Source organism: Platichthys flesus, chromosome 8 (assembly GCF_949316205.1).
Source record: "Platichthys flesus chromosome 8, fPlaFle2.1, whole genome shotgun sequence".
Taxonomy (NCBI): domain Eukaryota; kingdom Metazoa; phylum Chordata; class Actinopteri; order Pleuronectiformes; family Pleuronectidae; genus Platichthys; species Platichthys flesus.
The window spans coordinates 22,946,588-23,018,676 of record NC_084952.1 but is presented as its reverse complement, the minus strand read 5'-3'; the positions used below and the strand labels follow the sequence as shown (position 1 = coordinate 23,018,676).

General features: G+C 39.9%; 1 protein-coding gene and 1 pseudogene across 1 annotated transcript; one reads left to right on the top strand and one right to left on the bottom strand.

The window, feature by feature from the left end:
* Positions 1 to 4,492: 4,492 nt before the first annotated feature.
* Positions 4,493 to 6,699, bottom strand: LOC133959264 (uncharacterized; annotated as a pseudogene).
* A 39,882-nt stretch (positions 6,700 to 46,581) lies between these two features.
* Positions 46,582 to 47,316, top strand: LOC133959105 (CTD nuclear envelope phosphatase 1A-like). The gene has a single exon (XM_062394206.1). It carries the CDS (start codon positions 46,585 to 46,587, stop codon positions 47,314 to 47,316), a length of 732 nt encoding a protein of 243 aa, XP_062250190.1. The 5' UTR covers positions 46,582 to 46,584.
* The last annotated feature ends 24,773 nt before the right edge of the window (positions 47,317 to 72,089 follow it).

Sequence of the window (72,089 nt, the reverse complement as noted above, 5' to 3'; positions counted from 1 at the left end):
ACTTTTACTGTTGCTGGCGAAATTCTCAAAGTAGCTGTGTGCTCATATTCTTTCACTGACAACTTAAAAGGGATAGCTCACCGAAAAACAAATATTTCCCTCATTATCTACTCACCACTTTGCCCATGAAAGGTGGGTGTGTTTGAGTTCACAAAACACTTTTGGAGATTCAGGGGTAAACTGTATTGAAGCCAAAACTAATACAATTGAAATAACAGAACACGTCTGAAAAGTAAAAACGAAAACAAGTTGTGCCATTCAAATTCGACTAAAGTTGGATAGAAATCAACCAAAATCTAACCACAAGTATGAAATGTGCATAGGGCTTATGACAAACCGCAAAAAGGAGCTGATTGTCACCTTAATCGAACAGATTCACAGATTTCTCGAGATTAAAAATAAATCACTGTTCTGGTTGTTATTTGTTATACATTTTGATAAAGTTAAAGTTAGATTTAATACTTCTAACCTTCATTTAGCACCAATTAAATCAAGGTGAGCGTTGTCCCATACAGCACTTTTTACATGTAAAAGTAACCAGGTGTACTTCAAAGGAAGAGATGTTAGGTGCAAGAATAGTGAACATTCATATCAGCATTTTCATTGTGAGAAAATAATGGAGGTTACAAATGCCTTGCTCAAAGGCAACCCAACTAGGTTTTTTAGCACGGGATCATCTTTCTCATTTGCTTCCCTGTGCAGAATTCTCCCCTTGTCTTTTAATTTAACTAAGCCTCCTTCCACTGATTATAATCCTATAACACCTAGCAGAGTTCTAGAGCACTGATGATTGTTGACAGTGTTTCCAAACATTTCTCAATCATTTCATCATATTATATTTTCCCACTAATCATAAACCTTTTGTATTTGGAATCTTTTCATCATGGAACATCTGCTACTGAAGCTCAAGCTCTCTATCCCCAATAGACTTTATACCACTCTGAGGCAAACCTAAATCCATTTGGAGAGAAACCTTTTCATCATTTTGAGTCACATTGCAGTCATGAGCGTAAAGCTTTATTTTTCCGTTTCATCATTTGATGCCTGTCATTAAACCCCTTAACAACCATGTTTTAATGTATTCCCATTGCCCGTGGCGCAGCTCTGACAATTCACTGTAGTTCACTGGCGCTCACTCTCTCTCTGTACTCCTTTAGAGAATTCTGATGGTCGAGCGCCCGTGTCAACCCTCATTAACTCCACATTTTGATCATAGCCTCTTTTTGCTTTCTACATGACGACTTATGTAATGTTCCAATATATGTGTGCATGTTCAAATGTGTAAATGACTTCCTTAACTTGGCCTGTGCATAACTATATTCCTTACCCTACTCTGATGTTAACACTTCGTTTACCACAAATTGAATCCCAATTGAATACTTTTGCTCGGTTTTTAAGATACAGGGATCCCACTGCTCTCATTTGATAGCTTGTGCCACCATTGGGAATCAAGAAGTCTGTACAGCAGTGGTCTTGTGTGCATGGATAGGAATGCCTGATGATGTTGCTTGGAGGAATGATGTTGCCATGACTGAGTGTGAGCCTGTTTGATGGTCACAGAGCCAGGAGTCATAAGAAATATCTGACTTTGACTCTGTTGTCCATCGCTGCTCAGCGGAGCGCAATAAGCAGTGGAGTGATACACAGGCCTATCACTTTAGGCAAATCGAAGAGCACACATCCTGTTACATTCTAAACCATCTGTGAGATTTTTACTGCGTTTGAAGTGGGGACCAAAAGATGGGCCTTGCAGTAGTTGTGGCGAGAGATAAACATGGTGTTCAGTGTCATACTGAGCCAGATAAAGCCTGATTATTCTAACACCCATTCTAACAGCACATCCATGAATGGCTAGAATTGTGGTCACTCTCTATTTTACATGTAGGCGTTTGCATCCTTTTTGATAATTAAGCCTAACGTATGCATAACTAAATCACATTGTGTCCTTACTTCTTGCCAATGGTGAAATACCCAAAGGAGTTGAAGTTGGTGCCTCTCTGTCTGAGGCATCTGAGTTAGATATGAAACTCGCTCAATGTAAACACTACAGTGTACTGTTGGTTGGTCCTTTATCGATAACCTGACCCTTGGTACTGATAGAGAGAGAAGGGAGTATCTCAGGAATAAGACAGGTACTATTCTCCTGTACAGATATGATATGTACATTATATACATAATATATAGTAGCATATACAGTAATGTGTGAGGATGGTAAAAAATTTCTCAACAGGTTCGTTAAAACATCCGACCGGGAGACATGCAGCATTGCCAGGAGAGGAAAGCCGTTAATCAAACATGACACCACGGTTTCTCACAACCATCGGGGGGTTTGATACATGAAGAATTTCGTTGTTGATATTGTGGTAAGATTGATTGTCCAGGAAGGTGGCCTGAAATCGAATTTTCCCAAACACTTGAGCTGCTGATCAATGGTTCACTCATTCACTCCCTGACTCACATATGTATATTCATGATTGTAGGGCTGGTATAACAGTCAAGCCTGGAAAAAAAGGGTGGGATTATACATCCGGGCCACTGGAAGGCTTTTAGTTTGAAGTGTTGGTGCAGGATGTGTTGATTGACAGCAGCTTAAGACCTCTTGTAAAAGGGGCAATGTAGAGCTAGTATGAAATATGAGAGTCTTTTGGACAATTTACCAGATTGAAAAACTTGTCGAGGGACATAATAAGTGGGACTGCAGCAAGAGGATTACAAAAAAAAATAGACCTCAGTGAATATACATCTAAGTTTGATAAGTTAATTTTGCAGTCTTTGGCCTTGAATCAAAGTTATTTGACATTAAGACATACTGAAATATTGACCTAGTTAATGTGTAGTTTAAAAAATCAAGATATACTGTAACTCATGTCCTTGAACATCACAAGCAAATCTAATGATTTCCTATCCATTCAGTCTTTTCACTTTAAACCTAATGGCCAAAGTTATAAGTGCTTATCCTCTGTGGTTCTTGAGTGTCTCTGCACAACTTATGCAAATCTGTCCAATAGAATTCATTACATTCTTCAAGAATAAAGTCAGCTTGACACTAGTGTGTCTAAAGAGGGAGCTAAAAGCTGCTTCTTTTTATAATACAGAATTCCTCCATAATTGTGACAGTAATCATCTTCTCCCAGGGTTTTGGTGTAGCACACTAAGGCTGATTACGTTTCCCTCTTCCTTCACATTAAAACAACATTTATATTCCCATTCATGTTGCAGAACATAGTCTGATTACGACTAACTTCATTATGTCCGACATTATTTTGCAGGTTATAAAACTAGAAATTGTTTATTTGGTATTCTATCATTTTGTGTGTTTTCTGTCTTATTTTGCGAAAGCTTCAACTATTTAAACATTTTCAATCTTGGTTGCACCCAGGGAATCTGTATTCAAGGAGTTTTTAACTGCTGTATGTCTATTGCAAAAATGCTCAAATAGGACGTTTTGATGCAGTTATGATTTCGGAATACTCCACGTCTTAATTTGATTATTTCTTATCTGGATAATGACCTTTATTATATTAAGGTAATCAGATATTGCTGTTTACATGGCAGAGTCTTATTAAGAATATTTGCTTAATTGGGTTGGTATTTGAATATTGGTGTCAATGTTAGCCTCGTCTAGGAGCTGGTTACATCCAGCCTTGCAGAGAGTGCTGTCTAAAGCAGCGGTTCTCAACCTTTTTTCAGTGACGTACCCACTTCGAAGAAAAAATTCTGCCGAGTACCCCCTAACCAGTGCAAAGCAGGGTTAGGGTTGTGGGTCAAAACGAGTTTCTACCAACTTAGAGTGATTTCACGCCTCAAAACCTTCCTATCTCATAAAGACCTGGAGATAGTAATTCATGCCTTTATTACATCACGGCTGGACTATTGCAATTCCCTCTACCTCGGCCTCCCCCAATCCTCACTCAGACGTCTACAGCTGGTTCAAAATGCAGCTGCACGTCTTTTAACTGGCACCAAGAGGCGTGAGCACATCACCCCCATTCTGGCCTCCTTGCACTGGCTCCCAATTCTTTTTAGGATACAGTTTAAAGTTTTATTATTTGTTTTTAAGGCACTTAATTGGCTGGCCCCAGCCTACATCACTGACCTTGTACAGCCCCAGTCAGTCCAAAGGTCCCTCAGATCCTCTAGCAAGGGTTTTCTGCACGTGCCACGCTCACGGCTCAAGCAGAAAGGTGACAGGGCCTTTGCTGTCGCCGCTCCACGTCTGTGGGGCCAGCTCCCTCAGAACATTAGATCCGCCCCCTCCATTTCTGCCTTCAAATCTAGGCTGAAAAACCACTTTCACTCCCTGGCCTTCCTTTCCCCCTAACTGTTCGCCTCCTGTTATTGAATGTTATTGAATGTTATTGCACTTTGTATTGGTTTTTAGTACTTATGGTTAATTTGTATTGTTATATTGTATTATTTGCCTTTTATTGTCATTGTACAGCACTTTGGTCAGTTATGCTGTATTTAAATGTGCTCTATAAATAAATTTTACTTACTTACTTACTAATTTCTCTGGCACTCCATAGTGCCGGAGAAGCTTCCAGAGGGTCTCCCTGTCCACACTGTCGAAGGCCTTCTCGTAGTCGATGAAGTTGATGAATAGCTGTGAATTCCACTCGAGTGACTGTTCCAGGATGATGCGCAGTGTAGCAATCTGGTCTGTACACGATCTGTCTTTGCGGAAGCCAGCCTGCTGGTCTCTAAGCTGGGGGTCAATCACATCCTTCATCCTGTCCAGTAAGATCCTGTAGAAGACCTTTCCTGGGATGGAGAGTAGCATGATCCCCCTATAATTTCCACAGTTGCTCAGGTCCCCTTTCTTTGGCATCTTCACAGGATAGCCCTCCTTCCATTCGCATGGGATGTTTTCCTCTTCCCACATCGTCTTGAAGATAGGGTGGAGCATCTCTCCCATGGTCTCTGCGTTCGTCTTCAGTGCCTCGGCCGGGATGCTATCTGGTCCTGCAGCCTTGCTGTTTCTAAGTTTTTTAATGGCTTTCCTGATTTCCTCCCTTCTTGGTACGCTGAGGTCTATTGGCAGATCCCTTTCTGCTTGTTGGATGTGTGGTGGGTCTTGTGGGGCTGGTCTATTGAGAAGTTCCTTGAAATGCTCCAACCATCTTTTCTTCTGTTCTTCCTCCCCTATTATTGGCTTTCCCTCTTTGTCCTTTACTGGTCTTTGAGGTTTACTGGTCTTTCCTGCCAGCTTTTTGGTGGTGTCATACAGGTCCTTCAGATTCCCATGTCTGGCTGCTTCTTCTGCTTCTAATGCAAGGGCCTCTATATAGTTCCTTTTGTCGGTCTTCAAGCTTTTTTTCACGTTCTTATTTGCTTCCCTGTACTCTGTTTGTGCCTTTACTTTCTCTGCTCTTGTAAGACTGCTGTTTAGAGCTGCCTTCTTTTCTTTCCTCTCCTTCACCTTCTTAATTGAATCTGCTGATATCCAAGCCTTGTGGTTATCTTTCTGTGGTCCCAGTGCTACATTGCAGGTTGTAATTACGGCTTCCTTTACTACCTTCCACATCCCATCTATGTTTCTTTCCTCACCTTCTTCATCTAGCTCTTGCAGGGCATGAAACTTGTTCTTTAGTTTGATCTTGAATGTTTCTGCTGCTGCTGGATCTCTTAAAAGTTAAATTTCTTTCTCTGGTTCTTCTCACCTGTCCAGTTTCTCCTCAACTTTAATTGGACTTTGGCAACGAGAAGATGGTGGTCTGATGCTACGTCAGCTCCTCTTCTGACTCGTACATCTAAGAGGGACTTCCTAAACTTTTTTGTGACACATACATGGTCTATTTGGTTCTCAGTGGAGAGGTCCGGTGATACCCATGTGGCTTTGTGTACTCGTCTGTGGGGGAAGACATTTCCTCCTATGACAAGGTTGTTATTTGCACATAGTTCTACGAATCTCTCTCCATTTTCGTTCATCTCGCCTAGACCATGCTGCCCCATTATTATTACATTACATTACATTACATGTCATTTAGCTGACGCTTTTGTCCAAAGCGACTTACATTTTTGAACACTCAACATTTTTTATGAGGGGCCATTTTAGGGGTTCAGTATCTTGCCAAGGACACTTAGGCATGCAGATGGGAAAGAGTGGGATTCGAACCGGCAACCTTCTTGTTGCAGAACACCCGCTCTATCCCATAGGCCACGCGCTCTCCTCTCATAGCCTCTGTTGTTACTTCCTATTTTTCCATTAATGTCTCCCATTAAGATGGTAATGTCTCTGAGTATCTCTGGATGATGGTCTTTATTCTGCTATAGAATTCGTCCTTGCTCTCTTCGTCACTGAATGATGTTCATGTTTATTCTTTCCTTCTTTGTTTTGAATGTAGCTGCTATTGCTCTCAAGCCATGTGCCTCCCATCCCATGAGTGCTCTCTGAGCAGCCTTGGATAGCATCAAAGCGACTCCCTGGGTGTGGTGTGTGTTGTCCTCCTCATGGCCTGAGTACAGCAGCAGCTCTCCTGTGACAAGCCTCTTCTGTCCAGAACCCGTCCATCTTGATTCACTAAGTCCGAGTATGGCAAGGTTGTACTTCTTCATCTCGGTGGTAACTTGTGCGGTCTTTCCAGCTTCGAACATGGTCCTTACGTTCCATTTACCGATGGTGGTTGTAACACCGGTTGAGAGGATGGTTTTCGGCAGAGTGGCTTCCAGGTGCTTCTGGCTTTCACCACCCTGCTTCATAAATCCTTCTGACGGAGGTCCATCTTCACTCCGGGGCGGGATATCTTGGTTTACTCTTGTTTGCGTTTTGTAACAGGTATTGCCTTTAGTCAGACCTCTACCCTAAAACCTGCCCGGCTTGGTAAGACCTGCCAGGGGTATAACCCCCGCCGGTATAGCCTCCAGGGTCACGGAAGTACATAAGCCTCCCCACCACGGCAAGGTAACAACACAGAGGGAAGTTTTTTTAAGATAATTAAATTGAAAAGCCTACTGAATATAAAATTTAGTTCATGAACTTACACTTTTATTGAATATTTGTTAAATAACAATTTTTCAAGGATTTTTGAATGGATGCTAATTTTAAATATATAAAAAGAAAATCTCAAGTACCCCCTGGAGTACCTTCAAGTACCCCCAGGGGTACGCGACCCCCATTTGAGAATCACTGGTCTAAAGGATCTGTGACAAAGCACACCTCTAACATATCATCAAGGTCAGCACTATCTTTAAATGTTGTTCTACACTGAATGTACTATGTTGGTCTAGACTGTCAACATGATATTTCCTTCTCTAAGGCCCTTCCTGAGGTTGGTTCCATGTTTTCATTTTGTTTGCCGCTACAAGGACTTTCCTGCTGAAAGTTGTTGCTTAATCCAAATCAAGGGTCTAAGGATGGAAGGTTTTTTTACATATGCAGTCTTGCTCTATTGTTCTCATACACACCAGAGCCTCCCAACAAATCTCCAGAGTGGAGGCACTGCAAAGCTTGCTGACAAGGGACTCCGAGGGGCAGTGCAGCTCCAAATGAACAGATATCCTCCAGCTCTCCTGGGACTCGTCCTTCCTCTCTGTTTTCTTTCCCGCTTTGTGTTAATTCACTTTTGCTTTCAGCTATTTTTCTCATACTGATTTGATATAAATGAGGCAGAGATTATCAGAACATCAGGACTTTATATATAATAAGTTCTAATCAGAGTAACATTTAAAATAAATTGGGACTAGTACACATAAAAATAATATAATTGCTACATTTGATATCATGTAGTTATAGTTTCATCTTAATGAAAATGTAAAAACAGTTAATCCTCCCTTCTTACAAGACAAATAGTGACTGTGATTGTACTTCGCTGCGTCAATTTATGGTTTCAAGACATCAATTTATTAGAGAATATTGACATTTATATTAACTATCCAATATCCATTTGGCTTTCAGCAATATAATAATGATGCTACTATATTGTTGGACTACAAATTTCACTGATCTAATGAAAAGACATTCATTACACTAAATTGGTTAGGCAAAGTTAAAGATTTCATGAGAGCCAAATGGGAAAAATATGCCTTTATCTACCACAAAAACCTGATATGTCCCACTAACCCACTTCTCTTGCTGGATTCCTTACCATAATTGTGACATTTTGTCCAGGAGTTTAGATTAAGCTTAAAGTGACACATTTTCCTTGATTAAATCTGACAATAAAGGGATAGTTAATCAGAAAATAAACTACTGTCAACTACTCACCACTATGACGATGGAGGGATTGGTAACGTGTTTGTATTTATTTGGCTGCAACGCTATGGCCACAATTTAAGTAAATGATGAGCTCTTTTTCAGATGTTAAAAAAACAACAGAAAAAACTGTGGCCTCAATACTGCTACTGTTGTGTCAGCCAAGTGTCCACAAGTCCCAACATTCAAATTTGACACGAAACAAGGCCATTTACACCTCTTTGTGAGCTTAAATGTGATCCCTGTGTGCGAACCCAACGTTCCGGTGGCTTTTCGTCGGAGTAAGTTAGTTTCCATTTCCAGTACCCTTGTTCTGAAGTTGATGAGTTGTTTACCTTAAGCATTTGGTCAAATGCCTAAAATAAGGTCTGCGGTTCACAAAACTTCAAAACATGCATAAAATACCCCGACTGTGACTTTTTGAGTTTTAAGCTTTCTAAAAAAATGCATCCAAATTTTTTTAGAAGAGGTAAATGTGGTAACCAATTAGAAGTTGGAAACTTTGTGGCAATAGCTTTTAAGTAAAGTAAAGTGGGCGGCGGTGGACGGTGACTGAGGACTGAAGTGGCGTCTGGTCTGGATGGTGGATCGTGGTCTAGATGGTTGCTGAGCATGGACTGTGCTTCATCAATGCTGCTAGAGACTTTGATTATTGATGATGTTCTCCTGCACGTGGCATCTATTGCACTTCTGTCCGTCCTGGGAGAGGGATCCCTCACATGTGGCTCTCTCTGAGGTTTCTACATATTTTTACCCTGTTAAAAGGGTTTTTTGTAGTTTTCCTTACTCTTGCTGAGGGTTAAGGACAGAGGATGTCACACCCTGTTAAAGCCCTATGAGATGAATTGTAATTTGTGAATATGGGCTATACAAATAAAATTTGATTGATTGATTGATTGAAGTAAGGCCTATGTTCCTTTGATGTGGCTAATTTATTCACATTATAATGTTACTTTGATATGGCTAATTTATACACATTATAATGTTAACTATTGACCTGGGATGATGTATCATGAATCATAAAAATGGCATACAATTGTAAAAAGGTTTTTGCTGAACAACCTTGGTCATGAATTGTTGTTTTTCACAGAGCTTGTTCTTTGATATTGCAAAGCTCAGCGTAAAAATCACATTTACTTTTTGTTGAGGGAATCAGGGTGATGCCATTGTCATACATCATTAAGATTACATCAACTAATCTTCATTAGTAAGTTTATTATTATCTTGATAATGCTCCTGTCAAGTTGACTTAAATAACATTATCTTTCTGGTTATTTTGTTTGATGTAGGGGTAGGAGAACCTTAATTATAACAAGTGAAACAATATGCTTTATTACTCCGAACTGAAAGTAACGTTCACTTAGTTTACAACACAATTATCCATGGTCCCATCTCTCTCTGTCTGCTGCAGTCTGTTTCCCTCTGTACTGACTTTAGCTTCTTTCCTGTGATGGATAAACAACGAGTCTTAGAGCCTGTTATACAGTTGCCTTTGGTGGGGGAAATCATCTGATTGCATACATTTCCTTCTTCTTCTTTCCGTAATTGGATTTCTCCTTCTCTTTTTAGATTGCCATGTGTTTGATCTCCCCCTCCTAAAGGCCCCCACCCACTCTGCCTCCACACATTCTTCCGTAAGTCTGTGGATCAGAGGAGCAGAGGAGGAAGGCAAGGAAGAAGGGGAGGAGACCAAAGTTCAGGCCAATGGTTGGTCTCTCAAGGATGGTCTCTGAGGTTCATCATATTCATAGATGTATGCGCTCACACAAAAGAACCAGCTAATTGACTCAACAGTGCATGAAAGCTTAAATAGAAGACCTCTCCAGGTATTTATAGCATATAAATATGGTATGCTTTGTGCTGAAGAATGTGACGCCTTAAAAATACTGGGGTCAATCACATACCACCTTGGTTTTGGGTTGATATATTATTTGTTTAGAATGAGCTGTTCTCTTGGCCTGTGCTGATAAAATAAAACGGAATTTGCTTTATGTCTGTTCACGTGTATGACTTCTGTAAGTTTGAAAATTATTTAATGATTTTAATGATGTTCTTTCATACATCGCATGTCAACTATTTCATTGTTAAACAATCAACACAATCTTCAGATCTGAGTTCATAACATATACAAATAAATGCTCTGTAATTGACATCGAGATTGAAGGATTGCAGCCGGTAAACAGACATTGTGCTCTTACTATGAAGAATAAGTGCTAAACAGGAAGTAATTAAAATGACCTTGTGTTGATGCTCTCTTTTGGTTTGACCCTTCACTCAACATCGCCCACCACTACCCTCTGCTACAGAGCACTGGTTGCCTGTTTCTTCTATTTTTATAAACATTCAATGGATCACATTTCAAAGTTGCACTAAATTCTGCCCTGCACTCTCTCTGGCAATTTATAATAAAAAAACAGCATCATCTAATCGAGTGTGAACCCGATTAGATGATGGTTTATGAGATATGTATTCCATTAACAGAGACCAAAGACATACAATCATTTGTGCAATTAATCGGTAGATACCTTTTATAATTTTATACATTAAAGTGGCAGTAAACAATTATGTTTGAGTGTTCAGTGTATGAAAGGGGGCAGTGATTTAGGGATTAGAATCATCGGTTAGGAATTACACCAGGCAGGGATTTGCCTGCCGTCTGTGTGGGTGTGTATGAATGATTGATATGACAGGAGTAACTACAGCAGCCGGTGAACAGATTGTTGACGAGATGAATGATAATCAGAGAACGGCTGTGATTAAAGTAAAACTGAAACCGACAGAGAAACACAAGGTAGCAAAGACAATATGGCAGAGTAATGCATAAGGCAGCATGCATAGACACAATTTTGGCATTTCTGCAGAATGAGAGCAGAATATTCGAGTGCACGCAGAGGTGACTGTTGTCATGCAGACGTGATGTTAATTTCAACACCTTGATGTTTCATTGCTGTATATTGCCTCATGAATGATTGACACTGCATGTTTGAGTGACTCGTCTGACTCTACTAGATTCTGTGATGAAGCACAACTCTTGCTCGAGATATGAGATAGTGCTGACATACCTTTCTTTATTTTCAGATTTTTCACTGACCACCTTGAAGCTTTCGTAGAGGAGAAAGCCAACTCTTTCTTATGAAATGCTAATTAATTGATGAATTCATATAGGTCCTCTAAAGGATGTTCTGGAATTGACCCCGGTGTTTGGTGTAATTGGATTTTCTCAGCATTATGTGAATTCACATGACTATTTAAATATAACAGCTGCAAATAAATCTGAGATGTTGTTCTATACTGCTTGTAAAGTTTAAAAAAATGTCTTTTAGAATGAATTGGTAAAATATCTAAGTTTTTTGTCTTTTGAAAATGATATAGTGATATCAGAGTAGTAATTAAATACACAAGCTACATCCAGAGTCACATCAACTGGGTTATGACCTCCTTGTCCTCCTGTTTTTGCGAGTTATGTTCTTGTAAAACAATCTGTGAATTGTCAGAGCATCTGTGCTCCGGCAGCTCTCAATGTATGATGACAACTTGTGGCTATCAAAAGCTAATACACCGTGACACTTTCACCAGCAGCCTAGCCGCTGGGAACGTATTCACCTATGGATATTTGTTTCTTAAGATTCTAGCTAGTTGGTTGTAAGTAGTGAGTGACTGCTAGTTGTTAGATGGTCTGTACTTATATAGCGCTTTTTAGTCTTGATGACCACTATCATTCTTCTTCTTCATATATTTGGGAGAGACTACTGATGTACTGTATTTGTCAATTTAAAATACATTAACACCCTCACAAGTTCTCTCAGAAAATGATAAGCTCAATGAAGCAGCTGGAGAATGAGAAATCTTTTCTTAATAAAGCAAAAAGGACATGGATACTTCAAATATCAGCAAACAGATTTAAGTATGTTGTGCTTCCATTCTCATGTAAGAGTGAAAAGTAGACTGGTTGTAAACATAGGAGCTGGACAGTTTTTAATTCAATGTAAACTTCAATAATATATTTTTCCCCTGTGTGTGTTTGTCACAGGGGTGTGTGTGTGTTACTGTGGAGAAAAAATTTAATTATTTCTACTGGGGAGTCGTGTTGAACCAAAACAGTGTAGCCAACATTAGAATTAACAGCTGTTTACTTGCCATCAGCTTCAGTGTTGTGTTTACAAAACTAGAGGTTAGATTACATCCTCTGGGATTCGGCACTTCTTCATCTCATGTTGAACTTCCTCTCGTGTTGGACTGAAGTTGGGATGCTGTGGAAGACATCTTCAGACTTGTGGGTTACAATTGATCATGTTACTCTGTTAGTATTTGTATATTGTTTCACCTTCTGTTCTCCTTGATGCATCAAGTTTACATTAGAATAGTTTTCATCAGACATCAGCTGCGGCCTGAGTTCTCCTTTTACCAGCATTAAGAAAACCTCCATAACACTCACCACATCCTTTGCCTACACCTTCAAATTAAAATGTAATATGTAGGTCCCTCTACGCTGATGTGTTTGAATTTATGGTCATGAGTTAATGTTTTTAAAAGGCATTAAAATCAAAGATACAATTTGTAAACGCTCCTGAATACAGGATTAAAGTCATCAAACCCTTTACATGAATAGAAATGACAGGAATTCAGATGTTAATAATACTATAACATTTATTTTTGACAAATATAATGTATTTGACAAACAAAAAGAGACAACAACCTGGAAAATGTATTCTTGATTTCATTGGGCCTTTAAATTATTTTGCTACCCTCTTGGCTCAGTATGTTATTCAATAGCATCTTCTATTGTAAAGTTTCTCCTGGATCTCCTTAAAGGGACTCTTCAAATAAGAGATATTGTAATTATTAATTTGAATATTATTGGCATATATGCATGTCCCTTTAAGTGATGGAAGCTGCTTAACAGCCTTTTGTCAAACCGGCAAAATCTGGAAAAAACATTTAATGAAGGACCTGGTCACCAAATTTTCTCTTACCACAATTTCCTTTACTTCCATTTAATCCCTGCACTGTTCCATGTCTGCTATTTGCATAAATTGCCTGTAGGAGTTATATCTTTTAACTTTTAGCTTTATATCTCTCACAAATATACTGCAGTCATGTTCTTTGACGAGACTTATCACAGATTTCCTCTTCACTTTGATCCAGGTCATCTCTGATTAGTGTGATATTTTAAGATTAAGTTCTTTTTAAGATTTAATTGTCAGGAGGCAAGTGAGGGCACACACACACATACGCACAGGGACAGGGCACAAACACGGATAAATTAACACATTCTATACGCAGAGATACACACAACAATTAGAAAATGTATGCAAATCTCACAGTACAAGCACCCTAGCAAAAACAGTCATAAATACACACTCTGAAATAAACGTTGTTTATAGGAGCTAGCTTCTGTGACTGTTGGTAATAACTAATGAAAAAACTGTAGTAAAATCCCACTGGTGTTCATCTGTGCTATAGCCAGAGGATAAAAACTGGAAAATGTGATTTTTATATCTTTTGTAGTAAGGACATTTTGGGAAAGTGAGGACATTTTTGACAGTCCTTACTTCCCTACAACTTCAAAGGGCGGTTAAGACTTTATGATTATGGTTAAAATTAGGCTTAGGAGCAGGGTTTGGCATGTAGTCGTGATGGTTAAGGTGGGCTGAGGGGACAATGCAGTATGTCAATGAATGTCCTCACAAAGATAGAGGTATAAACGAGTGTGTATGTGTTCCCATAACCCTGTCAGGGCAAACTCAGTAGCCTTGACACAATAATAACCTGGTCCTCCTCCCAGAGGCCCCCAGTCATATTATTCACTGGTCCAAATATGGAAATACAGCTTGTACCTCATAGATAACAGAGGAGTGGGGGAGAGACAGAAAGACTGTGTGTGTGTTTAATAGATAGTTTTGTTTCCCAAATCAAACTTCAAGAGTGAATAGAGAGACAGAGGTTGTGAAAAATAATATATATTTGGGCCCATTTTTTGAGTCACTGTTCTCTGGCAGGAGGAAAAACATCCATTAGTCAAGAAGGGAAATATTACAAATATCCTTTTCTTTCTTAAAGTAAGGATACTCCTCGCAGTGACAATAAAAAAAACATACCTGGATGGACAACACCTGGATCTGTTCCTAAGTCCAAAGAGCACTCTCCCTACCCCCTCTGTCTAAGTGCCCCTGAGCAAGGCACCTTACTCCCCCAACATCTGCTCCTCGGGCGCTGTGCATGGCTGCCCATTGCTCTGTGTGTCCTGTGATGTTCACCAGATGGGTCAAAAGCAGAGGACAAATTTCTCTCATCTACATGTAGTGTGACTCTGCATGTGTTTGGGATCAATAAATGTATTGTATCGTATCGTATCGTACAATTGTATTTAGATGACAATTTGCTGGTAAACACTCTGGGTCGCCCTAAAGGTGGGAGGAGCAATTCACATTTCACTGCTATCACTGCTCCATTGCTTCAGGGTATAGAGCTGATGAGCGGTGCATCTGACCACGGATGAAAAGGGTCCAAAGTTACGTCTCTGGTGACAAACATGGCACTAACCATGGCCTGAGATAATGTGTAAATCAAGCTCAACCAATATCACATGCTAGAAATAATCGTTTTCTTGTTTTTAACTGAAATGTTTTTATTTATACCTCTTGTATATTGTATCTCATCTGCTGAATCTTAATTTTAGCAGCTCCTCTTGTTGAGGACTCCAAGGATATACTGGTCAATTTTGGCCATGAATGTCATCTCCAGGTTAATATTGGCGACCCTTCTAAATTCTTTTATCTATTAAAAAAATTTACAAATAAAATGTACAAATAAAAGGCAAAATATGTTCATATAAACAGACTTAATATATAACATACTGTGAACCGTTTTACTAAAACAAATATTCACCTGGGCTACATGAGAACGAGCAGGCCATCAGTCTTTAAGCTCGTTGATTGGTGGTGCTTGATTGACATACATTGTTTCACTGATGGTCTGACAGTTTTTTCTCTTCTTCAACTGTCAAGTTCCAATGTTTTGTCTGTTTGTCCCGGTGGACAAGCCTTTCTTGGCTTTTTGATATTTTTGAACTTTTCATATGCTCACTTATTTTTGAGAGTGTTCAAATCAAGCTCAGGGCATTCAAGCCATATCAATTTTTAGCTGTAGCCTCCCATATGATATTTCAGTCTTTGTAGCAATCCTTAGCATTCTTTATATTAGCCAGATTCTTCAAGGCGATGATCCTTCTGAAACAGTGCCCAAACAAGACAGCTGTGCACCTGTCGGATAGGAAGCATACTGAAGGATGCTTTTAGATACTTATTAGTAGAATTGAGTGTTTGTTAACAAAAGCAATGGTAAATTAAAGTGAAATTAATACATATGAAAACTATCATGATTATGTGCATGCTAAACATGTCACTGGGTAGGTGACAGTGTTGGATTACATTTTTGATCTGGATTTTGTTCAGGTTTGATTTAGGGCAAATTTTTAAGGGGGGATGATACTATGAAATCTTCAGTTGAGCCCTCAATATATTTATATTTATATTTATAATTTTGGCACTCAATGTGAAAGAAGAGAACATGTAACCAGTGAAGCTGAATGATCCTGGAGTTTTCTTTATCTGCAACAAGTTAATACAATGTTGTCCATTTAAACTAGGTTTTAATATTTTTTCTTTGATTTCTTAGACTCCAACTCCAACAAAAGTATGGATAAGCAGATCAGTAATTGTCTATAAGTTTAACAGAAAGGATAGTAGATTTTGTTTTGTCATTTACTGACCACAACTGATATGAGAAGATCATTTTCACATTGTGCCCTTTCTTACTTTGCTTATGTCGGCATTTGATAGTAATGAAGTGACTGGTTATTTTTCGTAAATAACTATTATCTCATGACACATTTGCTTTACAGACACGGTTTGCACTGGCTTTGGCAGGATGCTGTTGTACAGTGACAGCTAGAACTAGATTAAGATTAAAGGTAGATATGTCTACGATGCCCCATGATGTTGTTTGACCCGTTGTTGTAATTCATTATTATCAGGCTCCAGCAGTAAGACGTTAAAGACTATGCAGCTTGTCCAAAATGCTGCAGCACGTGTCCTGGCGAGAACAAAGAAAAGATAGCACATTTCTCCAGTATTATCATCGCTGCACTGGCTTCAGGTTAAATCTAGAAAAGAATTTAAAATTCTCCCCCTCACCTTCAAGGCCCTTAATAATATTACGCCTTTTGATCTTAAAGAGCTGTTAGTACCCTATCAACCCACTAGAGCACTCCGCTCCCAGAATTCTGGTTAACTTTTTGTCCCTAAAGTCTCTTAAAGTAGAGTAGGAGCCAGAGCTTTCAGCCATCAAGACCCTCTCCTGTGGAATAATCTACCACTTTCAGTTCGGGAGGTAGACAACATCTGTTTGTGTAAGAGTAGGCTTCTTTTTGATAAAGCTTATAGTTACATCTAATAAGTGCGGCAGAACGTTACTTGTCCTATGTTCTAAAATAGGAAGTGTTTAGTTTAAAAAGGAATAGAGGTATTGATGGCTGATCTACTGAGTGGGCCACATGGTTTTCATAGTACTACCATACAAACCAGTAGCCAGTCAGATTTACCTTGAGCCTCAGTGTACCCTCAAGTTCAGCATGTATCATTGTATCATTGATTACAATGCAAAAACACCTGATGACATTAAGGTGCAAAGGGAATTTATGACACATGACACACGGAGCTTCTCTTTCCAGCTTCTCCTTCCTCATCTCCATCCTTATCACATCAAAGTAATTCATATCTCATCAATCTCATCCGTCCTCATCTCCATCCTTATCACATCAAAGTAATTCATATCTCATCAATACATGTTTCTGACCCTTGTTCCCCTTCCCCGGAGTCCCTTTGCCTTATCGCCAGCAGATCCAGGGCTGCACCATGGATTGCGATTTGTGGATCGTGTATCAGAGATCTCAATGATGGATCCAGTATGGAGGATTCTATATCGTGCGGGCTGATCATAATAATAATGGAGGATCCTTTGTGGCGTTGGCGTCAGATAATGGTGGTGGACCACAACCAAGGTGGAGGCTGATGATGAATTCTAATTGGCGGCAGTGGAGAATAGTAGATCCGATCTTGATGATGGATCATGATCTTGCTGGCTGCTGACCATAGACTTTGATTGCAGCAGGACTACTTGATATATAGTATTGAAGTTATCCTTCAAAAATGTTTACCCTCATCAATGCTGCTAAAACCTTTATCTTGATGATGTTTTCCTACACTTGAAATCTATTGCACTTCTGTCCGTCCTGGGAGAGGGATCTTTTACTTACTCCTGCTGACGGTTAAGGACAGAGGATGTCTCACAATGTTAAAGCCCTATGAGACAAATTGTGAGTTGTGAATATGGGCTATACAAATACAATTTGATTGATTGATGTGACTTGGTAGCCATAGCTGCATGTCTTACTGGGATTAATCAAGGTTAAAAAATGGAGGGCAAACTCCAACCCCTTTCCTTGGCATTGTTTTGTGCGCCAAAAATACAAAGAATTTGTTGTTGACTGTTGTTGTGGAAAGTACTGTGCTGTGCTTGATAAGTTTAGAGGCTCTTCTCTGGCTCTAAATGTCACCAGAACAATATGGCGGCTACCATATCTGCCCTATTTTGGCTTGATTTTTGTACAGTGGGAGGATGTGGAGACACTTCATCCATCCTAATGCAGAGTCATTGGCAGGACCAGAAATACCCCTTCTCCTGTTTTTTACCTGAGACATTTCTGAGAGTGAATTAGCATATTTTTCTAATCAACATAACAAACTAATTTCTTTTTGAAGAGGAACAAATTGAGACCACACTTCACAGGAGTTTGGTATTCAGTAGGGGGGGGGGAATACCAAGTAGACAGAACAACCTCTTGGGAGGTACTTTTAACAGCTTGGTGGTTTCTATCTATTCAAATACACACTAATCTGTACTGTCTGTATAATGGTGTGCATGTGCTTGTCTGCTCACATGCAACATGTCCTATATGACGATGTGTATACATGCATCTCTATCCCCTGTGTGTGTCTTTGCTGCAGTACTTTTTTCAAAATAGTTTGACTGGCTGTCAGACATGCACTGAACTCACCGACTGACTTCCCTTGCCTATTAAAAATGAATGGAAATCCAACAGTGATATTCAAATTAGGATGGTTTGCAGTAGGTGTGTGTGTGTGACATATGCATCAATGGCTGCGTGTGTTTTTGTTTATAACTGCCAGCATCACAAATGACCAACCTATTAATTAGGAATGATGCTAAACCTTTAGAGACGGCCAGGAGAAAAACTCAGAAGCCAAAAGTTCAATAAGGTAATGCATCAATTAAAATATTCATTAAGACTACCCCGTTTACTCTGTCATCCATGACAAACGACTTAATGCTGCAGCTCAGACTTCAATTTATTTCAACACACACACTACCGGAGTGACCATGAATCAGGACAGAGCCAGTAGTCTCTGGAAACAAAGAGGTAAGCGAAATCAGCGAGGCTTCACTATGCATCCCAAGTGCCTGTGTCAGATTGTAAAGTTTCCTGAAGTGGGTGAATAAATGACTTGATACAGTTGTCACAGCTGCAGATGTCCTCTGTGTTTTATTGGGTACTTTGTAACTGTCATTTGTTGGGGCAAAATCAGTGTCTCTGCCCTCCAGCACAGTCACAACTCAAACCCATGGCTCCTCTCTGTCTCTGTTTGTCTAGCACAAATTTGGTGTCCTGAGAAATGAGATTCTAAGGGATGGTGGCCATTTAATAGAATTTCTGCACAAGGCTGTTTCCAAAAAGGCTGCTGAAATGTTGTATTCATATCCACATATAAAGAAACAGGGTATGAGACATATGGTAAGATTAAGTCACATATTTTAGACTGAAAAAGCTAAGAAATGGTGTCCTTGACATGCACAACAATCTTTGTGCTCTCTTGAGAAATAAACATGTACTGGGAACCGAATGTATTTAAGGATCACAGATGTAATTGCATTTGCAAAAAAAAGGGTCTCTAATTAAAAATGTATTAAAATGTACTTAAAATCTGTATTAAAGAAAGATTTATGGCTTAAATGTATTTTTATAAATGCAGACCATCATCTATTGATATGCCGACACATTTTTAACAACTTTGAAATGTTCATCAAGATGAATGTAGTCGTAGATTGTTTATATTATTTCCCTATATTATATATATTGCAATCGGACACTGTTCACTGTCTTGTATCTTGCATTTCACTTTTTACGTCACTTTTTATATCTTTTAACTATTATATATATTTTATTTAGATATGTTTATGTCTAAATGAATGTTACTTTGTATAAATATTAGAAAAAGGGAGTAAATAAGAAGTAAATAGTGAGTAAATATATATTCTTTCTTTTTATTGCTTTTCTTATGTGTGTTGTATTTGTGTTTTTATGTTTTATGTTTCTATGTTTATTGTATGCACCAATAACCAGAGCAAATTCCTTGTAGGTGTAAACCTACTTTGCAATAAATGCTTTCTGATTCTGATTGCAAAATATGAGGTGTAGCACAATTCTTTGCTTTTTTGTCTTCCTTATTTTATGTTATTTATTTTGTTTCCTTCATAGACTTTATATAAAGATGGATGACTTTGCCACTTTCAAAAGTGAAGCCAAATCATCTGTAGTCCCACCTACTGGCTGACTGTAGTTCCAAAAAAAAGTATGTTTTCAAAATATGGTTTCTTTTGTTTTAGGTCACTCTTTTCACAGTGATGTATATACAGGTACATTTTGTCGTTATTTGATGTGAAAAAATGGTGTGAAATGTAATGAATTACAGCTGATAGCTGCTCATGATCGATTGACAACATGTATCGGCAGAATGTTAATACTACAACTGCACATCACAAACACTACTGCACAGACAGACTGTCTCCATAGACAAAAGTGCAACATCCGTTACGTTCTCTTCCTGATGTTGAGCAAAAATGAAGACGAGAAGTTTCATCCATCTTTAATTACAGTCTTTGCTTTCTACCACTGAACCAACCACGAATAATTCCAGAGATGATCTGTTTTTATTCATTGAAAATTACTGAAAGTAAAAAAAAAAAAAAATTCCAAACAGCTTACACAAGGTTTTTTCTTTTTTTTTCCTAGTTCTGACTTTATCCTCACTTGGTCTTTAAGTTTGTGGAACTCATCTATCTTGAAAGTCGAGCACACAAAAGGTAAATTTTCCTATTAAAATATTAATTAAGTTTAACCCATCTACTCAGTCATCTGTGACAAATTGCATGGTTAGCGCTGGGCTCGCTTTAACTTATTCTCTCGCACTTTCCTGAATCATCATGGTTTACAATGTGCAAAGCCGACAGAGACGAAGTTGCTCGTTAGATTTTTCCACTGAGTCATGGTAAAAAAAATTAAAAAATAACATATCTTCAGGGAAACGTCAGCGCTTTAATTTTGTCTACTCTTTTATCCTTCATTTCACATGGAGGAACAGAGGAAAATTTAGGTCTGTGACTGTCTTTGATGTGTTCATAAATATTATGCATGGAGGTTACTGAACGTTCATTGCTGAAAAATGTTGATGAAAATTATCATTAAAGGGAATATAAAATACTTTAATGATAAATGCATCCAAAAGCCTGCTCTGACAAATAAGTTCAACTTATAATTTATAAAGGTTTCAAGATTTGCACTCTATACAGTACAATAGTACTGATCAACTTCCCAGAACACTACGGTGGCCTTTTTTTATCCTATTCTAAATCAGTAACTTGCAACAAGTGCACAATTGTGCACTCCTTTAGAAACTAAAAGGAAAGACAACACTATATTATTTAGGCTTTTACCATGGTGTATAGAGGATGTTATTTCATCCTGAGCTTACGTCACTTCGATGACACCACACGGAGCATTGTGGATGCATTTATATATATTTTTTGTTTCATTACATCTGAAGGAGTCACCAGTTACTTAAATTGTATTGGATTTGTCTGCAATAAACCCTGTATGACACCTTTCATGGTGTTGCCTGACCTCCACCATGTTTGGAAGAGGGAGGTTCGGTGTACGCCTATTTAAATCCTACTGCGCATTGCCCTGGCAACTGTTTTTTAATAACAACCTGTCAAAAATGGATTCCTTAAAATAATTCCTCAACCCCAAAACATCTGGAAAGACAGCATGAGTGTGTGCGTGGTGCAAATCAGTGTTTGTGGGTCTTTTACTCTTGAGTGTGAATGTATTGTAACTGTGGTTTTGTTACTGAACTAACTGAATCCAAAGGGCTAATTATGGTAATGTTTGTGTGTGAGTCTTTCCTTGCTGAGCCTTACGGATGTGACTTTAATTAGGGAAAGAAGGGAGAATGGATTGAGTGAAGAGAAAGATAGGAGATATTCTTAGTAAAAGTGACAGACGTCTACAGCAGTAGAAAGAAGGGCAAATAGTTTTTGACAGGTGATAAGTACTTATGGAGTCTGAGAAGCATACTAACGATATAAAGCGTCCTCTGCATTAAGATGTCCATTTTTCAGTTTAAGCTGGAGTCGTATACAAGAATGCAAAATGTATATGTGGAAAAAAAGGTTTATTTGTGAGAGAAAAATGAAATGTTGTGACAATTAGTAAAGATTTCTGAAAGGAAGAGGGACGGAGAGAGTGAGGGATAGGCGATTAAAATGATTCCTACCTGCTGCTGTCAAAGTGGATGTTTCATAATAGCTTAAACTTTCAGATCTGTAATGGTCATGATGGAAACTGGGAAGCAGACATGAGTGGTGCCTACTTGAGCCGGGCATTAATGAGACAGGGGAGGATTAAGTTCACAAATAGACAGTGAAACTCCAATAAATACAAACTTTTGGTCTCACAAATTGAATGCATCATCTCACAGTTTTTGTCAAAGGGAATATTATCTTAATGCTAATGGTTACTGTTTTGACTGTTTATAATAAACTCTATATGAATAATAGTCCTCTCAGACAAAAACAGATTTTTGCTGGCCAGAGGGTTCAGCTCAGAGCCCTCCACTGCCTTTGGTTTACTCTATACTATCCACTGTTTGCACAACAAATTAAAGAAATTACATGGTTCTCAAATTTTCCAGAAAAGCTACCTGACTGTTAAAATACACCTGACACCTGTTCAAGGAACTCCAACACATTTTGGATTTTTTTTTTCTCAGCATCAGTCTGTTTTGACCGTGGCTGCTTGCACTCTGCTCTACACAGTGAAAAACTGTCATTGTGCAGTGAAATCAATTGAAAAGAAAAGGGTTCAGAGGGCTGCGTGTGCTGCGTTCAATCTGGGAGCCTTCATTTGTCACTGAAGTAGGATGAGACACAAAAACAAAATCCTTGTGCAACTGTAAACACAATCCTCTGTCCCACTCTTGGTGTCTCATTCATGGAAGATTGTAAAAATAAATGTGAGTAATATGTCACATGTTGACGACTTGATTGGTCCATGTCCCATCCACGAACCAGGAGGAGGTGGGATTTAGGACCATTATTGCACCCAGCCTCCAGTTGATGATCAAGACATTTCAGTCATGTCGCCCATCGTTGTATACAGTCTATGGTGTCTGATCTCAGCGGCCTGATTAGTGGCAGAATATACACCGCTGTTGTAACAACCGGCTTGTCCTTATCCTATAATAATCAATATTTGAATTATGTTCACATCTATCAGAATAAGGGTCAATTCATACTGAGTATCCTAAACAAGAGCTACTGAGGAACAATGTACAATAAAAAAGATAAATGACCAAGCTTAAAGTAGAACTGTATTATAAATTAGGATATACTTTCGAAATACTTAATTTACCACAATGATAGAATGACTAGTGTTCCTAAAAGGAAATAGTAGAGGGTAATATATATGATTTATTCACATTCAGAGCCTCAAGTTTGCTGAAATCAAATATATAAAGAGATGTAAGAGATAGTTATATAATACTTAACATAAACTTTTAACTGAAAATTAAAGAAATTGGTCATCCAGGTCCTTGGATTCACATTCAATAGGAATGTGTAACACACCATTGTTATTTTTACAATGTATCCGTACGCCATGTCAGAGGATGCAGTGCTAGAGAGCACTATAATTTCTGTGTTAGAGATGAATAAACTCAATCACTCAGCTAATTAATTGTGATAACAAACTGTCAACAGGGGTTATTGAAAAAAAGAGTAAGCCTTGATTGGAAGTAATTAATCTAAATCATATAAAGTTTGAAACCCAACCTTCTCCTGTTCAATATCAATAGCTCGGAGCATCTGTATTTTATTAATGGAGGGCTGCAGTCCGTCCACTTGGCCATTAATTATAATAAGGAGGCACACATTTCTCGTTGTATAAGGGTACTTTCAAAGCATTGTATTATATTTGCACATATAGAAAATATCTGATTGCAGCTGGGGTGACGTCAGCAGAGTGTGATGGTTAGAGCACCATGTTCCTGATTTTCTACAAGCCCCATAATTGTCTTGCTTTTCAGCAATGATCCGCTGACTTTTTGAATACTTCACCCTGCGCAACACAGAGTAAAACCTATAAAGTACAAGATTGCCCTTAGCCTAGTGTACAACATTTATCTTCCTATTTCTCTCTCTCACACCAGTGAACTATGACTTACAAAACTCACACATGTCTAATCGGAGTCATGAACGTATACTTGTACAAGGAATTGAATGTATAATCACATATCTTATGGGTAGAAGAGCCATGGTGGACATAAAAAACTAGAATTATGAACACGCTGATGATTGCCTTAATTAATACTTCTGTTGCTTATCAGTCATTTTAATTAGTTATTTGTTAACAAGCAGGTTTATAGTTTCATGCTAAATTTCCGCCTCCACCACCATTAGCAACAACCTATTGGTAAAGTATGCAGTGACAGCTTCTTATTTAAAACAGTGCCGGCTCAGCCTATGTATGTCCTCATTTAGGACAACCATTGTCTATTTTAATGTGGGGATTAAGACAGCAACACATTCCACCCAACATGCTGCTCAAATGCATTACATTACTTTCAACAGTCACTTTTTCATTGAGACAGAAATGTAAGTAAATAAGTTAAATATACAATATCTTCCATGAATATAAGCATTCAATGTTACTTTTAAATGTTACATTTAAATGTAAATATTTTATATAAATCTCAATGTTAAGTGTAAATAAAAATATTAGAACCACATTTTTAAAACCACATTTTAAGTGTTGAAGGTAGTAACACCCTTACTATACTATCTTGACTCTAACATGATCTTTTCCTTAGCTATCCCATAGTACAGGGGTTTTTAACCGGGGTCCGCAGCCCCTTGGTGGTCCACGACGGCATTGCAGGGTGTCCCCGAAATTCACTTTGATATTTCAAAACATTTCCAGATTATTCTTGAATATCGTGAAAAATATCTAAAATAAGAAAAATGTGTCTAAAGTAATACAAAGGTCATGAGGGGAACCTTGAAACGAAGAGCGGTTGAGCTAGAAGGTAGAAAAACTCTCAGGAGGTCTTGGAGCGGTATTATGTATGATGGGAATTTTTATTTTCCCTAAAAGAAGGCCCAAAAGGGCAGAATTAATAATGAAAATATTAAATAGATAAAAACAAATACTTTGGAATAAGACAAATAAATTGGCATAATAGCCACAACAATTAATTGCAATAACAGTCAACTTTACCAAGTTCGCTGGTTGAGAAACAATTTCTTAGGTGAGCTCTAAGACTCACAGTATGACACACAGCCCCTTGTTAAGTTCTGGATAAGTTGCCAACAACCTACATGTGTGAGAGAGTTTTTTTCTTAAAGAATAAGTACAGGGCAAGGCTTGAACCAGAGGATGACATGAGGCTGTCGCTGACTACCATCCCCCCCCTCCCCCCAACACTAGCAGTAGGTGGGATTTGCTGCTGGTGATCATGAGGTTAAACTTTAGTAGGCCTTAATTGTTGGTCTGATATGTACGACTATCATTTGTGACATATTCTGCATTACTTTGTCATCTTCCCTCTTCAGTTGTAGTTCTAGTTTATATTGATTGTTATTGATCACCGTTACTTTAACGTGCTCTCATGTCAGCTACATATCTGTAAATTTAAGTCATGAACGTTATATATGGATGTAGATATGGTTCTGAGATGCAGTACAACTACAAACTGCATTTAAATTTTTGTTCAATTCTTAAGCACTGAAAATCAGCCGTTTTTGTTGTTTTTTACAAAGATTTTTCTAGATCTGTTGGAGGTTTTTAAATAAAACCAACATGGAAAACCAAATGTTAAAACTTCCTTCTATCCAAATGCACCCACGCACACACGTAGTCACGCACGTGCGTAGGCACATCAGTGGTCCGCAGATTACTTTCTAGTCAGAATGGTGGTCCTTGGGACAAAACCAGTTGAATACCCCTGCCATAGTAGCATGCCCACATTAAAGACAGGTTTTTTTTTTATTTGAAGATTAACAATTGTAGGTTAACATCAGTAATCATGTTTAATGGGGTTGTGCATAATATTCCAATAGAAACGTTGTGTCTGGTAAGAGGGTTGATTGATGAACAGCAGCTGGTGTTGATAAAGCTGGAGATGAGCCTGTTATCTGAGATCGCTCACTGAGGCTGAGATGAGTTATGCAAAAGGGAAACGTAGTATTCTCGCCTGGGAATGTAATTGGCTGGAGAGAGAATGAAAAATGTGATAATCAAGCACAGTTTTTTATTCCGAGCAGAACAATGTCTTGCCTGTTTTGTTTCATTTCTGAGGACAACTAGAGCGTCCTCTGTAACCGATCCATCTAACTTAAAACAGTTGCTCAGAGACAATGTTGAGGTGTATATAAGAATATAATATGGTTTGAAAGCAAGCAGCATTGGTGCACTTACGCCTTATTGATTTTGTGTACTTAAATCCTCAGACAAAACCTTGTCCCATTTCATTTTGGGGGGACATTTTAAAGCCCAACAAGGTGTTCAAAAACCTAGGAGGGGCTAGTCAGGACTGTTCTCTACAAAACCCCAGCATTTTCTAGTGAGTCGAAGGTAGTCACTGCAAGTCAAAGATGTGGTTTTAGCTCTGCCAACTTCCCCATACAGCCACAGCATTGAGATCTCTTACATTTAATGTGAGTTTAGAAATAGCTCTGAGAGAGGTACTAGAATAAAAGGTCATATACCTCCATACTTCTGTAGACAATTTAGAACATACCCCCACACTGAACACCTCTGATCCTCCTCTTTGCCCTCCTTCCAGCTTCCTCTCACATCCGAAGACACTGAGTGCCACACCTGCTTTCATGTGATCAGAGAGAATAGAGATTACTGTGAGTGAGTCAATCCAGATGTAACCCTGGGCAAGATTGTACGTGTACAAAACAGCATCTGGAGCAAACACAGGGATGTGCGATGTTGGTTGCATCCGTTTTATCACTCAATCATGTAATTATTCGTACACTACTCTAGGCAAGAGAGACGGAGAGAAGACTGAACAGGGGATTAGACTGAGCGAAAATAGGAAAGCTGTTGGAAGTAAGGAAGGTAAAAAGAGGGGGAGGGGATCAAGGCTTTGTAACTGGCTCATGGATCTGATGTGCATCAGAAGTAAAAAATTGGGCCTTCCTTCTTTATTGGACCCTAACTCCCCTCTCCAACACACACACACATATCCCTCTTTACAAATCAAATTATGAACTTAATGACATATTATATACATACATGTGTGTTAGTTAGAACAGTCTGGAGCATGCTCTAGAAAGTGTAGCTGTGAGACAAATCATGTAAATACTTACTGTATATATACAATGAGCAGCAGCAGAAGCATCAGGGGTTGAGTTGTGGAAAAAAAAACATCAAGCTGCAGGATTTAATCCTGGAGTAGAAACCACCTGCTCACAAAACAATGCTTATATAAATTCATGCAATTTAAAAACAGGAAACCGCATGATAGAGTAGAAGCTGTAGCATTTTTGGCTTTGAACATTCTATAACATGAGGTACCTTTGAGGTAATATAAAGTACGTTTGCTGCAGGGACTTTGTTTCCACTTGCTACATCAGCTCCTAACTGCAGCCACCTTTACTTGTGTACTTTGCAGGAGGAACTCTTAGTGGTCATTAAATAAATGATTAAAAAAATAAAGTTTAATTAAACTTGGGGATTCGGTTCAAACAGTCAAACCTGCAGGGTCCAATAAGATCAACTCGATTGGTGACTTGAAGGGAAAGTTTCTCTCACCTGATTTAAGGGAGCTGTAATCTGGGGCTGGTGATTTCAGCCCCTCCTCTGCACAGCAGTTAAGTGGTGCTTGTGATTGAGGATTACATTATCACTGACATTATTGACTCTTTTCTTGTCTCAATGCAAAGGGAGGTGAGCAATTGCTTCGCACGTCATTGGACTGTATAGACCTGCATAGGGACATGTAAAAAGAGCACGCCGTGTATGGCTTAGCTTCAGTGTGTTTGTTAGATCATTGTCATATCTCCGGTTACTGAGTCATTCTCTGCGCCCTGTAAAAATATATAATAAAAGAACAAAATATATAAGCAGTACTGAAAATAGGAGATAATACAGTTAATTGAGGAATTTAAGCCGCCCCTCATTTTACTCCCCTCATCGCAATCTCGTAAACTTTACTCAGAGGTGATTTGGTTAAACATTTTCAAGGTCCCCTGTCATCTATTATTCAGCATGTGCGCAGTGTAATCGGTCAAACCAGCTGCTGCTTGAAGCACAATGTGAGGACATTTTCTAAGAACTTCAAATTAATGATGGACAGTTAAAACTGTGATTGATAGACTAAACCCAGCATATTGCTTCTCTATAATTACAAGTTTCCTCAATGTCAGATCTTTGAGAGGTGACGTAATTGGATTTGGATTAAATTGTTGATCCAAAACACTTAAAATCCAAATGGAAACATTTGTTTTCGGTATTGTAATCTACAAAAATCTGAATTAAAAAAAAAAAGGCCTAATTACAACTGAGTTTAGACTGGTATGTACTTTGCTAGAGAGTCAGAGGACGTTAAAAGCGCTTAACACAATTTATTTTTTACCTAATTTATTGGATTCTGAACAGGCAAACTGAGTACCAACACTAACATTTAGATATAGGCCTAATGTGGTATTAAACCGGAGTGATGACATTTATAAATCTCCCTTATCATGTTTTTGAAATTAAGTTTTGTGGTACTCTGTCAAGCAGAGTTAAATATGTTTTACTTAATGGAGTTCCTAAGTATTGCTTTGAATTTGTCATCGGTTGTATATGTTACTTTAATTGTTGGTCTTAATTATGCAGCTAATGTGGGTTTCTGATCTGATCTATGCTACAGGTGCATGGGATATATAATTATCTTTCTTTTTTACTTCAAAACATTTAGTTTTAATCATGCAACCTGATGGTGGCACATATACCTGAGCTTTTCTTCTAAATGGTCATCCAAGTGAACCATGAAAACTTTTAAGGTAGGTTTATGATCAACTGATGCAGGATCTGGTTTGGGATTGTTTGGGACCTTTGGGTTTGTTCACTTGTACTGGCCGTCACGTCTATAAGCCACTGCAGGAAGCCGGAGTTTCTTTTCATCAGTGTTGTTAGGAGCCTTTGCACCTGCTGATCCACGACTATAATTCTTCCTCAGTTGGAGTGTAGCTCCACTCACACTCACTCATCCTCACCACATTTACTACCGTATCCCATTGTGGATGTTTGTCTTTTGTCTTATTACTTTATGCTATTTCAATCAAACTACAAGTTAAGATGGACGCAAATGCTTTATTCAATGGACTTGATGTTGACACTGTTGATTAATTAGAAGTCTGTGGAGTAGGGCCAGGTACGGAACATTGGTACTTTTAAAATGTAGGCATCAAATTATGTCAATAATTATAATAGAAAAATAAGTTCATGCTCACTATCAGTAGGCGCCAGTTTCCAACTGCTATTAAAACAAAAAAGCAGAGACCAACATGATAACACACTGAGTCAAATCACTCTGTATATAAAGATGGCTGTTAATGTTTTTGGCTGCATTATGGGTCATAAATCCTGCCTCCACCATGTAAGTGGATGGGAGATTTGTTTTAGGTAGTTCTTATCACACTGATGTATGATTTTGTTTTAAATAGTTATCTGATGCTTTAAAAATAGGGTGATGCATCATGATTGAAAACTGAAAGTGTATTGACAAGAAGATCAATAAAGGGAACGTCCTTTCTGCCCAAATGTTAAGCTAACATGGGTCAGGACTGGTATGTCTTTCATTTGAAAAGCACTCGTCCAAGACTACGACGTATGAGGAGTTATGGGATTGGTTATTGATGAGCATTGAACACATCTAACATGTGAGGAGACACATCACATCCAATCTGTCTCTACAAACTTAGCATCACAATGTAACATCACCATCCACTGGCATAACTGTGAGAAATTGTCAATGGTCTCTATTTACATAACGCTTTCTTGACGACCTCTCAAAGCACTTAAAGTTGTTTGCCACCCACCATTCACACAGTGCATCATTGTGCATTTTCTATGAAAATGTCACAGTCGTCAAGCAATTTGGGGTTCAGTATCTTATCAGAGGATACTTTGGCATGCGGACTGGGGACGACTGTGATCGAACCGCTGACCCTCTGTTTAGACGACAACCCGCTATCCCCCCTGAGCCACAGCTCCTCTATAAAATGTTATCTGTGGTGAAATTGCATTGAAATTACATTTGTGACTAAGCGAATGCTCAGGACTTTGGATGAGCTTTGAAGCAAGAAAACAATCAGTGGGAAAGCAGCTGTTGACAGCTTTTACCAAATAAAGTGTCAGCTTTCTGGCTGTGTTTCAGAACAGCCACAAAGAGAGGATGAGCTACAGGACTTCTGAAAAGTCCATTTAAAGCAGATATTGCCCGGAGATTTGAAGCCCTGAGGTGGAGTTTTGTCTAGTTTATTGTGTATAAGCAATTTACAGCTATAGGTGTGTGAAATGACCAGTGTTTCTTAAATCATAAAGCATTCAAATATGATCAGTTTACTGTTGCGATTACAATCATGACTGATGCAAATAGACCAGCAGCACCACCACAGTTTATTATTTAACATCAGCTCACCGTATTATGAACGGTCATCTCATCCTGTTTCAGTTAATATTTTAAAAGTTGAAGTTTTATTATGCTGCTTCTGTAGCAGACCTTGTACATTATTAACTTGTGCAAAAGAAATTCCAGTGACTCTTTGATTTTTATGGGTGATGTTGTGTGATTGGACTACAGATGTTGCCATGTACAGAAACCAGGGTAAAGCTGTAATAATGTAACATTATCGGACAATTGAGGAGCATATCAAATCAGCCCCCCCAGCTACTGGAAACATCCCCTCAGTGTACGTGTAAGGTTGTCAATGACACAAATCACCTGTTAGACGATATAACCACTGTCATTGTCTCTATATAGCCGTGAAACACACCACACAAGCAAACCAATCAGCTTGATATAGTTTTCGCTCATCCTCGTAATGTGTCGCTGTAGCATCTCTGGCGGTCAGGTTACTCAGATTGGGTGTGCTTGGTGGTAATCTTCCAGTCTCTCCCCCAACCTCTCCATTGACAACACATGGGGCCGTTTACTGGGAGCGCAGCCAACCTGGCTCAGGGCTCATCGCAAACAAAAGGTACTTCTCTGTAGACTTTGTAAAGCCCCAGGTGGAATTGACAATTGAATAGTCGTGACTGAGTGTGTGCTGTTGACAGAAAACCAAGGAAGTACAATGCTGTGATTTAATTTCAAATCTTAGAAACATGATTGTAGGAGAATGAGTGTTAAAGAGAAAAAAAACACAGATTAAGTGTTTCTCAGTTTCAATATGAGGCAAGAATATATATGATAACTGGCAAAAGATCTTTTGGATCCATTTTCTTTAGTGGAGAAACTTTTGACTGATAAACGAAAGTTTCCACACAAAATCAGGGTTTATTGCCAAGTAGGTTTACACATGCAAGGAATTTGCTCTTGTGTGTTTTTTGCAGGCATAAATATAAAAATAGTGAACAATATAAAAGATAACATAAATAATCATTGCAATGCAAAATGGTGACACTGATGCTTTTCACGATCGTTAAATCAGTAAATGTCAGGAAAGATAACTAGAGCTGTGAAAAATAACGCGTTAACGTGTTATGATTAATTTACAGGATTAATTTGTGTATTTTTTTAACGCATTAAACGAAGGCGCAGAAGGACCTTCCAATTCCGCCGCCACTGCACTAGTCGCCGCTCTAATGCAGTCAGTCGGCAGCTGCTATTCAAACAAACAAACAAACAACATGGATAATTCTGATGAACCTGAGAACCTTCTGGACGGGAAGATCGTGTTCCAAAAAAACAAAGATCGAACATTCAATAAAACCAAGGTGATATGTACTCTCTGTGGGAAGACGTTATCGTTTCACAGTAGTAATACCCGCCTAAAGTACCACCGCAACGCGAAGCATGCGTTGGTGGGCGAGGGGCTTTCAAGTGGATGCGCCAAACCAGACTCACTCGCAGGACACATTGTGCAAAAGAAGGTGTCAGCTTTACTGTCAGAGAATGAGAACAAGTTAGTTTGCCTCACCAACTGCCTAAAGAAGGACTAGCTAAGAGTCTTTTGTCATAAATCTTGTTGTTTTCACCGAAATATACCGAGAAAATCGGTAATGTGATTAATCATGATTAATCCATAGAAACCTGTGATTAATTTGATTACAAATTTTACTCATTTCACAGCCCTAAAGTTAACATAATTATGAATTTTACCTGAAACTGCTGGAATGGCTTGCTTTCACTCTTAGTAAATATATTTATTATTTTCGTGTGGTTGAGACTGCATGTTGATGCACACAGCTGAAGTGTGCCTCCCTGACATGCTGGCACTATGATTGATATGTCAGCGCCCTGCAGCCAGGATAACTGAAGCAGTAATTGCTATTTGAGTCATAGTGTTCCTGTCAATAATAATATTTTCACAACTCCTGGGTGTGCTTATTGTTTTCTAAATTATTTCAGGATAGCCTCATAGTGATGCAACTCCTCTCCTGCAGTTTCAACTGTGAAACCCGAGGCAAACTGAAACCGTGCCAAAGCAGAAAAGACAGTATATCAAACCACAGTGTACATTACCTTTCCACACGGTGACGATTTTTCACTCAACTTTAAAACATGAAATATAAAAAAAAAAAAAAATACGAATTTTATATAATTGAATGGTTTATATCTTCATCTTCTTCAGGAATTTGCATGTTTTATCTGCGCTTTTCTTTGAAACAATAACATGTTGGTTTAGACCAACATATAGATTTCTCAGAGAATAATTCATGGATCTTGGCGGGGGAATTACATTTTTAAGACCTGGGCCACACTATGCAGACTTGACGTGACTGTCTCGCCAATCTGTTGCATCTTGCAAGCTCGCCTGCTTCAGAGCTGCATGTTTTTGGTATATACAGTATTTCCTCAAATAGAAATGGGTCTAGATGCTCAATCACATACAGGACAGTATGGTATGAATCTGTTCATCTTCTGATCCTTCATTTACAATTAAAAACCTTGTTTAAACAAATGAATGGATTCAGTCAACATGAAGGGTTAATGCTTTTACATTAAAATGGGTGCAGGAAGTGTAAGTGCAGGAATATTTAAGTCTGCAACATATTCAACAAACAGACATTGAAACTGTGGTGAAAGATAACTGTCACTGTTTATTATGCAAAAGCAAGACCAAGGCTTCCAGTGTTGCATGGGCGTCAGTTTCATTCTAGGTTAATAATAATAACATTTTTAGTTTAAAAAAATATATTTAAAATATCAACAAATGATATGTGTCTTGATATCATCAAAATACACAGATAATTTTATTTTGGTTCAAAGATCAGTAATGAATTGTGTGGGTAAGTTTCATTCTTGACTTCGGAGGCAGTAGTTTGAGAAATAAGATGAACTAAAGTAACCCCTTTCAAAAGCACCACAAGCCCAGTTGTCAATTAGAGACCTTACACTGTAAATATTGCTGCCCTTTATCTTAATTATTTCATGATTAACCAGTTATATAAACCACACCAATAGTAATACAGTGTCATCCACAGTGTCATACATTGTCTCAAACCAAGGAGCAAGGAAGGGCCATCCTGTGCTTGTCTTCTCAAATAGAGATGATTGATAACCACCTCAACTCATTCTTATAATTAAGAGAACAGATGATGTCTTCTCCCTCTGGGTGAGTTTTCTCGGGGTACTACGGCCATAGTCCCGAGATACGTGAGACTCTTAAATAACCGTAGGTGTGATTGGTTGCTTGCCTCTGTATGCTGGCCCTGTGATAGATGAGCCACCTGTCCAGGGTTTTCTCCACCTTCCGCCCAATGTCAGCAGGGATTGGCCCCAGTGCCCCTTATAAAGATAAGCGTTATAGATCATAGAGGGATACCGGCGTTTTCTCATGAATTTGTATTATTAGATTATAAAATCCTTATTCAGACGTGTCACATAATTATGAGATTAAAACTATTTATCTTTCTATTCCTTTTGTAAATCCATAGCACCTCCATATAAATGTTTATATTACAGCCTTTATTATTCTCCTATTTTACAAAAGCAACTAGGACACTTAAGCCAATGTTAATTCTCCATTTTTATTTTATGTTAGTATTTTCAGCACAGGGAGGAGGTGTGTGAGGTCAACTCTCATTAAACAACAAGTGGTTATGTGTCCGGTAGTGCAGCACTACAATTTGTAAATGTGTCTTTATAGTTTATGGACAACGCTGGAAAGATGCAAGCCTATTTCATGCATGACTCTTATCTTCTGTCAACCGTACACCTAAAGGCTTCAAGGCCCCAAATCAGCTGATAGAGATAACTAAGAAGATGTTTGTTTTACACTCCAATGGGAGCACGGTCAATCAAAAAGGACCAAGAATCTAGCAAAAGTGTGTGTTCCATAGTATGAAACCGATGAATGCAGTGTTTTTTTCTTAACATCATCTTAAATGAATCAGTTTTAAAGCACTTGATATTGACTTCAATATGTGCATCTGTCTTAATGCAGGGCCGTGCTCTTACGGGACCTCTCCATTAAAACAAAACCACTTTTAACGTCCTAAAATGAGGGAATTACAGGCCATGCTTATGGATGAGCGGGTAAGATGGCTGGCTGATTCACAGGCACACTGATTGGCTGAGTGCTTGAATGGATGACTGGCTAAATAAATTGGCCAGATGACTGAATTCCTAGCTGACTGTATGCATGCGTGCTCTGGACAAATTGCAGAGTGGAACAGCATGAAAATACACCTTCCTCTTGGGACAAATTATTGTCTGTTTTTCATTCTCCACTTTCTACTTTGCTTCCTTGGAATTAGTAGGAATTTATTACAAGCTGAAATGTATCTGAGCCACTCTGAGCTATATCCTGAGACTGCAGAGATGCACCAGGTTAAATTGTATGATGGAGTGACTGGCTCCCTCCCTGAGTGACTGGCATGACTGGTTTTTAGATTATTTTTAGATAGCCCTCGCTTCCCTGTGAGTGACGCAGCAGCTGGCTGCCTGATTGACCGTCTGAAAGATTGACTAGGGGGACATTGATTGACATTTGACTGTTCAGCTTACTTGATGGATGAATTAATAGAGCAACACAACAGCATTGGAGCTCAACTCTTTGTTTACCTATATTATTATTTTGATAGTCCAAGGGGTCTAATTTACAACCAGACTGTGTTGGAATGTTATCTATTAAAAAAATCCTTATATCAATTAAAATAATTTGCTATTGTTTCTTTTGTTGCTGTTTTGACTATATCTCTTGGTGAAGATATTTCTGTGACCCGTGGTATTTGCTGCTTTTAGACATGCACTGAAATCCGAATAATCTCCTCAAATTAACGAGAGGGGCTGTACATGAGGGCACGAATGTCAGTCAGTTCTAATCTTTATGAACAGATTCGGAATATGAATATGCAGAATCGTTGGTTGCCTGCAGGTAAACAGTCCGTGTGTATAGCAAAAGTGGTGGAACACATTGACCTACAAATGCATCGGCTATCGGATTGTCAAATTACGTTTATATGTAGATAGATGTATAACAAATTAGCCAAATGCTATTAATTTGGCTAATTTAGGATCTAAAACGTCACTGAAAGTAATTGCTCTTAGTGTTTTGAGGCGTAAACAGAAGATGGAGTCTTGGCCTGGATACCACTGTCTACACTGGAAGCCCCAAAATAAAGACCATTGCCCGCAGAAGCTGTCATCCGACCATAGCCCATGTTCTCTAAAATCTGACCAGCTCTAATCATGGCAGCCACCTCAAAGTCATTTTGCTCTCTTAGCAAACTTTAGGAAACACTGAAAGACTGCAGCCACGCTTTTAGCTTAGAGACATGAGGCTCAACACTCAACTCACTGAACATTTCACTTCCTCAAAAGAATATTAGCATTAAGATAAATATATGTGACGGGACTGTTCATTGAATGCATGTGACGCACACAGCTACATGAGCAGTGTGCATTGTTGACATATTTCAGTTTGATGCTCACCTCAGCGTACAAAGAGCAATCTTTCTGAAGCATCCAATTAATTCTCTTTTGTGTCCGGGCAGGAGAAATCAATGCAACAAAAGGAACTGCATGCACTTCAAACAAAAATGTATTTAAACTAAGTCTAGTCTGCCGGCTATAACCATTGTAATGGAGTGGAATACGACTGCAGCACTTTTTGTGGAGAAGAGTTCATTTGGGAAACACCCCTCACCAACCTAATGTCATCTGGTATGGATAAGGTATGAGTTGCACTTATTTTAATTGTCTAGGAAGCTGTAGAAATGTATTGGTCAACAATTTTTGTACATTGTTTTATCTACTGAGGTGCACAGATTTTCTTTTACTCACAACTCAACATCAGACAGAATTTCAGCCAGATAAAAGCTATTTAATGATCGTTCATTCAGCCATCCAACATCTGCTTTACCAGACACAACAAAGCGACGCTGTTCCGCAACAATGCTCTGCCATTCTGTCTGGAGTTTGTCACAAAAACACCCATTTAATGTGCAGACCGAGGCAAGACTGTCACACATGCATAAGGAAGAAAACTTTATACATGAGACCACAAAGGTGAGAATACTGACATTTTACTGCATCAGCACAGTATCGGTCAATTGACCATGAATACCATGTTATACATACTTTCCTCCTAGACTCGGGGCTCGGGAAAGAACACAAACATGCACACATCAGATACATAAACACACTCCTCAAACGCACAATGTCCCTCACTCAACAGAGGGATGTGTCTTGCTCTGATGCTCTCAATGTTTGTGTGCGGGACTTGTTTTGTTACATCTTTAGGACCTTTTCCAGCATAAAGAATGATCTTGTCAGGAGCGGGTGGGGTCTTGGTTAAGGTTAGGAGGCAGATGTAAATGGCGATGTAATAAGGATAGCTTTGCAAACCGCTGTGTTTTGTGTGTGCGTGTGTCTGTGCTGTCATGTCGGGTCGTGCATCAATACTCTGCTGTAATTTGACAAGCACTTCTCAACCCCTTAGATACACTGACACACACACACAAATACAGAGAGACAGTGGGTAATGAAAAAAAGAGAAGACGGGGAATGAACAGAACAAAAAGGACGAGGAGTAGAGAGGGAGGTTTGTAAGAGAAAGCTGAAAGCTGTCTGGTACACTCACATTGCTCCAACCCATCCCAGAGGGAAGTGCAATTCATCCACCGTTTCCTAACCCTCCCGAAGGGAAAGTTTCATTTTCTGCTGCATAATAAACAGCAGAGTGGAGGAGAGACAGCAATAACACTTACAGAATAGAAATCGCTGCAGGAAGAGCTTGGTGGTCTCCATCCCTCTGTCTCACTCACACATGCACTAACCTGTATGGCTGTAGTTTTGAGGCCTTTCGAGATTTAAGAGAGAGAATGTTTTATTTACAATTTGAATTAATGGAAGAAGACGTTGAGTCATATGTGACCTCAATGCAATAGCACTGTGGCATTCTGAGTCCAGTGCCACATACTGAGACAAATTGGAGACATAACACAAGATTCACAGTGGGACTGATTTGTTGCTGGGGCTTGCTGAGGGTGCTGCTGGGCAATAAAGAGGAGTGAATTGATTGGTACGAACGCCCAAAGTGCACAAAAATTGAGCAGCCACAGATTAATCTGCAAGTTTATGTGAGCTCTGGCCTGTAGTTGACATGAATTGACAGTGAAAGTACAAATTGATCAATTGGATCTGCATGAATGTTGGTCAGTATCAACCCCGTTCAGTATGATGATGGTTATGACAAAATAATTGTTGGAGGAATGGTATCAATATAGTGACCATTGATTACCATGGATTAGCTCAAGCTCCCTCCAGAACTTTCAAAGAACCGGCTGCATGGATAATGGTTTGATGGATGGATGGCAGTGGAGTACAATTCACCAAAGTTTTGAATAGTTCATGCTGATTGGTGGACATGAATGGGCCCAGTAGTCTTTGTCACTTAACACAACTAGTTCAAATCAGATAGTGGGTAATGGAGAAGTCGGAGGATCACTGAGAGACATCATCTGACAGACAGTCTTGACTAAAGTGGTGAGCGAACCAACATGGCCACCCTCAGAGATGTACGACCATGTGCAATGGCCTCTCACTCTACAGCCACTCCAGACCAACCACCAACCCTTGGAAGGTTGATGTTTAATTTCAACAAACTAAATTACAAAAATACAAATAAATGTTTTTAAGGTTTAAGGTTTTATATGTGCAAAAAGCAGCAATAAACCATAGAACATAGGGATTCACACAGCATCACACACATGCATCTTCTGTGAAGTGTTTGGTGCTGTTGCTTCATTGTAGAGCTGCTCTTTCCGGTGCTGTCTGTCTGTCTGTCTGTCTCTCTCAGAAAACGTGCCATCAGCAGAACGAGGAAATCCTGCTGCATCTGTGGCTCAGCAGACTGTCAAAACATCAAGAAAGTGTTTAGTGTCCTGTGCAGGCAGACAGACTTCGGCGTAACAACAGATCTATTGTCACTTTGCACATGAGAGTGAGTTGTGTTCCTGTTCAGTGGGCTATCAAATTATCAACCCTCATTAGCAGGCAAGAATGAGCCTGTAGGCCGGCATGTTTACAGATCTCTATTCAGAAATAGAAACCTGTCAACATACATGTTAGTATTGTGCAGTCTGTTAACTGTGAGGCGGTCATGGATCAGCAGGTAGAGCAGGTCGTTCACTCACCAGAAACTTTGTAGTTCAACCCCCAGCTCCTCCAGTCCTAATGCCGAAGTGTCTTTGGGCAAGGCCGTTCATCCCCAATTGCTCCTCTGCATTTTCAGCCCGTCTCATCTACATCTCTTCTCTTTTCATAAGTTCCTCCTCATCCCATCGTTTGCCAAAATACATCTTTTTCTCTTCGGCATTTCCCATTTTATCTCACATCCATCAACATTTAGAGGAATGCGCCGTTGTTATAGTCAGTGGATCAGCAGCAGTTTAAGATCTGTGTCCGCGGATGCGGCGGACCAGCTGGATGTGCTGGCAGCGTGCGGATCAGCAGCTCCGTAGATCCCCGTTCATGTCCGGGTGGACGTGCAGCGGTATGGAGGCGCCGGGCCTCAGCAGGAACAGCTGAACACCTCCGTCTCGCAGATGTGCATGTATGTGCAAGCCGGAGCTCGGCTTGCTTTTCCGAGGAGCGATTTCCCGTCCGCCGCCCGCACCGCGGTCACACGTCGGGAGTTGAACGATTCGTTCATCTGCCGGGTACGAGTCTTTGGATCGTTTGCCCCCCCCCCCCCCCACCCACCCGGTTGAAACGAACAAATGACTCAAAAAGAGATTCGTTCATTCTAGTGAACGAGATTCAAATAACCGACACGGTAAAAAGATCCGAACTTCCCATCACTACTCCAGAGCAGCTCCCAGCAAATTCCTTATGGAACCAGACCTGAGTCCAACAGAGTAGATACAGATCCCCACCAGAGGGGGCAGACATTATTTTATTATGCCCGACCTGAGCCTGAGTAACTGTAATGTAAGTAATAAACTGAAGCACTGAGTTTGTGTTATCCTTTCACGCAGTTGTTGTTACCATGAACACCAATTGTGTCTTTATCCTATTACACGTGTGCACCTTCTTAAATGCCAAGAGCGTTATCTCTCCCAAGCAGGTCATTTTTTGGGGGGGTTTGTTGGATTGTTTGTTAGTAAACAAGATTACACAAAAACACCTGTTTCCCAGGGATAAATACATGGCTATTTGTGAAAAAACTTAAGGGAGGGCGACATTGTGGAACGGTAATTAGCATGGTCGCCTGTGTTAGTCAATTTCGGAAGAAGGGTGCAAGTTTGCATCCCGGCTCGGCCAGGATCTTTCTGTTTGGAGTGCATGTTTTCTCCTTGGTAGGCTCCCATTGTCCAAAGAAATGCAGATTGGAATTACGTTAATGGAAGACTTTGAATTGACTGTGGTGTGAATGTGAGTGGGAATGGATATGCGACCAGGGTGTGCCCTACCTCTCGCCCAGCTTGCGATTGAGTCCAGCTTCCCCTGCGTCCTTCCAAGGATACGGGGCATAGATGATGGATGGATGGACATTTAGGAGACTGATATTTATGAATGCATGAAATTTGGTGCAGCTTGATTGAATTTGAGATGACCGTTGGAACATTTGTTGCTAAAACTACCCAACCGCTTTCCACTAAATTTGGTGAAGGGATAGGGCTTAGTGCTAATATTATATTATATTTTTTAAATCCTGGAGATGTGACGAAGAATTTTTACTTCAATTTTGTTCATGGTGCATCCTATTGTCTGCATGTCACGTTTCAGACGGTTTTACTGTAAATATTTTGGGATAGATTAAGGGAAAATAACTTTTGGATTTTAAATGTTGTTTTGAAAAGTCATTGAGACGACACACAGATATTTCATATCACTCTTGTCCATGGCGACCCCCACGGTCTGCATTTCAAGTTTCAGAAGGTTTTACTGTCGAAATTTGAGGGAAAGTAATTTGCTTGTATTAATTGAAAGAGTGGTGACACAGATATTTCACCACACTCTTGTGGTGTCTGTGTGTCAAGTTTCAGAAAGTTTTACTTTGTCATATCGATTTAGTTGCTTTGCTACATTAAATCACCCATGGGGCAGTGGTTGTTTATTGTTATTATTATGGCTCATTTTTGTCCATTTGGTTTAGTTAGGATTCTTTGGTCATTGAAATAACATGGGTAAGCTCATTATGCAATGAATGTCGTTTTATAATGATATATCACCCCTCAAATATGCAAATAATTGTTTTAATGGCCTTTAAAGTTAAAAAAAGTCCTGTTTTCCAATCTTCTTTTAATATTAAAGATGGATTGATGGTAGATGGGTAGATTGACGGTTTTAGGTATAAACAGTGATCCTTGATTGTTTGAGTTTAAAAAAGGAAAATTGCTAACTTTAAAAACTAAAGGTAAAACCACTGTCGTGTAGCAATAAAGAATATGAGAAGAATAGTTGTGATGACGTGTGTGTGTGTGTGTGTGCGTGTGCGCGTGCGCGTGTGTGTGTGTGTACGTTCACTAAATTTCTAAATGTTAAATTACCCATCAGTGTTTGAGATGGATGTTCCACCACACCGCAAACATTTTCCCTCATCCATATTAATCTGTTAATCCCTTCATCTACTTAATAATTCTGATGCCCGCAATGTCATTCACATCACTCACAAATACAAATAGACACTGATGCCTCTAGCCTTTGTACAGACACAAACGGCCACAATATCCTCTCTCTCTCTCTCTCTTTCTCTTACAAACACATACACACCATATCTTTGTCACTAAGTTTGGCACACGTTGTGGCAGCAGAGAGTCTATATCGTTATTTTTCTCACAAACACACAAACGCGCGCACACACACAATATCTTTAAGCTTGGGAACATCAGGTTAGACAGAGCAAACACAGACGAGGCTTCATATTACAGACAAACAGTCAAAAGCAAATACAGTGGTTGGCAGTGCAGATGATTCTTAATAAGAAAACTGGGTTTTCAGCCCAGACTGAAGAAAAGATGCGTGATTGATGTCTCACCCAGTTGACTTGGCTTTCTGTCTATTATCCACCTTGAACGCATTTCCATCTATCCTCACCCTCTGGGGTCTTCTCATAGATATATTTATGCAAATGCAGCAGGTAGAAAATGTACTTCTTTTCATTCACTAAAGAAGCCATGGCATGGTTTTTCGTATTGAATATAAAAAATTTAAAATATGTTGCACATGATTGTTCTGGAAAACCGTTCTATAACTGGTTACGTTGGAATTTAAATCAGTAAGAATATAATCTGCTTGATAATATTGAATCTAATAAAAGAATAAATAAATAATACAAACAGAATCTGAAATCATAGTGTAAATTTTGGCTGCAATGTCTCTCCCCAGTAATTCAAATAATGCCTTTAGAATGCAATGGGAGCTAAGACACGCATGCCTACCTCCCCAATCTCTCAATTACAATTATTGTGATAACATTGTTAAACCACAAAGACACACACACAACATACATATTTATATTCTTTGGCAAAATTTAATTAAAGACGATATCTATATCGACTGGTCTGTGTGCCATATGTGATTTTATAGGGAAAACCAGAACCTCCTTTTTTTAAGTCCCTCTGAAAGAAATCACCAGCCATAGCAGATATAGAGAAAACATCCTGGTGCCGGCCATGCTCCCCTCTGGAGTTTCCTGACAGCCGTCCTTAGCCCCTTAAACTGCTGGCACAGGCGCCCCCGTGGTCATGGCCTCCAGGAAACTCCATGGGCGCAATAATATGTGTCCGGGGAAGCAGGGGAAGAAGCAGTCGTGTCACAGGATATGAAGGGATGACAGGATGGAGGACGTCTCTTTTTGTTCATATGTATATAAGATTAATAACATAAGGACGAATCCAAATGGTCTACTCTATATATACATCCATAATTTAGTTTACGGCTCAAAACATCTACATATGCAGTATCTGTTTAATAACAGCTGTCAATACTGGACAGTTACAGATGGAAGGTTTGATATCCAGAGTTTTTGATCTGTGCCTTAATAATGAACATGTAACTATTCACATTCCACTTTTCGGGAGATAATATCACTCTTTGATATTTGTTTGTCAGTTGGGTGGAAACAAATCAGCAATCTGTCATCAGAGCATCACAGCAGAGGAACACAGACAGGATGAAAGAGAGTCAGCAATGATCCTCTGCTTCTTTGACTCATCTCAGACGTCAAAATTAATCAACTGAATTCTTCCACAAAATGCTCCGTTGCAGGTTTGATTCCAGGTTGACAAAAATACTTCTTGTAATGTTCTCTCTGACATGCGGCAGCACCTTTGTCAGGAGTCCTTTCAGGTCTCAGTGTGAAAATAACCGTGCTGCGCAGTGACAACAAGGGCGTTTAATCTGCGCTGAGGAGAGGGCCCCATTGTTGCTTGATGTTTTGTTCTTTGTTATTTGCTCTGAAAGACGGCAACACTGACACCAGCCTTTTTCTGGTGCATGAGAGAGATAATCAGTTTCCATGATACAGAGACAGAATAAGGGAACAGCGGAGAGACAGAGAGTGAGATTGAAGGCCAAAACAGTGTGACTATAAACCAGAGGACTGAGCCAAAGAGCTGGCAGCTGGCTCCGGTCCACAGAACCGCCTAAACCGTCCCAAAGGAAAGTGCAAGTTTCCATCTGCAGTGTTTATGTTTCCACTGTATGTGTGTACTTTTGTGTAAGCTTAGTGCCAATCCCCTGTTAGACTATGGCTCGGGTTAAACAATGTAACTACTGTGTGTTTGTGTGGTGGCACAAACACCGACTGATCATTGTTCGTATAAATCCTCTCTCCTCTATTAACCCAAGTGATACAACTTCATGTTGTCAGATCTATAGCTAGTGTTGTATTTCTTATTTTGTTCATGTCCTTTTACAGAATAGCTGCAAGAGTGTATTAAAAGTTGTTGTAAAAATGTTAAAATTGGTCAGGAGTCACTTTAACATTGTAACCTCTAATATCCAGAGTTGTGAAGAAGTTGTTTAGACTTGTGTTGTATTTATGTGTTAATGGCAAGCAAAGAAAAATATCAGATCAGATGTGACAGGCATGTAAATCATTTAAAAAGTGTTTACGTCAATCACAACAAAAATCTGTATTGGCTAAAAAGTAAGATGTTAGGTGCTTGTGAGAGGTAGACATGGGGTTTGTGACAAAAGTGTAACATTTGTTAAGTTAAAATTAAAAGCTTCCATATTGAGCTGATTGTACGATTGTGTTAATTGGTCTATTACTTATTACGTCAGCGACCGACTTAAGGTTTTTCAGTTGAGAACAGATTTGTCCTATTGTTCCAACACCAAAATAACACACAAACTCTGAATCTAAAATCATGGCAATTGAGGCATCTGCCTTTGATGCCACACTGTTTGGAGGCAGCTTTCAAAGTAGCCAGTGTTTGGGGGCAGTTGCCACTGGCCTAACTAGACATTCAGTGCAATGTAATAAAGATGTCTTCAAAAGTTAAATGTTTAGGTTCCTCAAATTAAAATCTCACCAATCATCCCATAACACTGATGGTCTGTAAATGTTGACAGTTTGGGGTTATTGATCATTTGATCTGTCAAGTCTGTTCAATGCCTCTTGTTCAGTGATTTCATGGACACGTTCACTCTATCCACACAATCAGTTTGTTTTAACTTCCATCTCACATGTGGAATAGTAAAGAACAAATATTCATCTGTTGAGCCAGAGCCCAGAGGCTGACCACCAGACACTGAAGCCGGGGTAAACAAAAGAAAATCTAATTTGAGGCCTTGTGGGACATTCTGATCCAGCTTTTTTTCACCTGGCAGTTTCGAGAAGCCCCAGCAGGTTTGAAGACCCCCACAGGACCACGGGGACCCCTGCTGGATCTATAGACGCCCAGTGAGGTCCAAGCCCCGTCCACTGGACTCTGACTTTCCAGTGGCTGATAGCCAATTCACCCATAAATCATTACTCCAGGGGGGAAGGACCTCTCAGGTAGAATAAAACCACTGAGACATCAAAAATCTTTATCATTTCCTGCTCTCTGAAGACGTCAATAGACCGGTCTAGCTAGATGATTTAGTTGCTAAAGGAGGCAATAAACACAAACGTTTTCTTTTATCTTAAGTTTAAGCTTATTTTGAAAGACTATTTTTTTTTTAACTTGAAAAGGCAGCGCACAGGAAGCTCACTCGCCGGCCGAGAACATTGAAGAAGACAAACAAGGTTTAATTCCGTTCCAAGAGCACGAGACGAATTCGCTCTAATTCCGGTCCAGCCGATGCCCGCTGCAACAGAGGAAGCGCCACTGTGCTCGAGCGACCAAGACATTATTCACTTGTTTTCCGGTAATCCGCCGATCGCGCACGTATCCTGAGGCTTTATTGTCTGGGCAGAAACTAGTTTTTATACTTAGCTTGTCATTTATTTGAGTGTATGTTTGTTTGAAGACCACAAGATAAGAATCTCTTTATCTGAAACTACTTTGTGTAACATGTGTGACTGACCGCCATCTTGTCTTCGGCCTCATGGCGTCGGCGAGGTCATAAACCTCCATTTTGAATCACTCGACGTAACATCATCTTGAATTCGGCCAGGCTACGTCACCACGTGACCTCGTCATTACGCCTATCCCATTTCTCTTACTTACACACACACACACACACATACACACACACACACACACACATAGATGCAGACAGGCAGACACACACACACACGCTCACACATAGATACCCTCAGTATTACATGTGTGTTTCTAATTGTGATGTGCTGTTGTAATTAAAGTATTTATATTCTGTGATTATTGGTGCATATGTATATGAATACAGCTGGAAAACTATAGCCTGTGCTCAAACTTAAAATCCTTGATTGTTTATTATATAATCTTTAATATTAAATATTGAGATTATTAATTTAACTTTTATCACTTGAGACTGATCCTTAAAGATTGACTTGTTGGTCCCTGTAACCAGGGTGGTTCCCCGCGACGATAAGTAATAATTACAGATTGTATTTTTCTTAATTAATACATTTTATTGTTTTCATTAATTATTTAACTATTCTTAATTGATATCTATATCATTTCTAATCAATTATGTTACTATTCTTAATTAATAGCTATAATTTTTTTTTATTTTAATAAATATTTTTTTATTTTAATCATCATATTTCATGATTATTAGTAATTACCCAACGTCAAATCTACTACTACTATTAAACACATTTCATTGATTATGATCTGGATCAATACAGTTTATAAAAGAAAACAACAGCAAAATTAGTTTCTTCAAACATTTGTGGTGTATTTATAGATTTCTAACTTTACAAAGTGCGAACTGAATATCTGTGGCAAAGGGTCTGTGTTTGATTGACAGCCTGTCTCTGTGTTGTGCAGAAACGTCAGGATGACGAACTTTGAGCAACAAATATGGAGACAAAAGAAGTTCAAGATTTAAACACCAAATCTAAATCACTGCTTTTAATGACTCGAGTCTAATTGAGTTTACACACCTCATCTGTGACTCCATAACAATAAAACCTAACTCCAGCATAGAGAGGCTGAGTGAATGTGGTTTGGACTAATTGGAGGAGAGTCATGGTGTCAGAGACGCTGTAGAAGGATTGAACACCTGCACTGTGATTCAGGAACACTCCTATAAAAAAACCGTTGTAAAAAAATATAATAACTCTCTCCAGAAAAATGCATAGCCCAAGATTTATCATTTACTCCAAATACAAATTCAGTCATTGAGTTCCCTGCTCTGTTGATATTCTTGTATGTGACTGCTACACAAATTCCTCCTACTATCACCTTCATCTTAGAGGCATATGCCTTTGATGCCACACTGTTTGGAGTCAGCTCCCTTTGATGCCCCACTTAAAAGACATTCAAACTGTGTAAATAACCACCTTTAATTTTTTTATTTTTGAGTCTGAGTAAGCACAAACATTAATTGGCTAATGATACATTAATAACAGCTTCTCACCATCATTATTTGAGACAGTAGACTAAAGTTATAGCAAATTTGATTACTTTTATTTTACTCATTGAAAAGAAAGCTGCATTGTGAATCAGTGTGCGGAGGGAGGAACGCACACGTTTCGCTTGGCCTCCGCTTAATCTGAATCACTAGTTTTTGGCGACTGTGGCTAAAGACGGGGTCTGACTCACTAGCAGGCAGGTTTCCTCTGCAGTTCAACCACCGAGCAACGTTTGGGCGAAAACTACCTTGCTGTCCACCGAGGATTGAAGTTTGACTGACTGTGGGGGTCCATTCCTGCTCATCACCATGCTGAAGACCCGGCAGTGTTTACTCGGCATCCGCACTTTTCTCAGCGGCACGTGGAGAACATGGGACTTCATCATGTACATCCTCAGGAAGCACCTACGGACGATAATCCAGTATCAGACGGTGCGATACGACACTTTGCCTCTGTTGCCAATCTCCAGACTCAATGCAGTAAAGAGGGTGATTCTGGTTCTGGACCTGGACGAAACGCTGATCCACTCTCACCACGACGGGGTCCTCAGACCCACAGAGAGACCTGGCACGCCGCCAGACTTTATATTTAAAGTCGTCATTGATGAGCACCCAGTCAGATTCTTTGTACATAAAAGGCCACATGTTGACTTCTTTTTAGAAGTGGTGAGCCAGTGGTATGAGCTGGTGGTTTTCACAGCCAGTATGGAGATCTATGGCTCAGCAGTGGCAGTCAAACTGAACAACAACAGGAGCTTCCTGAAACGCAGATACTACAGACAGCATTGTACATTGGATCTAGGTAGTTATATTAAAGACCTGTCTGTAGTACACAACGATCTGTCCAGTATTGTCATCCTGGACAACTCGCCTGCTGCTTATCGTAGCCATCCAGACAATGCAATACCCGTCAAGTCCTGGTTCAGCGACCCTAGTGACAGAGCACTTCTTAACTTGCTGCCTATGCTGGATGCACTAAGGTTCACTGCTGATGTGCGCTCCATCCTTAGTCGAAACCTCCACCAGCACCGACTCTGGTAATTGGCTGCATCAAGAGTGGGGGGGGGGACTTGTTGACCAGCCTCCTCCTCTCTGCCGGCTTCCTTCCCGCCCTCCGTTCCCACGCAAACCAACAGGACAGCTTCCAGCCAATGAGTGGTTCTATCCACCATGGTGGGCAGGTGTGTGAACCCCTGAGAGGTGGGCAGGGGCTCAACCAGGTCCAGGTTAACATGGTCGAACCTTCTTTCGGGTACCAAGAATTGTGGCAGGGGGCTTTAGTGTGGTGATGGACCGCGCATCCTTTTTTAGACCAAGCAAAGTTTGTCAGGCATGGTCAGTCAAATACTCAAGTTCAAAAAGAACGTCATTAGCTTGTTCTCCTTGATCTTTAGGGAAACCCAGGTGCTTATCTACATTATGTGCTGACTAATAAACTTATTTTTCTATGGAGACTGGATTTCCTTGGCTTTTAAAATAATATATTTTTATGTTATTAGTTCTGTGTCGCTGTTAGGAGTCTGAATGTGGCACAGGCACAGCTTATAAAAGATCAGTAGACAAAAATAAAATAATGAACATGGCATGGACCCATAACATGCTAAAGTGAACTCTGACAACTTAGTGTGAACAACTGGGTCAGTGTTACACTTTCAGAGTAGGCGGTAGGTAAGTTTACTGTGTAAACTCCAGGGAACACAGTTTTTAATACTTTTTTTGTATGATATCTAAAGAGAAGAGAAAGCTTTTAGACACAAAGTGCATAACCAAACCCCTTCACTTAATTCATTTTAAGAGAAGGCAAAAAGTTGTGCAATATGCTGTGTAGGTCAGACTTTGGTTTTGAAGATTGACGTAAATAGAAGAGATATATGGAAAAACTTTGGACGTGATAGAAGGTCAGGTCAAGACAACAAGTTCCGAAGCATGCACTCTGCTGCCAGAAAAAAAAAACTAAAACACGTCTCTGCTCCTTTACATGTGAAACCCTGCCCACAACGCCAGAATGTAGCCTGAGGGAAGACGGGGATATTGAGAAAGTTGCCACAACGCCACCTGGGGAGTTTCACCTCAAGGAAATATTAATATATGTTAAGTGCAACAGCACAGGTTCGTGAAATCACAGGGGCAAGAGACGTGTTTCAACTCGCTTTAATATAAATCAAATACATATACATACACAGTTTGTGTGTGTGAAGAGTACAAACACACACACAGAGTGAAACACTCAAATATGCAGCTCTGTAGTTGTGACATATTACATGTTTAATAAATGGTATAACAGCCTATCTGGGATAAATAATGGCATTATCTAGAAAGTTTTCCTCCATGACCAAAAAGAGTAACAATGCAACAATATCACATTCGGTATAAGCGTTGCTACCTTTCAGCAAGCCAGTGGTCCATTTAGGCCTGTTGACCTTTAAAGACACCTTGTGAAGGATGCCTACATTTAGATAAGCAATTAACTGTAAATGATTAGCATAATCAATCTTCTTCAATTCAAAACAGCTATCTTGTTGATCGAGGGTTTGTCTGATCTGTCTCGATGGGCTAGATGTGTGATTAATGAAATGTGAGAGGGATCAGTTACACATCAGCAGTTTCCATGTTGTCAGGCCAGCTTTTGACTGCCATCATTAGGTCCTGATCACTGACAGTGGGAGGCCCTATTGAAATTGTAATGATTATTATACAGGCAAATGAATTGGCTTTTTGAGGGATTTAACATGCTCAAATTACCAAAATTTGCAGAGAGTTAGAAAGTGATTGATATGTATTGATGTATATGTGGACATTATTCACTCGGATCTTTCTCTCTCTGGTCACCAACACCCTCTTTATCCCTGCTTCCTCTAAGTTCCTTCCTTCCCTCTATCACCATTAGACTGAGCACTGGAGAAATCTATTCCTGATTAACATTTTTAGAATTGAAATGGAATATGGAACATGTATATCTCTATGGATAAGATCATAATTATTTGGTGCTATATAAAAAATGATATGAATAGTTGAGGCTCTTAATGCTACCAGCCTTGGTCACCAAGGTCCATGTCAGGTGATGGCGAACCAGCGTCACCTATCGAGAAGTCAACTGCTAGGGGCAGACATTTGTGATCGGGGGATTGGGGGGGATCCTGTGTCAGGATCCCCCCCAACACACACAAACACACACACTGCTTGTTGTGAGGTATGCATTGCTGCTGTCATGTTGGATTTGCAAGGAACACTCTTAAGTCAAGTGGTTAAACACAGGGAATCAATTATAAATATTGATTCCTTCCATGTAATGTAAAATTTATTACAGGGATGAACTTCAATCCAAATATTAACTTGTTCCCAGCAGCATCCGTCTGAAATGTCTGCAGGGACCGCTTACAGTCCATTTACAGTGCACCGTGGCAAAGTGGAGTCTGGAGCTTGACAGAATAACAAAATATGGTGTCGAGTTGACTTGGGAGAAAACAGTAAGTACAGAACGGTTTCAGCACCAGATTGAACATCAAGAAATTTGAAAAGGAGACTGCAATTTCCAGATTGGAATCAGTCTTGCAGAAGAAGTTTGAACTTCCTGTTTCATTTTCTTTGTTACCCCTTCTTTCAACATTCAATATATCAGGATTCATGGTGACAGTGACAGGGAAGATAGAAGAGTCAGACCTGAACCAGTAACATTAGAGGTTCATGATGTTTGTCCACCAGGATGTGATTTTTTAAATGGTATTTTTTATGGTATTTTTATGCTGTATTGCTTAATAGAAAATGTAGTGAAATAGCTTCAGCACTTATTTATCTAGTTGTCAAGACACAAAAAGTTACCTGTGGTGCTTTCCAACAGCGAGACTCGTCTCCATATTTCCCGAAGTAAATACGAGGGCCGCCGCCATGTCGTACATTTTCTTCTTGTGTTTCAAAGCTGAGTTTTTGCAATATCTATAAATGGCATGATTGAAAAGCACAGGGAATCTGCTGTAAAGGAATTTGGAAGTTTTCATCATGTCAGTTTTTTTGTTGTAAAAATGAAACTAAAAATCTGTCTGTGGAACAGGCAATGTACCTTGCTCCTTGAGGCCATTGGAGAAAAACACCAATGCAAATGCATCTGCTAAGGACCAGTGGAGACACAAAATAGCTCATTTCAAACAGCCCAAGTTTGGACTCAGGTTTAATTCAGACTTATTTTCAAATCAGTATTTTTATGTTTCGGAAAACTTGGGGATAGCTATGCATCTGCATCGTATTCCAGATAGTTCATCTCTGTCTTACACTCCTGCGTATACACACCAGATGCTATTCATCCTTGAACTCCAATAGATTGAGATATTGGAACCATCTGGCACATGTAATGGGAAAAAGTGGACCTCATTGAGGAAGAGATTTTGAGTAGCGAAGCATTAAACTTGCAAATGTTATATGTCCTTCTCGCCAATAATCATAAATGATGCTGGAGCGCAAGCATTCTTTCAAACCCCAAGTCTCTGGAGAGACGACCATGTGGCAGATATAAAGGCACGTTTTATTACAACTTACTTGCAAGTTTCCAAACATCTCATTCACAACCATCTGTCTGTCTGGATATCAACCCATCTGAGACCCAAGCTAAGCCCCTTTCAACCACTGTCCGACCAGGCCAGCTCTCCTCCACTATTGTCCATCCTCCACCAATCCTTTGTCTGTCACAGCCAGTTCTCTGAGGGAGGGCCCTGTTCTTTATGGGGCACCACCAGCTCCTCATTAAAGGTGTTAATGTGTCAAAAATATACTCTGTAATGAAATCATTTTTATGTCTCAGCATTGAGAGAGTCTCGCCTGTTATTCTCAAATGCATCACTTAAATAATGTCCTCAACACTTCAAATTACAACGTCACATTTCCATGAAAGGGTTTGTTGAATCGTTTACACTTTTATTTTCGTTTCTTTTGCTGTGATTATGTTACATTTCTTTTTCCTTAATTCTATTCTTAAGACAGTTTCACAACATCAGTTAAAGAAGTAACATTAGATTTCCAGTGAGAACTATTTTGATGTTGTTGCTGTTCGTGCACTAACTGAGAAAGCAGCAGGGAGAAGTAAAAATGTTAAAAAGATTAGAGCTGTATGTAAACAAAAGCGGTGAATCACTGAGACTGCTCTTATCCCAAGATAATAGAAAACAGAGGAATGATAACATTATCTTGTTTGAAATGTGACAGGTGAATTTTTCATAAAATGATTAGCATACTGTTAGCATACTTTAGGGACATAGGGATTGTAACAAGATATTAGCAGACAAAACAACATTTTGGATAACTCGTAAATCAAGGCTACAAGCACTGAGTGCTGAGTATTTAACCCTTTCGTTTTTAAGACTGGTTGATCAGTATATTGGCCAATAAAATCCAAGATCCTTCGTTTAAAATATTTAATATATACTGTACACCTTCAACCCTCTTTTCCCTAATGATAATGATGCTGTGAAGCTTGTATCAAACCACAGTGAGGTCCAAATGTCTGAGACTGCGTTGAAAATCATTAGTAAATGTATAATCCCAATCAGACAGTCTAAGGATTCAGAAACTCTTACTAACCAGTTATATTGTGAAAAATGAATTACACATTCGGATAATTCTGCTCAATATCTAGGTCAGAAGTCAAATGTAACGTCTAGGCTCTGTTTCATCTCTGTTCAGATGAAACTGACCAACTCATCAGAGGCTCATTCAATCAACTAAACTTGCAGCCGGCGATCACAGTTATAAATGAGGCTTTGCCTCAAGCTTCCAGCAGATCATTCCTCACAAAGTAGCAATGTGTTAGCGGGGAAAATAGCACAAGACTAAGTGAAAGTGTCAAAAGTCAAATTGTTATTCTGAGCAAAGAGGGACTTCGTCTGTGTAAAATCTTGACAGGAGTAAAGGTTCCTGAGAGGCACACTTTGCAAGAACTGTATCAGTTATCTCCTAGCACGATCGGGCAGAATAAAAGTGGCCTGACATCAGATCAATACCTCCAGCTTTGTTCTCAGAGAGATAGAAAAGCAGCTTTATCTCAGATACACAAATTGGCTAATTAAGAACGGATGGCTCCAATCAACAGGAGCAGTGTAGAAAGAAAGCTTTTTAACAGCAGTTTCTAAATCACTTCCTAGGTGGAGAAACAAGACGATACACTGTGTGAAGATATATGAGCAGTTTTCACATAGATGGACTGTAAAAAGTCATACGTTTGAGATTTATGGCAGTAACGGAAGGGTAAATGAAAAGATTTGACACACGTTTGTGACAACCTTAGAAATAAAACTTTTTAATTATGCTATACCAGTGCATTCCTAGGGCTCTTTGCTTCACCTAAGATAACAATGGTCACAGCTGCCTTTATTTATGTGTAAATGTGACCTGGGCTCAATCAGTGTCTGTTCTTTTGCACCCATTTTATTTCATTGTTTTTCATAAAATGTACCTGAACTTGCGTATTCCTCTTAGTGTTTGTGACTTATTTTTAAATTTGACTTGTTCACTTAACTAACATTATTTTGTCATACATTGCATTTCAGCTATTTCCCGAGATCTGTTAAGCAACAAAGCTAACATGGTGCTTATACCTTGAAGACAAATTGCCAAACAGGAAGTGACTAAATGTCTGTATCCATCTGATATGGGGGAATAAAAATAAACAATTAGTAGGTCTGGCACGTTGGTCCCCAGTTGCCAACCACTGCTGCGGATTATCTGAGGGAGACATGTTGAGCTCAGTCCATGGACTTCCTGTTTGATGATGCCACATCCCCACTGACTGCAAGGCGCTTTTTGCCGGTTTATTCAACGTTTATTCACATTGAACATATTGCGAGTTGAAATTAAACAAAATTTGACACCACACTTCCTTGGGCGCCTCACAATAGACATACCGAGGGTAAAGTGTCTAAGACATATGGTTCTGGAGATATACTTTCTACGTTCAAAAGGACAGACATTTGTGCAATTAGTAGACAGATAAATTAAAGTTTGCTTTTGCATTTCATGAAAATAATTTGTAGAAGTCAAGTATATACACAGATCCCCAATAGCAGCCAAATGAAGAGCTGCTACTTACACTGCTCTTTGCTTATAAGATTTAGCATTGGAGCTTTGCAGATCTGAGCTGTTTTCCAACCACAGTGTGAGATCTTGGTCATTCACTCTGTTATGCTGCTTAAACTCTGGACTCATAATGTGATTTTATCATGTAGAATTGGGTGGATTATGAGCATTTCCTAATCAAATTATCACTGCAAGCGAGGTGCAGAGTATTTTCCTATTAACTACTAACCCTAACCCTATTTTCTTTTATGCAGTGCAAATTGTTTTGTATTTAGTAATGGTGGTTGGAGGCTACATTTCCAAGTTCACTTTCTAACCTGACAAAAAAAAAGGAATCAAAGGCTGCTGTCCACTTAGAGTAAGCCAGATTATTAGGACCTGACTTCCTATAGGAAAGATGAGCTTGTATCCCGGGGCACATGTAAGTTCACCCGATACATTTCATCACAGCATGCACAACTCGGATAACCCCTGTTGAGCTCTGAACCAGGCTGCACTGGGTTGCGTTGCTCCCACAGATTTTCAAATTTTTCCTCCAGCAGAAACTTGTGAATCTGCAAGATGTAAATCCTGGCAGGGTGTCTGATGAAGCTCCGTGAGGAGAGAGCTGAGTTTCTTCAAGGGCAGTTGATTTTAATTCTGAATCTGTACTGTAATAATCCCTCTCTCACATCCTCACTTCTTTTTATTTTTACAAATTCAAAAGATTTATATCACAACAATTTATTAGGAAATTCAGCAACATGATGTACACAGAGAAAAATAGCACACACAGCGTTTTCAGTTTGCACAGTATTTTGCTTAATAAAGTACAATCCCTTGCTTGCACCCAAGCCAAGTGGGACACCCTTTTGTAATATGGATAAAAAGGGTCACAGAGACAAGAAAGAAAAACAAAGAAACAAACCGAGGGGGAAATAAGAAATAATAGAAAAGAAAGAAGGGGAAAAAAAGAGAAAAATAGTTTGGGCTGGATGGCTCAAATATTTTCCATGCTTGAATTTGAATAATTTCTAACCACAAACTAGTTTGAGATTGTACATTTATACCTGCAAATTAATTTGTTTGCTTGCAGAGGCTGAATAGAATTTATTTAAAAAAAAATAGAAAATCACTTTAACAAGCATTGTTTTATAGTTTCACTTATACAAGTAAAACCTACAGGGGATAAGGAAACAACATGTCCTGATGACGTGCCACTTGTCACATAGCACAGAGCTGGATGTATCAGAGCTTTGTCCCATACATTTCATTAAAGAAAGCTTTTCCTTGCATCCCGTCCCTGCGGAGCTTTGAGTGACATAAGAGATGTGCCAAGTTCACATGATGAGGGGGAGCAGCCTAGTTTCTCCCTTTAGGTTTGAGTTGAGGTTTTTTTTAACAGACTGGCGGGATTACAGAGCGACAGTACAAGAAGACAGCAGTACTTCAAGTGGAATCAGGGGTATCTTGAAGATCTGTGTGTTTTCACTGCCAACAATCATTCTGTCAACACAGGCAATCCACTGTAAGCGAAATTAAGACTTTATATATTGAGAAAGAAGCACACACACACACACACACACACACACACACACACACACACACACACACACACACACACACACACACATACACATACACATACACATACACATACACACACACACACACACAGTCGCCTCTCCATTGCAGGGCATCTAAGCAGCGCACAAAGGTAGATCTTGACAAAGTGTCCTGTTTTCTTACTTCCTCCTCTTTTGTGCTGTCACTTTCTTTTCGTGTTGTTCCCCTGGTTTTGTTCCCCTGCTTTAATCTGCATTTGTTGCAGCGATCGCTTGTGCTGTGTTGCATCAGCCTCTGCTGCTCTCGCTCTCCTCTCACTCCTCTTACTCTGTTCTTCTCAAACTCATAGTGCCACCCAGTGGTGAGAGATAAAGGCACGAAACTAATCCTCAGAGTGATCTCACAACGCTAGAATCAAAGGCTGGATGGGATTTCATAGGAGAATGCATCTGCACTTTTGTTGTAGAGACATATATTTGCCTGCAATATTTAGATAAGTCTACAGACATTAGTGTATTTTGTGGATGACAGTCATCTTACATTGATTCACAGTATCTTTTTACCATTTAAACATCATAATCTTCTACTATTCCTCTGGGATGGTATTCAGTGTGACATTAATATGAAAGCTGTCTTAGATTTACTTAATACCGTACTGCTAGAGTACAGTTATATAGGGTCACTTTCTTAATCCCATGGGGCAGTTGAAGTTCATTAAATACTGAACGTGAAAATATTGAATTCAATTTTATTTGTATTACACCAAGTCTCAAAGCACCTTAAGGTCAAGACCTTCAAAATTATAACGAAACCCACAGTTCCCACAATGAGCAGCACTCTGTGGAGAGAAAAAACTCCCTCACTAACTGGAGGAAACCTCCTGCAGAACCAGACTCATCTGCCTTGACCGGCTGGGGTGAAAGGAGAAAAAGAGGGAGGAAGGCAGAGATGGATGGAAAAGAAGGGAGAGAAGAGAGAGAGAAGGGGGGGCAGGAACAGTTGTGTAACCATCATGCCTCAGCTCTGAAAGACTAGTTGTTATAATGAAACAGTAAGAGTGATATTTATAGATATCACATGTTTTTGTTTAAAGTTCGACACTAACGGCAGCTCTCAAATCTCATTGTAATTCCAAGTTGACTTTTTAGTTAGTGTCCTCTACAGCCTGAGATATTTATATTATTTTTGACTGTATGTTATTTTGTATGTATGTTAGAATTATCATCACAGGGCCCACTCGCTTGAGGGGACTCCCCTGGATAATCTCCTGCTAATTTGGACATCCGCAGCAATTGACTGAGACATTTGTGTTCTCACGTACAGTCCATCCAGTACCTTTCAGCAGGGCATTCCCAGAGTTCAGTGCAGGTCTGAAAGCAGTTTAGGTTTCCAGGTAACAAAAAAACGTTATTTCCCCAAACCCAACCTCTGCCTTCCCCTAAAACTCCCAGGTTAAGTAAAGCTGTTGTTAGCTTGACTGCCCAAGTTGAAAAGATTAACTGCAGGCCCCCTATTTATTCACCTCCTTATCCTCAGGTCTGCTGCTTGCTGGCTGCGCAACACATGTTACTATGGATTTGCGGCTGGAGTGAGACCCAGCATGTGCTTCTCACATTTTGAATCATTGCTCTCTGTTGGCCTGCTGGCCGCACGTGGCTCCTAAGTGGCAATTGATTGGTCAGTGAAGCCCCTGAATCAAATCTCTCTCTTTATCGTTCCTGCCTCAGCTTGCAGCCGACCTGCTGGTTACCCAATAGGCAGCAAACAAGACACATTCATTGATAAACTTATCTTAAAAACACAACTGATCAGTTTATTTTTAAAGACAAATGGAAAATAATTATAATAGGAACACAGCAGGGTTCCCATGTGCTGGCAGGAGATGAGTTCAAAGCATGCATTACTGCCAGAAAGCAATGGAGGTTCCTGTATGGATAGACTGTATGTGCACATTAATTATTACTGATATCACATGCGGCTGAGAGCTTTAACGTCTGCTGCTTTGAGCAGTGAAACCCACCACCACCAGTTTGATGGAATGCTACCTGCAGCAAGTTTGCTTTGCTCCGTTTCTTTGAGGTAACCTGATGAAATATGCACCATGTCAGCATGACATCTACCTAAATATTGAAACTATTGAAGGTTGGTTTTGAAACAACACAGGGTGTCAGGATTGGGTAGAAACCCAAGAGCAACCTGAAGACCGTCATCAAATCTGTTTGGCTATTGATATTTGGAGGTGCAAAGAATGAAACAAACAATTCAATGATCATAAACCACACAGTGAACCTGCAGCATTTTGTTCAACTTCTTCTTATTTGTCTTGTGACTTACTTCCTGTTGACAGCAATCATATCTTCTGAGGAAAAAAATGTTTATTCTTCCTTTTCTCAGTGCTATAATGCTGTAATGATGTAAGAGTGCTATAATACCTTATAGAAGTGTCTTTAAGGCGGCCTTCTGACATGGACTGAACTCCAGATAATCCGCTGAAATTATCTAGAAAGACTAATGTGTAAATCCGTTGCTGGGGACATTCTCTGGAGTTTCTCCTGCCAGCGAACTGTAACACAATACAGAGATCATGGACTACCCTCCACTGCTGAACTTTAGACAACTGGACAACAGACAAGGGACATATGACTTTGTAATTTATTCCTTTAGTGTTGTCATGCAATGTGCTGATGTTCCTTTAACCGTCCACAGCAAAGTTCCACTTATTATAATCATATGGAAACAAAGTGCTGAATATTTAATCCTGAACTCATCAACTAAATGTTTAGCCATGACAACACAATAAAACACTGAGCCTATAATAGCTCTAAAATAAGTAGGTAAGGCAAAAAAATAAAGATGTTTGCCAACTATATAATAGCTTCTGTCAACTCTCTAACTTTGATCTCTCTTGTTTTAATTTGTTTTGTATTTTGGCACACAACTCCATCTCTTTACCTTCAAACATTCCTTTACTTCAACAACAGTGGCTGTTTGTGCTGCAGAGGACTGAGTGGATCTCTGCACATACACAAACACACACAAACATACACATTATATAGGATACATTGTGGTCGGGGAGTGGACCTAAAACCTGCGAGTTAGGTAAGAGTTGGTTTTATCGATTATGTAATAAATAAGAAAATACTGCATGCAATAGGTTTTGGGGATTTAGCTTGCACTGCATGCAAGACTCCTCACACACTCCACACTATATTATGATCCTCTCTCTCTCTCTCCCTCTGTCTCTGTCTCTCGCTCTCTGTCTCTTTCTCTCGCTCTCTGTCCCTTTCTGTGAATAACCTCACTACATATAAAGTTACCTAACCGGTAATGTATCGCATAACTCTTTGCAAACAAAGTGATAGCCTGGCCTGTCCCAGCATATCAGAAGATTTAGGATAAATATGCAACTGTGATTTTGGCCCATGCATGTGTCAGAGTATAGTGTTTCACCCTATGTAATATCCATTTGTCCATCCATCCTTTACTTATAGCGCGTATCCTCTTGTGAGTCGTGGGAGGAGCTGCAGCCGATTCCAGCTGATGGGCGAGAGGTAGGGTTCACCCTGGAGAGGTCACCAGCCCATCACAGGGCCACATACAGAGACAAACAACAATTCACATTCTCATCCACACCTACAGACAATTTACAGTCTCCAGTTAACCTAACCCCCCCAATCTGATTTTGGACTGTGGGAGGATGCTGGAATGTGAATTAATTTTTGACCATCCTCACTAAATACATCTGCCTGAACGACAACTACCGCCCAGTAGCACTCACTTCCATCATCATGAAGTGCTTCGAGCGGCTGGTCCAACCATTCATCACCTCCTCCCTCTCTGACTCTCTGGACCCTCTTCAGTTTGCCTACAGGTCAAATAGGTCGACTGCAGATGCCATCTCCCTCACCCTCCACACTGCCCTCTCCCACCTGGACCAGAGGGACACATATGTGAGAATGCTGTTGATCGACTACAGTTCAGCATTCAACACCATCGTGCCCCTGAAGCTCGTCACCAAGCTCAGAGACCTTGGGCTCAACATCGCCCTCCGTGATTGGATCCTGAACTTCCTGACGGGCAGACCACAGGCGGTGCGGATCGGCAGCACCACATCCTCCACCCTGACTCTCAACACCGGGGCCCCCTAGGGCTGCGTTCTCAGTCCTCTTCTGTACTCCCTGTTCACGCATGACTGTGTGGCCACCCACAGCTCCAACACCATCGTTAAGTTTGCTGATGACACCACTGTCATAGGCCTGATCACCGGCGACGATGAGAAGGCCTACAGAGAGGAGGTCAGAGCCCTGACATCTTGGTGCCAGGACAACAACCTCCATCTCAACGTCAGCAAAACGAAGGAGCTGATCGTGGACTACAGGAAGAGACGAGGAAAAGAACACGCCCCCCTCTCCATCAACGGGACCACGGTGGAGCGAGTCAGCAGCTTCACGTTCCTCGGGGTCCACATCACTGATGACCTGACCTGGACCCATCACACAGACTCCATCAGAAAGACGGCCAGACAACGGCTCTTCTTCCTCCGCAGGCTGCGGAAGCTCCACATGGACTCCAGGATTCTCTGCAACTTTTACAGATACACATATGGTGTAGCTGCACCTACATTTATCACATCTACCTGGCTCATCCTAGCCAAGAAACAGCTTTATCCTGAGTGTGCAACTGTGGCTTTGGCCCATGCCTGCGTCAGTGCATGTGTTTGAAAGTTTGATACAGAAATGTATTTTGAAGTACAAGTACCTCAAAAATATACTTTGACAAATCTGTTTATTCCACCACTTCACAAAATTTAAACAGTAGCTCCAACACGGCAACGAATGTAATTTAACAGATGATCAGACATGTTGAGACCAAGGCAACATTTCATGAATTTATTCTGTTTGTATTAATCCCTCTCCACACAGAAAGACGACTGTGGCATGTAGGGCAGGTCAGAGTTCTAACAAGAACTCAGAGTTTGAACTGTTGGGACATATTTGACCATCTGCCTTAGTTATCTCCTCCTATTAATTTGGATTTCCTTTGATTGTTTGTCGGCTTTGTTGTACACTGGAGCTTTTAGCTACAGTCTGTTGTCACATTGAAAGATGTCAGCAGCTGCTGTAACTAACAAAGATGAAGTCCAAGTTATAATCAATTGTTCTTTCCTTCAAAACTTGATATCTCCATGACTGAATAAGTCATTCAAATTGATTGACTGTATATACTACTAGGATAAGTCAAAAGTTGTAAACATTTATTTAATTCCAAACTTCCCTAATGTAAAGTCTTGATGAGAATGTGTCCCATGTGTCTCTCTCCATCCTTCTTTTTCTTCAATTTGATTCAGTCAGATTTTATGGTCAAGAAATCTCCTACTGGGATTCTAAGTAGGAGCAAAAAGTTAATGGCCAGAGGCGTCTGGTGTGATTTAAGACTGTAACGTAATCAACAGCATTTACATTTAGAGTGGAAACAAAGCCGACCCCAGTCACTTCAGCTGACATTCTCAAACTTTGAATAGCTCTGCCACACTGTAACAACTATTCACTAATCAGCACCAACAATCACTGAGCTGCGTCGACTTGCTCCTTGTGTCGGCTGCGTGGACCCGTCTCAATCATGACGGAGCATTTAAGCTCCAAACAAAACTGAACCCACCCAACTATGTCTCTGCATTCTTTGAAACCACGCGGGTGTCCTACCCTGGACTTTAAACAGCGCATTGATTTAGCAGTCTTTTTCAATCAGAGCAATCTAAACTCTCTTTGCTAAAGAAAGCAATGAAGACAAAAGAGATAGCAATTAAGACAATTACGGCTAGCGATTAATACTAACGATTGCCAACAGAGGGTGTTTAGAGCAGTGGTGGCACTGCAGAAGCTGCAGAGGGGGAGGAGTGCTGGGGATGAAATACCGCCAGTAATAGGAAGCCATTCGAATTTGGGGAAGGGACACAAGACATAAAAACATGATTGAAATGCTGACACCCTCTCTCAAACTGACAAAAGAACTTCTGCCACAAGTATTGCTATTTGCTGTTTGTTTGTTAGCTGTGTCCTGAACTCTGACACAGTATTTCATGTGAAACATCAATTTCCTAAGTGATCAAAACTTAAATCTCCAATTGTCCCAATCAGTGAGTAGGATTTGATTTTATTTTCCAACCAAATGAATACCCCTCATTCTTCCTTTCCAACCACGTAGGTAACTAACATAGTGTAAATAAAGATGGAAGATGCGTCTCCCCCTCCTCCCACTGTACATAAATAAAGACAAATTTGGAGGAAGAGTCTGCACAGTAGAGTATTGAAGTCAGGCCCATGCACACGCTGAGCCAATCACAAGTCAGTCTCAACTGTCAATCATGACATTTCAATCTGTTTTATTGCATAAAATAACAGAAAATAAGGCAACATCATAATAGGCCCTCTATAGAACCAGAGTAGTTGTATATTCTGGTCTACTGTGGAAACATGGTGGACCAAGTGGAACACCCTCTCCTGATGCAGATATATAGACTAATTGTAAGTTCATAAAAACACATCAATTTTCAGTTGCAGGGAGCTTTTAAGATTAACATTAAGATGCATTTATTAGTCCCAAACACATGCACAGAGATGCACAGGCACACTTATGCAGGTAGGGAAATGTAACCTCTGCTTTTGACCCATCTGGTGCAGGACACACAGAGCAGTGAGCGACCATGTACTGCGCACGGGGTGCAGATGTTGGGGGAGTAAGGTGCCTTGCTCAGGGGCACTAGACAGGGTAGGGAGAATCCTCTGGGATCTTTGGAGAGATCAATCCAGGTTTGTCTTTTTGTTGTTTCTCCGATGAGTCGAACCAGAGATGAACCAGAGACCTTTTCTGCCCATAGTCTAAGTTTCTGCCACTAGTCCACCGCCTTAAAGGTTCAGTGTGTAAGATTTACGTGAAAGGGATCTATTGGCAGAAATTGAATACGCCTGGAGTATCCATATCAAATAAGAGAGTTAAGTCTTGGGCCACCCTTGAAATAAAACGCTGCAAATAGCGCTTCATACACCAAGTTAGAGGTCTCTTATGTTATATATACAGTGTAATTAATAATTAATGAGCAATCATCAGCCATTGTCTCAAAGATTTGATGTAGTAAAATTAGTGTTAAACAAGCATTGATCAAACTGGAGAGTGTTTGTCCACCATAGACTGCTACCTAGATAACCAGTACACATTTACTGTTCAATCACATCACTTCCTAATTGTTTCAGTGAGTTTGACTAAGCTAGTCACCTATTATGTTTCCAACCTAAGAAGTAAAATGCACGGACAGAGCTCAACTACAGAGAAAACCTTCCATTAGAGGACAGCAGCTGATGGGAGGGATATGAAAGTGACATATGCACCAGCAGCTTGGCAGAAGAATCATTGTTCTGCTGCAAAAGGTGACACAGCGAACAATGATTCACACAGTGAGATGGAGTCAGTGTCTCTGAGCAGTCCGAGAGTGACGGACCGCTAGTTACTGTTAATTGTAATAAACACGACGTTTATTGAATTCTCCGTTTATTCTTCCAACTCAATACATGGACACTGCCAACACCTGTTCCCCACAGGAACCCCTGCAAACCCCCGCGCGCGACCCGTGGTCGAAGGTAAGGGGTCAAAGGGAACACTTCCTATTACCTTAATGAACATAATAGAGGGGAAATACAAGTTAACAAGCTCCCTGTCTTTTCTAGAAAAAAAAATAAAATAAATAATGACTTTTAGACATTCCAGAATTTACATAACAAAGTCATCACGTTATAATAAACATAATAATACCTGAGTAACATTCTGAACATTTAGAGTGTAATTTGGCAAAATATATATTCAAAAACAACAAAGTACAGAATTTCAATACAAACAAAAGTTTTCAGTCCAATGTCAACAAGAATTCATCACAAACTCCACAACCCCTCACTAAATGCTTTCAAGAGCACCAGAGCCGAAGCTCCCTTTTTGGTTAGACAGTCAGCGAGTTGAGCTTTTGTATCTGACCAGAGAACCTCTTTGATTCTGTTGCTTTGTATGAGCTCCTTAATACTGCTTATTTCCAATCTGAGTCTCTTCTCTGCAACTTGTTTTGTAGATTTTTAGTGCATCAAAAAGAGAATGATTATCAGTCACACAGATTAATTAATGTCTTTGGTTATAAGTACATCAGCTTCTACGTTTTCTGGTTCAATGTTAAGGCTATTAACACGTGACATGTCAACTGATTCCTTTTGCCCATCACTGCCGTCAGGTTCAAGATGTTGCAGGTTATACCAGTTTTTGTTCTTTCCTGTGACTTTGCCTGCTCTGCCTAAAACTCTGGCTTTATGTTGAAGACCATCATCTCTGTTTACAAATGTTACAGTCTGACCACTTTTTAACTTTAAACCTGTAGAAGAAACAGGGTTAGCACATACATTTGGCTCTGTCTCAGCTCGTGTCACATTTGTCTGTGTCATGGATGAAAGCAACGCTTCTCCGTCACTGGTGTTGTCTGTGCCTGTAGTCTGTTCACTATCAGAACAATCTGCTGCATTGTTTGAAAAAGTTTTCTCATTTTCTGCTTTTCTGTAAAGAACATCTTCTACGATTTGCTTATCCACATTCTGTGTGTTCACCTTACAGAGTCTAGAGTGATGTACTCTAACAAGAATTCCCCCGTGTCTTACAAATACTACAACTCCATCCTGACCAATAACCACCCCTGGTCCCTTCCACTCTGTGCAGTCTGCCCGTTTGTAGTATACTTTTTCACCTGTCTCATACTTATCATCTGTGGGTCTAAGTTGCTTTCGCAGGGCCCTCCTTATCCTCTCTGAACATTCAGCTTCTGTGAATGCCTTCCTCGAAGCATGTAATGCTGATATGTGTTCTCCTACCCTAGCACTTATAGTGGTGCCCTCTAGAGCAGGTAGCTTATCAACCAATACAGAAGGGAGGTTAGGATTCTGGCCAAATACAAGTTGATGTGGGCTGTAGCCATGAACATTGAGCATACTGTTCTTAGCCATAAGGGCCCAGTCTAGGGCAGTATGCCAGTCACATCCATTTTCCCGTTTCACCTTCAGGATGACTTCTGTGAGTGTCTGATTGTGTCTCTCCAGTAGGCCGTTGCTCCAGGGACTATATCCGGCTGTTGTTTTGGTCTCAATATTGAAGTTTTCTGCCATGTCTCTGATCTCTGCCAGGTAATGGCTGTCTTTGTTGTGCGCTCTGTGACGTGACATTATTCCATTTGCCCTTTGCGTGCCGTCTTTGCTCCGTGAAGAACGCCACCTCCTGGGTCACTTGTATTCCGTTTGATGTGCCTGACGTCCTGCCACCGAAAATCCGTTTCAGCGCTGATTTCATGGAGGTGAACGTTAATTCCGCGCACGCCGTCAACGCCAGTTGCCGGCTCTTCTCATTGAGACAAGCCGTGTCTAGCAACTTGAAGGCTAACACGGCATCAGGAAGTGTCATATTATACTTTTTTATCCTGTTGTACCTCTGTTCAAAATCAATAATGTAGTCCGCCATGGACACAGCGCGGTCCTTCACGATCCCATCAAAGTACGAATAGGCTTCATACGCACGGTCCTTTTCCTCTTTTAAGAACACCTCGTCCAGTTTCGCGAACAATGTCACCATACCGTCATCACTGTCCAAATCATCCGCTGGTATTTCCATGGCTGTTTCTCTGGCTCTCCCTTCAAGCCCCAAAGCGACCGCGAGGGCTTGTTTCTTCTTGTCGAGATCTGTAACTCGTCTCCAGATATTGACTTCATTTTTCCAACACTCGTATGGCCTAGCTTCGTCAAACTTCGGCGGAACTTTGTAGTTAGCAACCATCCTCTGCTACCAATGTTAATTGTAATAAACACGACGTTTATTGAATTCTCCGTTTATTCTTCCAACTCAATACATGGACACTGCCAACACCTGTTCCCCACAGGAACCCCTGCAAACCCCCGCGCGCGACCCGTGGTCGAAGGTAAGGGGTCAAAGGGAACACTTCCTATTACCTTAATGAACATAATAGAGGGGAAATACAAGTTAACAGTTACTTTACAATATAAGGTGTTTTCAAGGTTTGAAGAAGCAGCTCTGCAAACGTTACTTGTTTGAGTTCCTCGCAGTGGCGCAAAAAATACTGTCACAGTGCCCCTGAGCAAGAAACTCAATCTCCAACTGCCACACTGGAGAGGTGAGAGGTGAATGTGCTATCAAAGCCCATAGAAAGGCTTAGTAACAGCCCAATTCCAACTATAGAGCTAACCAGAGACATTCTTTCCGCCACAAACTGCAAAGTACAGCTCTAACTAACTTCATAAAGCTCCCTGTTTAGATGAAAGTTTATTTCTGTTGTTGTGGCGATGCGTTGGATCTGCTTGAGCAGTACTTTGAGGTTCTTTTACAACAAGAAAGAAGCAGGTAGAAAGCACACCAACATATTTTGGACCCCACAAAGCAGTACACACAAATACAGGTTTTTACGTCAAACACGCAGACAAGACAAGGCCCTCTTTCCTGCACTTTGTTTCCTCTTCTGAAATCAGTGGTGAACTTTTACCAAGTCATCGTTCTCTCTTTTAAACCACCTTAAGGCTTTCACTTTAATCATTATCTTGAACTTGGATGAACCTGAAACTCGCGTGAAAGTCCCGACTTCTACAGAGCGAACAGTTAAGCAGGTCCACCAGATGGGGCAGATATAGAGCGCTGCTGGTGTGAGTGCTGCTGGTGTGTATTATCTCATTGGATTCGTCATTCTCTCTATCTATCTGTAGCTGTCTTCACAAACATGTCATTTTTTTGTAACTGGCATCAATAAACTACAATTTAGGAGAAAGACTTTTACATAATGGGTCTGTCGCCGTTACTGTAAAACAAATTCTAAAAGCCAAAATAAAAATGTTTGTCTCCTAAAATGATCATTGATGTTACAATAACTATTTATTTCTATATTCAGATGGTTCCAGCTCCCCTCAAAGAATAAGGGGTATGTACGGATGGATGGATGAGATGTAACTAAGCACATAAGTACATTTAGTTCATAACATATGTCAGGAAAGTATTGTACCAGCAGTATTTTCTATTCAACATTTTTACAATGAATTGCAAGATATATTAAAGTTATTTGTTTATATTACATATAATAATCATCAATTATGAGAGGAGAACTGACCCAATCAGAGCAGTTAGATAACATTAGGGCTCCTTCGCAGAGAGCAATGTGCACTTATAATTTAGGCAGCCGGCCACACACTACTTCCATAGCCGTATTTAAAAGAACTATTATATTGTGAAATAATGGTTTGTTGTGGCTCAGGAGGAAGCAGTTTGTCCACTGGCCAGATGTTGGTGAGACCATGGTTTGAGCCCCAGCTACTCTCCCCTACTTGCCGAAGTGTCCTTGGGCAAAACACTCAAATCCAAACACAGTATGAATGTGTGAGTAAATTGGTGGAAGTGTCTATAAAGTGCTTTGAGTGGTCCTTAAGGCCAGAAACTGGCTGTATAAATGCAATCCATTTACAGTAATAGTATCAAATAGCTGCCATTTGTAACACTATATGATCAGACAAGTTACGACACAAAGAGCTTACACTTCATGACCCTGAAAACAACATTATTGCCATAGTCTGTATGTAACTGCACCACATATGTGTAAATCTGTGGTGAGTTATAGTTGGAAAGGCTCTGTTTGCAGTGGCTGAATAACATTAGAATTTAGCAAATGTGTACATAGCTGCACAAAATAGCTGCTATGAATATTTTGACTATGAGCGTAATTTGGATGTTAGTGTGTGTGTGTGTGTCGGTGTGTGTGGGGTTGCATAACGATGTCTCTGCTTGTGCAATAGCCTGTGTAATGAGTCCCATCATCTCTTAGTAGAACGTGATTAGGCAGCGAGTGACCATTGGTAATTTAGAGGAAATAAGAGTGACATAAAGTGAAGGTTGAACAGGAGAAACAGCACTATATGCGATGATGACTTGGTGTGTGTGTGTATGTGCATGTGTGTATGCGAGCGTGTGTGTCAGGGAGTCAATAGTGAGGAATCAATCTTGGAGACATGCAGTAAAAAAATTAGATTTTATAATGGTTATTTCTGAATAGCTATTGTCTCAGATTGCCATCACCTCACAGTTTGCCTTTGTTGGTAATAGATAATGGATGTTGTTATCCCGCCACTTTTTCCCCCTCAGCCATTAGACCAATTACCACTGCACTTTACACCACCATTACAGTCATTGTAATTATTACATAGTGGGCGCCAATGACAATTTTATAGTTCATTTCTGTCCCATTACCATTAGAGTGTCAAGGCTAATTTCTGCAGCATCATCCCATCTTGGATGTTTCCTGCATCTGTCTGCTTTGTACAGAGAAATCAAAAGGAGACAAAAGATGTGTTTAACATCTGTCACTGCTGGCAGCCAAGAGCGTGTATCTCTGACAGCAGTGGATGAACTTGAAGACCAATGCGTATGGACTGGTTCATTTTTAAATGACAGTGGAGCAGGAAACTAGTGAAAAGCGGTTGAACGCAACATATACAAGGCTCTTTGTTTGTGTGATTAGCTTCATCAACAAAAACAAAGTTAGAAGGGAATGAATAGATTTTTGTCTTATATACTTTAATTGTATGAGTTCTTCCAAGGCTATTGGAAATTAGGAATCTAATCAAATGGCCCAATTTAATAATTGATCTGATTAATTAAATTAATGTTGTCCGTCTGCAGTGTTACCACATCAGCAGGGCCTGACATTACAGGCTGTTATGTCTAAACCAGCCTAAATTAGGGGGGCATTCTTATTATATGATGTATATAAGGATAGACTACATTCCAGCACCCTAATATTGAAGCCACAACTTCTGTATTGCTCCCTGGAGGCTGGCTGCATTATAAGCCATAAACCTCATCACTCTGTGTGAGCAGATGGGAAATTGGCCAAAGTGATGTGTGTTCAAATGTTCAGTAAGTTTGGTTTTACGACTAATTTAATGTCATAAAAATGTCCTGATTAGCATCTGAGATAACACAACACTAACATTGGTTGAGTGTGTATTTGAGCAAAACCTTAATATCGCTCCATCCCCCGATCAAACCCGAGCAGACACTGTCTCTAAACATGCAAGATGGCAGCAGTCTCTTCGGGGATATTTTGACTTAATTTCTAGATAGTGAAGGAAAAGTGGAGACATGTTGTCTGTATCACAAAAGTGTTAGCAGCAGATTAGCTCCTCTAAATACATACTTTATACCAATATAACTGTATCGCATACTGAATATTTATCCTTGTACTATCCACTCTTATTTTTTCTTAATACAATGGCGATACTACACTGTTTGAAGAATACTATCAGGAGCCACACTAATTGCACCGGCTGTCTTCATGTCGTGTATAATTGCCAGATCATGGACAATCTAATCTGAGTCATTTGGGTTTAGTGATGTTGTAGTTTGAGACCTAATTTGATATACATAAGGGATTGGGGGGCATTTTGGTCTACCATGTTCACCTGCTAGTTGCCTAATGTGTGTTTCTGCTGTTTGATGCTGACAATGAACTAGATAATGTTTTTTAAAGAGCTTTTGATTGCATGGAAACAGCTGCCGGTGGAAACAATTGTGTTAAATTGTTTCTAAAATGAATATAGTGAGGTGAAAGATGCTGGTACAGTGTGGAGAGCAGAAACGGAGCTTTCTCTGGGAGGTTGTCCGCCCACCCTCAAACACAACCAGTGAAGATAATTAAATGGAAGATAAAAGGAAATTACTGCTACTTCTGGCTGGTTCTTACAATTTCAATAATGAATAAACAATGTAAAAAGGAACATATTGCACACAATATATCAAAGTGAAAAACATTAAAGATAAAAAACAATTAGAAAGAAAGTGCCAAAGTCAGCTACTGGCACAGTCATTATTGCATCGTAAGGTCACATGATACCATGTGATTTTAAATAACTGAGTACAGCGGCATTAAACATTTGATAAATGACACATTTCACATTGTAGACATAACACGTTTGTACCCATGTACAGTGTGTTAATAGTTAATGTAACCATCCCTCTAGGCCACTGTGGCACTGAAGAGATTCCTTCCAAAAATACAACATAAGACAAAATCTTCTAACCTGCTATGTTGATTTATTAGCTGGTTGAATGCACTTATAAAGTGGATAACAATCAGCTAAATGACATGTAATATAATGTAGTGTCATGTGATTCCAGGTGTTTGTGTCTGGGCTGAGATTGTAAACCCTGTCTCTCCTTATATCTCCTCCTTGTTCCTTTTTCATTTTATACATTTTGGTTGTATTCTATCATCAAAGGAGGCTTTTATAAGTGCTTCATCTATATGCCCTAATTCATTCCCCTGCCTGTGGATACATTTCCCTACACATCCTCTACTGACAGGAAACTGATGTGGGAAATGACGGTGAAGCTGTCTGACCAAAAAGGAGTTTAGTGTCCTTTCTGGAATGTGCAAAATAGAAATGATTGGGTTGTGAAGTGATTCTCGGATAGTGGCCAGATTGTTATGAAGTAAATTTAATCAATTTGTAAATAAAGTGTTTAAAGTGTTATTAGTATATAGTGTGCAGAGAGCCATTTGAACCGAGAATCAATAGATTTTGCAAGTAGATTACCTCTTGGGATGCAGAATAGCTCTTTGGGACACTTGGCTCATCAAGGACTACTTTAACTGAAATGGATATATAACGTGGTTGTACTCTTGCCTGGTGATCCGGACAGGGAGACTCACTGTACACATTTCTCTTCTTAAGACAAAGGGAGACAGAGCTTTTGAATTATGAGCTACTTTGGGTTGTAATGCTTAAATTCCTGTCACACATTGAGTGTTTTTATTTTATTTCTATGTTAAGCCTACATTTTATAACATTATATTTAATTTAGCTGACCCTTTTATCCAAAGCGACTTACAAAAAGTGCATTTAACCACGAGAGTACAAATCCATAACAACAAGAATCAAGTCAGTTAAATTTGCTTTAAAAAATGTCCTGGATTTAGACTGGACCTGATCCGTTCACAGCATGGTACACGACTGCGGGCAGCCACTGGTAACCAGTGAAGGGAGCGGAGGAGCGTAGTAGTGTGAGTGAATTTAGGTCGAAGACCAGTCGAGCTGCTGCATTCTGGATGAACTGCAGAGGTCGGATGGCACTAGCAGGTAGACCTGCCAGGAAGGAGTTACAGTATTCTAGGCGTGAGATGACTAGAGCCTGCGCCGCCTACTGAGTGAGAAGGGGATGTATTCTCCTGATGTTGTACAGCATGTATCATTCTAGAGGAACTTGATGTTGCAGTAAAGTTGGCAAAGGGAGAGTTGGCTGTTGGGTGTCACATCCAGGTTCCTAGCAGTCTGGTTGGGAGCTAACACGGAATTGTCAAAGGAAATAGCCAGGTCATGGGTGAGAGAGTCTTTCCCTGGAAGGAAAAGTAGTTCAGTCTTGTCAATGTTGATTTTCAAGGTTGGTGTGCGGACATCCACTGAGTGGTGTGTCTGTCAGACAAGCAGAGATTCGTGCTGCTACCTGTGTTTCAGATTGGAGAAAAGAGAGGATTTGTTGGCTGACAGATCATCATTTGAGCTATACTCGCTTATTCTGAACAACACATACTCTAACACTGATGCATCTGTTCCCAATTTAGGGTTAACTCATATCCCTCTTTCACTTTATATTCTCGAGATAAATATTTTTTTCACACGAGTAAACATTTTCCTCAAAGGTCATTCTTAGTTTGGACAGGCAGCTTTCCGATTACTGTCTGGCCAAGTGTCCAACCACAATCATGCACTTCTCTCTACTGCACAGAAATGTCCTTGAGCGAGAAGACGCTGTAATCCTCAGGCATTAGAAGACTTTTCATTTAAAGTGAGTACAACTAATTCCCCGTGTAAAGAACTTGAGATAACACGTGCCAGCAATTTGTATTCTGGGTGTGCGTGAGGATTATGAGTCATGCTATCATTTAAAATAGCTGAGGGGGCATACAGATCTGCTTATCACACACACACACGGAGGAGAGATAACATGGTGTAGAACAAGTGTAATAGCGGGGATCGAGGCGTGCTTAAACTATTATTATTCTAGGAAAAGGCTTTTCACCTAAAATGGCATCAAATTGAGGGGAGAGGGAGAGAGGGGAGTGGTAACTGAATAACACTTTGACTGAAGGAGTAGGAAAATGGGAGGAGGTGGAGGGAAACCGGCGTGAGGAAAAAGGGAGACACTAGCAGATTCTGAAAGGAAGAAATGAATAATCCATTTCACTTTGTTTCACAACACGACAACAACACAACAACACTGCGCTGTGAGACACAAAGAGAAAACTTCAGCTCCGACTGAACACTGACACATTTTGATCACAAGACATTATTGAATCTTTTCTTCTGGGAAATCATCTGCTTGGTTTATTGTGATAAACATTCTGTACTGTGTTGCTGTTGACCATCTTCAAGCTGAGGTAAACACAAATATCTTTAGGGAAATTCATCTATCTGCTGCAGCCTTCAAACAGTGATCCATCACCCAGCCTGAGTACGAAGCGCTGTCCCTGGTGCTGAATTCAGCTGTGCTCTGTGTTTGCTTCCGGTCTCACTTGTGTTACTCTATAACAAGCAGGCACCACTTACAATGTATACAACGGTGTAAGAGTATATTCCCTAGTAAAATAAAGGTATTCTCTGTTATATCTTTACACTGATGGCTTCTCCACACGGATATTTAGCTAAACAAACTTTATCCTCTAAGTTTGGTCCTCTCGTCTTCATGCAAGTGCTGATTTATGGGGGAAGAGCAGGTCGTCCACTAACCCGAAAGTCGGCAGTTCATTGTTCGTTGTCCTTGGACTGAGTGACGTTTGATAGAGAAAATGTCACAAATACATGCACTCTACAAATGTTTGTGGAAATGAGTGAATGAAAAAAAAAATCTTGGCACAGTCTTTAAAACTAGAAAAGAGTTTTTTATAAATACTGACCATTTACCAATCATAATTTCCCTTATGAACAAAACAAATTTTGCTGTTATCTCACATGACAGGTGCTTTTTGTAATCCTGAAATATTAGATGTAGAAATATGCATGCAGTATATGAAATTTAAAAAAAGTTACAACAATCAAGTCAATTTGAGCAGTTGATTCTCTGATTTACAATGATTCTACATAAAT

Excerpts from the sequence above, each read along its gene's own strand:
- LOC133959105 (XM_062394206.1), top strand. The coding sequence starts at position 46,585 with ATGCTGAAGACCCGGCAGTGTTTACTCGGCATCCGCACTTTTCTCAGC.